Source organism: Neomonachus schauinslandi, chromosome 9 (genome assembly GCF_002201575.2).
Source record: "Neomonachus schauinslandi chromosome 9, ASM220157v2, whole genome shotgun sequence".
Lineage (NCBI taxonomy): Eukaryota > Metazoa > Chordata > Mammalia > Carnivora > Phocidae > Neomonachus > Neomonachus schauinslandi.
The window spans coordinates 72,243,453-72,300,182 of record NC_058411.1 but is presented as its reverse complement, the minus strand read 5'-3'; the positions used below and the strand labels follow the sequence as shown (position 1 = coordinate 72,300,182).

Below are 56,730 nucleotides of genomic sequence, written 5' to 3'. Positions count from 1 at the left end.
AAGAAGAAGAAGAAGAAGAAGAAGAAGAAGAAGAAGAAGAAGAAGAAAAAGAAGAAGAAGACATTTTCCATCTAGAGGGAGAACTCAAACATGTTGCTCTCCAGGCTTCTGAAGGTGATCATGACTTCCATGTGGCTAGGTGGGGAGAGCCCCTGGGGGAATGTGCCTGCTGTATGATCTAAAACAATGGAGAGGGTCAGTGTCCTGTGGGTGTTGTGGGAAGAAGGGATAGTAGCGTGTAAAATAGAATTCTTTGTGCCACATCACTTATTTTGAAACCCCTGACTGCATTTCCTCTAGGTTCTCATTGGCTTAAAACTATTTTTTTTTTTTTTTAGTGTAGATAATGACTTTCCGCATCCATGTACTATACTGTTTATTTTCAACCCAGCATCACCCCAACCTATTTGGCTTTCTCCCTGTATATCAGAACAGAAGTTTGTAGCTGCTTGTCCCAAACCCCTTTCTAGCGTAGTTTTGAGGCAGGTTCTGACAAGGTGATTTGGAAGGTGGAGGAGAAGGGAAGGGATACGTGAACCCCAAAATTTCCAGGCCTGAGTTTCTTACTTCACTCTGCATCTGGGAAACTGTTCCCATGTTGGCTGTGGACTCACGAAGTTCGTTGATCTGAATCTGTGGAGAGTCACCTCCAAGAAACAGCCTGAGCTAAGCTTCCATCTATGTGTCTAGAGATAAATGTTTACAGGGCTTTACGGAAGATGTGTCCCTCTCCAGAACTTTATCCTGATAATCCTCAGAAGTTTTTTGTTTTATTTTGTTTTGTTTTATAAAACAAATGGTCATAAAATGGGAGCTAAGGAAGTGCTTGTTTTTGTCTTTGGTGCATTGTAGAAAAGGACTAGTTTTTTAGAATTTGTATAGTCACAGGGACATTTTCCCATGCTGACTCCAGACCCTTTCCCCTGATCTTTGATGACCATCTTGGCTGGAGGGCAGTTATCACAAATGAAATCTCACAAAACCATGGTGGGGAGCTTCAAAAATCACAAACTTGTGGGTCTCAATCCTGCAAAATATGAGTCCTGCAGTTAGTGGTGGGATCATAGAATCTGTAATTTTAAATCACTGGTACATTGGTTTTACTATCAGCTATTGTGTGACTATAAGCTGTTACGTCTTTAACAATTTCAAAAGCTGGGAAGAAGAGAATCCTAAATCATGCTCCAGGCATTTGATGCAAATCCACATCTTCAGGGTTCCCTACCCTGTGGAGGAAAATTATTTGATTAAAGTATGGCAACATAATGATACACACAACAACAGTGAAAAGCATCCTTGAGGCTAGATAACCACTAAGTATATGATTAGTACTTGTTGCCTGATTCATATATACTAGTTTTGTTATCTTGGAGTCATTGAAATGGTGGAATAAGGTATTGATCTCAGATAATTTCTATAAGGATTAGATAACTGTGATTATGATTTTTTCTGGTTAGGATTCATATTTTTCACTTTTTAAATGATTTTGAAATGCAAGGGTATTTGAATATTGACAAGATAATGTGACATTTTTCCTCCTAAAAAGATTTTATTAAAAATATTGCTTTCCTTACAATTGGTATAATTTAGGACTGAGAAAATATTGTATTCTAGTAGTAGTGATTCCTCAGTCAAAGGCTGTTTCTTCATTATTTTTGTTTAATTTAGAAAATATGTAGAGAGTGTGCAATGAATGACAGTCCCTGTTCCACATGTGGGATGCAGGGCTGAAAAGTGAAGAATAATGACATGACTTCTTATTACTTCCTCTGATTTCAACTTAAAACCCTTTTCTGACATTCTGTTGGATTATTGGCTGGCTCTGAGTAGATATATGAAAATATAAAAAATGGTCACATCAAAACAAATGATGTACTGTATGGTGATTAACATAACATAATAAAATAAAATAAAATAAAAACTGTCTTAAAATGCTCAAGAAAATGGGTATCTTCTCAGCTACAGAAATGCTCTGGGATGCTGTGTTAAAGAACTTCCATATCAGGTAGTGTCTTAAGAACAAAATAGACCTGAGAGGTCAGGATTGCTGTTGTTCAGAGTTCCAAGGGCCACTGCAGACTGACATGTGCCTCACGAAGTCAGGGATGACACAGATGGCTGACTTTGGGAGGCCTCTGGCCAACATGCACGCATTTCAGTCCCTGTCCACCAGGGGGTGCAGCTTCCTACCACAATCACATTTCCTGTGTGAAATGTGGGCTTGCACTGATCATTTCTCTGTCACTCCAACGTTTCTTCATGGTAAGATTGAAGAACATTATTTAGGTGACACTCCAGAGATGAAGTGTTCTCCAGGCTTCGTGACTGTGGTTCTCTTAATGCTTGGTAAGGAAAATCCTTCTTAAAATTTGGATTCTTTCTTGCAGTGTGTCAGCAAAACCTTTAACTATAATTTATCCAAGAGCTTTATGCCCAAGGTGACAAGGTCTGTTTTCTTTTTCCTCAGGACAAACCCATGGAGACTCAGTGACCCAGCTGGAAGGTCCAGTGACCCTCTCAGAAGGGGCTTTCCTGACTGTGAACTGTACTTATGCAGTAGCGACAAGTTACCCCACTCTTTTCTGGTATGTCCAGTATCCAGGAGAAGGTCCAGAGCTCCTCCTGAAAGCCTTGAGGGACAAGGAGAAGGCAAGCAAGAAAGGATTTGAAGCCACCTATGACAGAGATTCCAAATCCTTCCACTTGCAGAAAGGCTCAGTGCAAGCGTCAGATTCAGCTGTTTACTACTGTGCCGTGAGTGACACAGTGACGGGGACTGCAGGGGGAGCTGAGCACAAACTCTGAGCAGAGCAGGGGCCTGGATGCGGAGCGTCTCTGCCTGATCCACTCTGGTTCCAGCACAGTCTATGGTTGTCCCTCAGTGTCTGCTTGATACAAAATCATACAAATGATCAGAGCATAGGAACCAGAAGTAACATCCCCCAACCCCAGCTGTTCCTTAATGACATTGAGAACATTTTGATGCCAAGAGTTCCTCAGCCAGGGCATAAGTAATTTCAAGATAAAACCATGTAACAGTGAAGTTGTCTCTTGCTCATCCTTGCAGTGAATGTCCAGCCCCACAAGTTGTTCAGGGCACCCTGGTGGGTATTGCTGTGTCTAACGACACTTTTAGAGACACACAGTGTGCCTGAGAAGGTGGTGATGCCCTGTGTCTTCCTGACAGAGTATGGCAGGAGAGCTTCAGCCCCAAACCAGGGTTTAGTAGAGAAAGAAGGGAAGGGAAGAAAGGAGGAGGAATACATGAACCTGAGCAAGGAAAAGAGAGGCCAGCGACCTCTGCCCTGCTTTCTTTTCTAGTGAATCAGGTGGCGACTCAGGCTGATATTCAACATGAAGGGGTGTGGGCAGAAACAGAATGGAGGAAGTGGCTCATGTCCTGGCCAATTAAATAGATCAGTTGGCTTTCTGACAGTAGGAACTCAAGTGAGATCATTCTCCGTGCCCAGGAAATACGGTGAGAGAAAATGCTCTTGCACTGATGTTTCCTAACAATATAGATCGATAGGGGACACTGGGAGGGAAATCCTATGCATTTCTCTAACTCCTGTTTTGGAGCCTCTCACTGAGAGCCACAAATCATGGGACTGGAGAATGTATGGGAGTCAGTGAAGTTGTACAAAAAATAATAGAAAAAGCAATGTCTGTGTTGCAGTGCAAGACTTTGTCAATATTATTGCAATCTTCTTTAATTATTATCTCCTTATCTGCAGAGTTTATGAATGAGCTATGATCAGAATATTAATACATTCCATATTTTATTTATGTATTCTTGTTTTAAAGTAATTTTTTATTTAATTGGTTTAAAATGTAAATTTTATTTTCGAACCTGTATCAATATAAATGCATGTGAAAATATACTTTAAACAATTCAAAAGGGTATATAATAAGAGTTTTCCTCAGACATTTGGATAAACATGGTAGACTAGGGGGGCCTGACTGCCTCTGTTAGTAGAGCTATGACTCCAGATCTCCTGGTTGTAAATTTGAGCCCCATGGTGGGTGTAGAGATTACTTAAAAATATAATCTCTAAAAAAATCCAATTATTAACCCACTTTAATAATATGCGTTTATCCCTTGAATTCTCTAAAACTCTATTAAAAAGATAGTAATGACATCCCAAAGGGTAGAAAGCTGCAAACAGAAAGAGAAAGAGAAAAGAACATCTCAGCCGTCAGTGACACCAACCAATTTTAGAAAATGAGCTGTATATGGACAGGGGCAAACTTGCATGAAACACTAGCTTAAGAGAAGTGGCCTACTGCAGAAGCACCTGTGTGTGCCGTGCCCTCCGGAAAGGGTCAGGGAAAACAGCACCACATACTTTTGGATAATTGAGGAAGGTGGGGTTGCCCACGTTGGTGCATGAGTGGGTGTGTGCATGTGTGCGTGTGTGTTGAGGGTATTGGGGTGGAGGGAACTAAAATAAGTGGACTGAGTGAGAAAATTTCTAAGTCACAGAGCAACCATGCACTCCATGGCCCTTTATAAGAAGCAATGATCACTTCTAAACCCAGCAGAGGGGCGCCCGGGTGGCTCAGTCGTTAAGCACCTGCCTTCGGCTCAGGTCTTGATCTCAGAGTCCTGGGATCGAGCCCCGCATCGGGCTCCCTGCTCAGTGGGGAGCCTGCTTCTCCCTCTCCCACTCCCCCTGCTTGTGCTCTCTCTCTCTCTGTCAAATAAATAAGTAAAAATATTACAAATAATTTCCCCCAAATCTTGTGCATTACTAAGCTGTTTGATTTTTTTCTCACCAGTTTGGCTTTTAAGAACTTCATGGCATGGTAGCTCATTTCTTTTTAGTGCTGAATAAGATTCCCTTGTCTGGCTCTACCATAGTTTACTTACCCTTTCTTCTACTGAGGACATCTTGGTTGCTTTCTTGTTTCTGCAATCATGAATAAAGTTGCTATAAACTATTTTGTGCAAGTTTTTGTGTAGGCAGAAGTTTTCCAGCGATTTGGGTAAACACCAAGGATTGTCATTGCTAGATCACACAGTAGGAATATGTTTAGTTGTGTAGGAAGCAGATACTCCTGTGTTCCAATGTGGCCATACCGTTGTGCATTCCCGTCAGCCACGAATGAGGTTTCTTGTTGCTGAACATCCTTACTGATGTAAAATAGAAAACAAAGAGACCAGCCTTGAAAATTCCCTGGGCAGGGTGCCTGGGTGGCATGGATGGTTAAGCTTCTAACTCTTGGTTTCGGCTCAGGTAGTGAGACAGAGCCCTGCAGCATGCTCTGTGTTCAGTGCTCATTGCCATCTGCTTAAGACACTCTCTCCCTCTTCCTCTGCCAGTCCCTCCCCTCTCTAAAATAAATAAACAAATAAATATTTTTTAAAAAGGAAAATTCCCTGGGCAGACAAAACTAGTTTAGTCAGACAAATAAAGCTTAATTTAGCTTATTTGGCAAGACTCCTTGACCTGCATCATTTTTTTGCTGTGCCTCTGGAAATCATTAGCGAAACTTGAACTGTTAAGAAACAGTTTGATGCGAGGTACCCACTGACCAATTTCTGATATCGTTTACAGCAACTCTCTGATATTGTAACCAACCACTGTGAAGAAGATACACTCCTGGTCTCCTCACTATACAAACTGCTTTCTAACAATATACCGCTTAGCCTCATTCCGTATTTTGGTTTCAGTGCTCCCAGTTCATGAGCTCCCTTTTTGATGTGTGCAACATGACACTTTAACTAATTACTATTTTGGTGAAATTCATTAGATTGACCTGGGCTATTTCTGAGTTTTTAACAGCAGCATTTGGTGGTGTTAGTGTTTTAGATTTTTGCCATTGTAACAGGTGGGACCTGCAGTGTCTTATTTTTTTTTTTTTAAGATTTTATTTATTTGACAGAGAGAGACACAGCGAGAGAGGGAACACAAGCAGGGGGAGTGGCAGAGGGAGAAGCAGGCTTCCCGCTGCGCAGGGAGCCCGATGTGGGGCTCGATCCCAGAATTCTGGGATCATGACCTGAGCCGAAGGCAGACGCCCAACGACTGAGCCACCCAGGCGCCCCCAGTGTCTTATTTTTTAAAATTTAATGTGTAACATGTAAAGAACACTTACCATGAGATAGAACCTCTTAAATTTTTTTTTGAAGATTTTATTTATTTATTTATTTGACAGAGAGAGACACAGCAAGAGAGGGAACACAAGCAGGGGGAGTGGGAGAGGGAGAAGCAGGCTTCCCGCTGAGCAGGGAGCCCGATGTGGGGCTCGATCCCAGGACCCTGGGATCATGATCTGAGCCGAAGGCAGACGCTTAACGACTGAGCCACCCAGGCGCCCCAGAACCTCTTAAATTTTTAAGTGTACAATACATGATTGTCAGCTATGGATACAATGTTTTACAGCAACTCTCTATTCTTTCATCTTGCTCATGGATCAGTAACTCCCCATTTCCCCATCCCCAGAGCCCATGGCTACCTCTTCTTTGATTCACTCTTTGATTCTATGTGTTTGACTATTTTAGATACCACATTTAAGAGGAATCATGCATTATTTGTCTTAATGTGACTGGCTTATTTCAGTTAGCATAATGTCTTCAAGATTCATCCACATGCTTGCATATTGCAGGATTTCCTTTTTTTTTTTCTTTTTAAGGCTGAATAGTACTACATTTTATGTATATACCATATTTTCTTTATCCATTCATCTGTTGTTGGACATTCAAGTTGTTTCCCTAATTGGCTATTGTGAACAGTGCTGCAATGAACATAGGAGTGCTTAATATCTCTTCAAGATCCTGATTTCAAATTTTTAAAAAAGATTTTATTCATCCATTTGACACATACACAGGGAAAGAACAAGCACAAACAGGGGGCAGCAGAGGGAGAGGGAGAAGCAGACTCCCCGTTGAACAAGGAGCCTGATGTAGGGCTTGATCCCAGGACCCTGAGATCATAACCCCCTGAGCCAAAGGCAGACACTGAACTGACTGAGCCACCCAGGCATCCCTCTTTTTTTTTTTTTGAGAGGAAGAGAAAGAGAGAGAGTGAGTTGGGGGTGGAGAGGGCCAAAGGGAGAGAGAGAATCTTAAGCAGGCTCCACGCTCAGCACAGAGCCTACCATAGGCTCCATCTCAGGACACTGAGATTATGACCTGATTCCGTATCAAGAGTCAGATGTTTAACTGACTGAGCCATCCAGGGGCCCCTCAATTCTTTTTGATAAATACTCAGAAGTGGGATTTTTAGATCATATGGTAGTTCTACTTTTAAGTTTTTGAAGAACCTCTATACTGTTTTCCATGGTTATACCATTGTGCATTCCCACCAAGAATGTCCAAGTGTTCCGATCTCTTCACATTCTTGACAATGCCTGCATTTTGTGTTTTTGATAATAGCCATCAATTTTTTTAATGTATAAAGTACGGATGATATCAGAGAATTTATTGTAGAAGTAGTGGCAAATACATTGAGATAATCATTATTAAGAAGAAACTAGAAGATTACACATGGTTAAAGTATGTTTTTTTTTCTGTCACTGTTAAGTTGTGGCTAGGACCAACATTTTAAATAGTGGAATACATAATAGGATGTCCATTTTCACATAATTGCATGACAGTGCGAGGTGATATTTCATTGGGGCTTTGATTTGAATTTTCCTGATAATCAGTGACATTGAGTATTTCTCACATGCTTGTTGGCCATTTGAATGTCTATCTAAAGAAATGTCTATTCTAGTCCTTAGACTGCTTTTAATTGGCTTAGTAGTGGTTTTTTATTTTTATTTGTTTTTTTAATTTTTAAAAATTTTTTATTGTTATTAGTGGTTTTTTAAAAAACTTTTGTTATAGGAGTTCCTTTTATAGTTTGGATATTAACCCCTTATCATATATGTGGTTTGCAAATATTTTCTCCCACTCTGTAGGATGACTTTTGATGCTGCTGATTGTTTTCTTTACTGTACTGAGCTTTTCAGTTTGATGTAGTCCCTGGTGTTAATTCTTCCTTCTGTTCTGTGGGCTTTAGATTTCTCATCATTGATAATGCACAAGTGCTCTCTTTTCAAAAAAATAACTTTTAGGGGTGTCTGGGTGGCTAAGTGGATTAAGCGTCCGCCTCTTGATCTGGGCTCAGGTCATGATCTCAGGGTCGTGAGATTCAGCCTTGCTGGGCTCAGGGCTGAGCTCAGAGCCGGCTTAAGGTAATCTTTCTCCCTCTTCCTCTGCCCCGCACCCCAGCTTGCATGTACTCTCTTTCTCTAAAAGAATAAACAACAAAAAACTCTTAGTTTGTGACTTTTTCTATTGTTTTGCTATTTCTGCAGTAATCTTTGTTATTTCACTCCTTCTGTAGACCTTGCGCTTACTTTATTCTTTTCCTAGTTCCTTGAGCTGTAAGTTAGGTTATTTATTTGGGATTTTTTGTTAGGATATTAGACCTTCATACATAGTTCCTGGGGGGATATCTAAGACAAAGGAACACTTTTATTTAGGAAACAATGCACTGAAACATGATATAAAAGATAGATTGTCAAAAAGTTTAAGATATTTATATGTGTAGGTATGACTCCAAGATTGCTTTTTGTCATACATTTCATTTAATAAGATACTACAATTGACCCTCCTAATAAATAAATGTGATGTTCATAAACAAGAGAGTTGAAGTTTCCCTTGATGCAAATTTGCACTTGATTTCTTGTGCAGAAAATGATTATACACAATTTTGATGATGGTTTCTTAACTTCTCTTAATGTGTTTTTAGAGGAATTAGAATTGTGCACTTTCAATTGTTCTTAAAGCATTCCCAGTTGTGAAAGAATGGAGATTTGAGGGACCACCGATGAAAATGTGGAAGCTGTTATTCACACTTGTTTTTATCCTGTGCTCTATCAAGATGTGGAATTTGCTTAATTTTACTTTCATCCTTTTCTGTAAATCTCAATTTCTTCTTGGTATTTCATTTCTCCCAGTTTTCTTCTCTTTTCTGTTCTCTTTTCATATTAAATTTTTTGACCTCTGTCTTTCCTTTCTTAGATCTTCCCTCTGCAGGAGTTCCCTTAGTTTGCTAGCCAGGTGTTCTCTCAGGCAGCTTTGACTTCTTCTTCAGCAGAACTGACATTCCTTGGGATCTCTCTGGTGGCTGTGGTGGGTTTGGCAGGTGAAGAGGGGTCTTTAGTCTTTGCACACAGAGGCAGCAGTAAAATCCCATCCTATCTGCTCACCTTTCTGGGCTGTTTTCTTTTAGGTTTGTCTCCAAAGCAATACGTAGCAAGATTTTAAAATTTTGATTCGATCCAATAATTTCTTTTTATCAATGTTTTGATTATTGATGTATTTGAAGTCATTTCTAATATTTTGGTTTTGCTCCATATACTTTTGTTTCCTTCTTCATTTTTCTAGGCTGTCTTCTGTTGCACTGGTAGAATTTTCTTTCTGTTCTAATGACAAGTATCCTTACATTGTGTATGTTTGTGCTTGTGCAAGTGTGTACAATATTTCTATGTCTAATTTTATTTTGTAACATTTTTTCCTCTTATATACCACTCCTTTTCCTTGGGTGTGCTTTTTTTCTTGCTGATTTACTATATTTAGAAAGCCTCAGTGTCTAGCTGGAGCAAACTGTCCCTATGTTCCTATCAGGACAGTAATTTCAGAAAGAGTTTGTCAAATGAGCTGATAAACTACAGTTGCAATGCACATTAAGAAAAATAATAGAAAAAGAAAACCATCCAACACAATAATCAGAACATAAATTCTTCCCATTCTTCCTCAGACCCTTTGTCCCTGACTTTCCTTTTCCTGGAGTAATTTTCACCTAGTAGGCTCATGGCTTGTTCCTTCAGTTCTTCCTAGTCTCTGCTCCTAGAAAAACATGTGTTCATAGTGAGGAATGCTTAAAACATTTTATTGCAGTGTAGTATTCATATTTAAAAAAATCATCTTAACTATTACTCAGGAGAGTAAAGGATGTATAAATGGAAGTCTATCCACAATATGGAATATAGTGGTACAAGGGATGTATATGGGTTAATATACTAAGACCTACAAAATTTACTACTGAGTTTATAAAGGAAGTTACAGAAAGGTATACCAAAAATGTTTATTTGTATTATAACAAAGTATAAATAAAATACTGTCCGTTTCCTGGTTATTGAAATCTAGTAAAACACCTTGAAACATCAGCTCCAATTGTACAAGATGAAGAATGACTTAGGGTAATAAGTGACAAAAGGGTCAGAATTGGGAGTGGTAATAAAAGGGATTTTAGTCTATAGGTAATGTTTTATTACTTTTAATAATTCATATATTCAAAATCCCTCCTATTGTTAGAAGTAATAAAAGTCATAAAAGCCATCATAAAGGTTTATGCGTATTCTCTTCTATTGTTTCACCAAAAAGGGGAAAAGAGAAAATGATCACATTCCTCATAAGATTTTGTAAGATGACCCAAAGTACAAGCTTTTCTACCTCCTCTGGGATCAGATAGTTTTTACCTTTCACTCCTCCTTAGGGTCCTACTCATTGATTCTATTAGTTATATACATTTTTGCCTCCCCTGTAGACTGTAAACTAGTATATTATCCACTTTTATGTATTATTTAAAAAAATTCATTCATCCACTCACCACTTTTATTTAAATTCCAGTTAGTTAATATACAGTGTTATAGTAGTTTCAGGTGTACAATACAGCGATTCAACACTTCCACAGAACACCCAGTGCTCATCAGGACAAGGGCACTCCTTCATCTCCTCACTTATTTAACCAATCCCCAGCCCTCTCCCTCTGGTAACCATCAGTTTGTTCTGTTTAATTAAGTGTCCGTTTCTTGACTTATCTCTCTCTGTCTTATTTTTTCTCTTTCCTTATGGTTTATTTCTTAAATTCCACATGAGTGAAATCATATAGTATTTGTCTTTCTCTGATTGACTTGTTTCCCTCAATATTATACTCTCCAGCTTCATCTATGTCGTTGCAAATGGCGAGATTTCATACCTTTAAATTGTTGAATAATATTTCATTACCCTTTCATAAATTCTTAGGTCTAGTAAATTACCCCATTGAAACTAAAGGCTCAATAAGTATTTACGGATTTCTTTTGAACTAAGGCAATGAAATCAAAGAGCACAAGGTGAGATTTACCAAATTATTTTCTGATATCAATTTCCATGCAATTCCATTTTAAAAGTAGGATTTGGTTCACTTGTAATCCCCATTCAATCTAAGCAGTTATCTTCTTTTCTGACCATCTGCATTGCCTTCATCAGAAAGTTTGGAATGAATGGGGTTGGGGGTTGTTTCTGCTGAGTGGCTTGGTCTGAAGTGGTCTTTGCTGACCTCTTCAGTCCTCTAGGGGGCACTCTAGACCTTAAAAGAAACAAAAACTGATGGTGCAAGGGTTGAACAGTTAAAGAGAGGACAGAAATCATGTGAGCCAGTCCAATTATAGATAGCAAAGGTTGGGGAAGGGGGCGGCAGGGTTTGTGTAAAGTTCGTTTCAGGTTTTCAGTTTTGCTGTTGCCTATCAACTTCAGACATCTGGAGGCCATGTCTCTAGAAATTCATTATGCAGATAATCCTTCACAGGTAGCAGGATAGGATTATTTCTGGGCATTGTGAGCATGGACACTCAACAGAAAACATCCCATTACCTGTTGTCAATTGTTATGAATAAAATCCCCCAAACTTACTGGTCTTGAAATTATTTCAAAATTCCAGGTATCTTACCTTTTTATGTATCTCTGCTGAGAGTGGAGGGAACAAGAGAAGAAGAAAGGAAAAAATAAGGAAGAAAAAGAGAAGGAAAGGGAGAGGACAATATTGACTGTGACCAGCAACGTGTGGCCTGGACAGACTCAGCTGTGTGGGTGAGCAGGGTCCATGAATTGCAAAGGAGGAGTGGAGAGGTGAAAGTTAGAGGACAGTATGCAGACATCTTATTTTTTGCGAACCACATTCTGATTGCAGTAATAATCAACGCAGATGGTGACTGTCTGTCTTGGTTTCTAGAACTGTCTTGATTTCAAGAAATTGTGGTTACTTCAGCAATACATAATGCACGCTGTCAGTTTGTTTTCCTTTATCAGTATTTTCATATAATCGAATTCTCACATTGTCTGTCAAACTGTGCAAATTGGGGGATGGAGACACTCTTCGCTATGATTCTTCAAGGTTCTAAATAACCCGCATTGGGCCCTGACTCTTCTAAAAATATCATTTACCTTTCCTCACACACACACTAACCCACACATTTCTTACATAAAGTGTTTCAAGAAAAAAACCCCTCTTATCCTCCTATATTGGAAATATTGCCTCTACCTCCCTGCACTGTTAGCAAGCACAATTTTGGAGAGATTACTGTGCAGTGTCCTGGGTCACTGTGGGTGGAGTCTCGAGGTCCATCAATGACAGAGTTGAGGTGTGATTGGTGCTCAGTGATTCTGTTGGAACGGTATGACTGTAAGACACAATTTCTCTGAATCCAAGACTCCACACTCTGCACAGTAGGCAGAAGTACCTCATCAACTAGACAAGGAATCATGAAGAGACGCTGGCGAGCTCTTCTGGGGCTTCTGTGGGTCCATGTTTGCTGTGAGTGTGGATTTTCTCAGGGTACTCGGGTGGGGTCCACAGCCCACAGTGGTCGGGGGAGCTGACACTGGGCTCCTAGAGGGTCCTACATCCTCAGGGGCGTGTCTCAGGATATTTTACAAGTTTGGAAACTGCATCAGTGACCCCCTAGAGACATCACTCATGTTTGTTTCTCTCTTCCCACGCAGGGGTGAGAGGGCTGGAGGTGGAGCAGAGCCCTTCAGCCCTGAGCCTCCAGGAGGGAGCCAGCTCCACTCTGAAGTGCAATTTTTCTAGCACAGTGAACAATGTGCAGTGGTTCCGACAGAACCCCGGGGGTGGCGGCCTCACCTCACTGTTTTACATAGCTTCGGAGATGAAGCAGAGTGGAAGGCTAAACTGCACAGTGAATGCTAAGGAACGGTCCAGCACCCTCCACATCACGGCCTCCCAACTGGAAGACTCAGCCACCTACCTGTGTGCGGCGCAGGCACAGTGCTCCCTGGTGATCTGCAGCCTGCACCCAAACTGCAGCTGGGCCTGCACCCCAGCCCTACCTGGGGCGGGCATTTATCCCCAAAGCAGGTTTCCATTTTTCAGATTTTCAGATTTATGTTACAGCACTTTTTTCCCCTCCTAAAATTAGACCTCTCAGGGCTGTCACTTCACTCGCATTTCTTGCCCTTTTCTTTCCCAGAAAGTCCTTTGTAGGTAAAAAGCTCTACCATGGAACCATTGGAGCAAGTGACCGAGATGCCCATATCCAATGCCCTGGGAAACCGGATCTCCTGGCAGCTAGCATATAAATTATTTGTAAGTAGTCAAATGGAAAAGGTTCTAAAAATTAGATGGTCTTCAACAAATAGAAAGAGATGACTGAATTTTTTAGTTACTGTAGATGGTTTTATTTTCAAAGAATAGTAAGGAGAACGTGTATGTTTTTTGAGTTTCTGTTCTGCTTTTTCACTCTGGAAAATACAAATATAAGAAAATAATTTTATTGAGGGTCAGGCACTCCACTTTCTTATTACATATATTTTCTATTTCAGTAATGTAATACCCTGTAAATAAGTACTTTTATTTTATGCATGAATAATGGGAAGATTTTAGAGCATACTATTCCAAAGTTAGTGAATCTGAGGTGACATGAGAGCTTATCCTCTGAGCACCTGATATAGAGACCCTATAGAATCACAAAATCTGAATGATTTTCTTGATCAATTTGTACAATGTGTTGACATGTATCACTGAGAAAAGTATCTATTTCAGTCATTTCTAAATAGCACCTTGTGTGGAAGAGCTCATGGAAATTTTCATTCTGTTCCATGAAAATCATTGCTTTTCCTTGCATTTTGAATGAATCTATTACTCATGATTTTATAACATCATGCCCAGTTTGGGAAAGGGAGCAGAAAGCTTCCAGGACTACCCTAAAAATCCCCATCTCTGTTGTAGCTGGAGACAAAGACTGCTGAACCCAAACCATAATTTGAAACTTGCATGTGTAAGGATTACAACACAAACTGAAACCCAGCCTGCTCTGGTTTTTATTTTGATGAAAGGGCGTTAATAGGAAAGAGTGAGCCCCTGAAAATTCAGGAGCTAAATGCACAGACTCCCTGAAGCTGGGAGCAGAGCCAGCTTCGTGAGCATGTGACCCATGCAGTTACACAGCCCCCTGCTCTCCCAAGGAACCCTGCCCTTGGTTTAATGCTGTGACATCACTGTCTTGAAATTAATATTAACGTTATCTTTGTACTTGTCTTGTATAAGTGATTCCCATAGCTGGGAGGAGCAAGTGCCTGAGCAGAGAGATACGCGGGGCAGGAGGACACAGGTGGGGACACATGCAGGCTCAGGCTCTGGGTCACAGCTGCGAGCTGAGCAGTTGGCAGGGCCACCTGTGGGACCTGCGCCTGCTTTGGACTAGCTGGGGCTTTGACAGGCAGCAAAGGGTGTAGTAAATACTGTCAGGAAATTACTACAAAAAGAAAGTGTATAACTGGACATTTCAATTAAGTGGTTTGGCCGTTTCTTACACAACTAAACACACTCTTACTGTATGATCCAGCAGTGGCTTCCTGAGTATTTATCCAAAGGGCTTGAAAACTTACGTCCACACACACACTGTACACAGGTGTTTTATAGCAGTTTATTCATAATCGCCAAAACTCTGAAGTAAGCCGCATGTCCTTCAATAAGTGAAGGAATAAAATGGTGTTACATCCAAACAATGGAATATGATTTGCTGCTAAAAAGAAAGGAGGTATGAAGCCAGGAAGAGATAGGGGAATCTTGTATGCATTTTACTAAGTGAATACAGTCCATCTGAAAAGGCTACATAGGGTATGATTCCGATTCTATGACATTCTGGAAAAGGCAAAACTATGGAGGGAGGAAAAGATTGTGGTTGCCAGGGTTGAGGGGAGCAGGAGGGATGAAGAGCACAGAGCATGTTTAGTGTAGTGAACCTACACTCTCTGATAGTATAATTGTGGATGCATTCCTTAGACATTTGTTCACACCCATAGAAAGTACAACAGCAAGAGTGAACCCCAGATAAACTGTGGGCTTTGGGTGACATGATGTGGCAGCATAGGCCCATCCATTGTGAAAGAGTCACGGGGAAGGTGATAGTTGGAAGGCTGTATCTGTGTAGGGACACGAGGTGCACTGGAAGCCTCAGTACATCTGCCTCATTTTTCTTTGAACCTGGTTGAGATGGTTGAAAAGAACAAAGTCTTCAAAACATTAAAATCAGAGACATGAAACTAATGTGTATGAAGAGTTAAAGCATTTTAGAAAAATGGCTTCCCTGGTAACATTACCTAATGACACCTTTTCCCTCCTTTTTGAATAAAGATCCCAAATTTTCATTTTGAAATGATCTCAAAAATTGTATACACATCTGTGGCTGGAAATTTTGAACCTCCAAACTAAAGTTTTAAGGAGAAAGCCAGAATCTTGAAAGCAATTAGGCTGTTATAGAAAATGCTTCTCGCTTTCCATTTTAGTAAGCTCATCCACCTCCTCTAATTTGTCTCAATTGAGGAGATTCTTTCTTTTTTTCATACAATACATAAGTTGTATGTAATAGATATATATAAGAAGTACAACTCCAGTAGAACATCCAGCTTACCCATGGCTCAGCCATAGAACCCCCTGGTCTGTGAAGGGCTTTCAGTCAGTGAATAAAGTCCCATTTTATTCCATGTTAATATTGATTTAGTTCTCTTTGATACATTATTAGATCTCATAGAAGAAATGAAAACCCAGATAGGATTTCATCCTGAGGACCATGTCTCTGCTTCTGAAGAGGCCTCAGGGTGGGTTAAGATCAACCTCAGACCCACTAGATCACATGTGGTTGTGAAAATGGTCTTGGGGTTACATGATGCAAGTAATTTCATGCCACTCTAACACCAGTCCACAGTACATACAACCAGTTCTCATTACATATTTACATTGTTATATAGTATAAAAGAAATTTAGAGCTGGAAGAGCCCTTAGAAATCCTTTAGTTCAACTTCATTTTACACATCAGAGATTGTATCCAAGATGACAGTAAGGAACTTACTGTCAAATGACATTTGAAGTAGTGAATAAGCTGGGCAAGAAAGAAAGTGGGTTCCTTCACTTCCGGTTTAACATTCTTTCCCCTGCTTCCTTGCGATAGGGCCATCGTGCTGGGTAAAGAAAAAGTGTCTCATGCAAGCCCAGCCATATCTTGGCAGCTTGGCTCTGAGAAAATTGTGGTCCATTTAGTTTGAATGCCTGAAGGGGGAATTTCAATTTGTGTAAACTTCTAAGACCCTCGGCAGGAAGAGAGACTCAGGCTGAGCTATTGTTATCCTACCAACAAACTCATGCATTACTCACCGTTTCTGTAGGAGAAAGCCAGAGGTGATGGTGCCATGTGAACACCTACATGTATTTCTAAGGACTTTCTCCAAAATAGCAAATATATTTATTATCCCAGGTGGACATCCCTTGAAAGGATGGTGAGTATAATGGGCATAACTTACACATTGTCTGCAAAATGATCATTGGAGTTGGAAGACTTCTGCCTCGCAAAACCCAAGAAGATGTTAGATGAAGGTTTTCTAGGCCAATAAGTAAAGTGATAAGAAGTAAAGTAATATTAAAGTAATATTCTATGAAATCATCAAGGAGTTGGGAATTTTGCCCAAGGGATGGCCTTATCTGTGCAACAGTTAATCCATGGAAGAGGGTCATTCATATGAATGGTCACATTCAGTTCTGAGAGTCACACCAAAAATTGCAAAAATTGACCTTCCCACCAGTAGAGGAAACTTTGCCCAGAGAAGGGTTTGAGAATTCTTATTTTATGGGGAATGGGGGAGAGAATGGAAGATTCTCAGAAACAAGAAGTTTTCCACACATAAAAACACATTTCATATATATGCATGTATTTATATATTGAGTTGATATTCTTCACCATAGCTGTCTTTAAATCTTTCATGGTGGGAGAGGAGGATGAAGATGAGTTTTACTCTTTGTCCTTTCGAGGATCTGAGAGTAGGCTTCACAGAAAAGGGGCTTCCACTTTTGGAAATGAGGTAGTCTTGGTTTCCCAGAGACCATTTCTCCTGATCAGTTCTTTAGGGCTAGTTTCCTGTTGGTACCATTTCTGGGGCACACAGTATTCGTGTTTCCCTGGATTTATTCTCACAGAGGTCATCAGAAGATTCTAAGAAATTAATGAGAATGAGAAAGGGGTTTTAGCAGAGAGAGATAATTCTGGAAACTCACAGGACTGGAGAACTTTATCAATGAGTCTCGGGGAAAGAACACTGTAGAAGCGTTTAGGTGAAATATGGTGGAGTACGGAATGTGAAGCAGTGTTGGCCAGGAAGTGGGAAGCATGAAAACATATACAGCTAATACTTTGGAGGAAATTCTCCTGAGGCTATGAGTCAGTAATTGCATTGGAAGACATGCCATCTATTTTGATTTGGGAAAATGAAATCACTTCAAGAATAAACTCATATGGTTATATTTTCTGAGTTTGCAGCTTGATGTTTTCTCAGAATTTCTACTCTTTCAGTACTTTGCAGAATATAAGACATATAGCATTCAAATAGATTTCTTGAAGCATGTCAGATTTCTCTATGCAAACTAGTCCAATATTGGGTCAAATTGTTTCCTATAGTTGAAATAGTAATAACTGATGGAAGTTACCCCCTGCTCCCTTATCATTGAGATTTGGTCCTTTACTTTTTGTCACAGTCAACTTAACTGACTGATGATTCCACATTTTGACTGTTGGTATTGTCAGTCCTCTGGGAATAAATAGCAAGGTTATGGGCATGACCAAGTAGGAGGAACAGAGTCTGAGGTAAGAAACATTTGAAATATCAAATGATCTTCTCTCTCTTACTCTAATCCTTGGCTTCCATGTTCCTTTTAGAAATAGTTTTTCCTCCATAATAGACAATTGAGGACGATAGATTTGGCAGAAAGGGTAGGTTTTCTATTTTCTTTGTTTAAGGGAGTAAATCACTATTCCTTCCTGATTTCAAAAATGTACACCTGGCCCATCCTAGAATAAATAACAATAGCATCTACCTCTTTTCAGCTTATTAACAGTGACTCAGTAGTGCACAGAGGTATAACTCTTGATCTCCACATTCTCACTTTACACCTCACTCTGATCTAAGATATAATTTGCTTGACTATTGCAGCCTTGATGCATGTGAGTCCCTCAGAGGCACAGGCTAAGAGAAGAGCATTTCCCCAGTGAGTTCAGTAGAGATGTGACCACAAGACGGCAGTGCACCTGTGCTGATGCAGAACACGTGGAGGGTTCATTTTAGTGCATCTGATTGGCTACGGCAGAAGCAGGGTCTTTTTCTTATTGGCTGGTAGACAATGTGGGAAAGTACTCTGTTAGAGGAAAGAAGGGATGGCCTGACAAGAGGAGGAGCTGAGCTGGCTGGAGGCTGCAATTCTGAAGCTGATCTTAATTGGGAGGAACCATGAAGACATCCACGGGAGCTTTAATCATATTCTCGTGGCTGCAGCTGAACTGTGAGTTGAGGGTTTATGGGAAACAGTGTATTAGTGGATATTCTTCAGAAGTCAAGACTGGCTTCACTCAGGTTTCCTTCAGTTAGTGTAGAAGAGGAGAATTCTGAAGCACAATAATCTGGAATCTCTTCTCCTTTCTCTGACCTTTTCTTTCTGCACAGGGTTCAGCCAAGGAGAGAAGGTGGAGCAGCATCCTTCTACCCTGAGTGTCCAGCAGGGAAGCAGCTCTGTTATCAACTGCAGTTATTCAGACAGTTACTCAAATTACTTCCCTTGGTATAAGCGAGAACTTGGAAAAGGCCCCCAGCTCCTTATAGACATTCGTTCAAGCATGGCCACCAAAGAAGACCAAAGACTCACTGTTTTTTTCAATAAGAAGGCCAAACATCTCTCCCTGCACATCAAAGACACCCAACCTGAAGACTCAGCTGTGTACTTCTGCGCAGCAAGCACACATTGCTTCCCAGGCACCTGCTGCCTGCACTCAAACCTGGGTCTGGGGCAGCCCCTTGTCCTCTGACACAGAACTTCAAGTTTGCATTTGTCCTATTGTTTGTCCGCAAGTGGAAGCTAATGTGTTGGACATTAAAAGCATATAATAAGACTATTAGGATGGAGATGACCCAGACAGGGTTAGAACATTTTGTTGGATGACTTGTTTAATGGATTCTTGGAGCTAGTAATGTTTTATTTTGAAGTTAAGGTCTTAAAGAACTCTACATTTGCCATTGAGACTCCTGTCCTATAAATAACCCCTTTCTACCAATATACAGTCCTTTTTATGGATAAGCACTTAAATGTTGTGTTTCAAAAGTAGCATTTTTAATTTTTGTGATCTAAAATATTACATGCCAAATATAGAAATATGAAAAGTGCAAATATGAAAGTGATAATTCTGTAATATATAATGTGCTAATATTCTTTTGGTCTCTAAATATTTTCATTATAATCAGATTCATGAATTTTTCATTGATAGATTTCGATTTGAGCATTCCCCACTTCATCAATTTTTTGTGTCAAACTTCAGCATTGTTTTAATTTCATGTTTAAGTTTTCATTTAATTAGTGCATTATAATACCTTTGTGAGGTATTTAATTAAATAGAGTTTCATTTAATTTTGTTACTCTGTATTTCAGGCAAAATCTGACCACCATTTCTATGTGCTTTGATCACTTTCTTGCTCAGGAATTAGGTCACAGGTTTTCCTTTGGAGCCCAGGGATGGTATGTACTATTTGTGTGTTTGAGGGAAATTAAGATAGGGAGTGATTTGACAATATGAGTTTCAGATAAAACTCAGAAATCTATTCTCATTTACAAAATCTGTGTCTGTTCATAATAACTCTCATGCAACTTAGGAGACAGAATTTTGTATTTCATTCATTTCTATACTTTCAGTACCTAGGAAAACTTTTCCACATAATTGGTTAACAGTCGATGTTAATGAAAGAAGGAAAGGACAATTCTGTTACTGACTCATAATTTTAATTTAAGCTTTCTGTTTGAATTAATATTTATAAATTGATTTGTGAAAAATAAAAGTCCTTAAAGTATGTATGTGATTATTTAATTGTTTGAGAACATACTGCTTCTTTCCATTTTAATGTCTCTTTTTATTAATGATGCTCTGCTGTTAGAAGGTTTTTCAATTTATTCTTGGACTTGTAATTTTGTTATTGTAATGAAAACCTTTCTTTCTGAGATATATAGGAAAACTTTTATAAGCATGTATTACTATTATTAGTAGATTGCACAAAGGCATTTGGACTAATGGCTAACGTAGAGATGAGGTTCTACCAACCTCGCTCCACATGTTCATGTATGACTGAATTAGACATTACTAACCACAACCTTTATTTAAGAAAATTATTTCTCTAGTGCTGCAGAGAAATCAATGGAATGAAACAAATTGAGTAAATATTTAATTCCCTCATTCTCCCACCCCTGCTCAAGGATAGGCTCCTTTCAAGGTCCCTCCAAGTCTTCGTAACTAACGATGGATATAATTGGTAATTGGTAGGGTGACAGTGCTTCCTCTCAGCTGAGTTATGATTGCTAGGTATTAGGTAACTGGCTTTCTCTTACTGGGGAAGTCCTCAGATTAAATTCAGTTTATCACATCTGACCAAAGGAGGTTAGAACCGTAGCCCAACATGTCAATGGGCTTGATTCTTTCCCTCCTTGTACCGCCAGCTCCTGTACCGAAGAAGGAAGATGACTCTTGATTGGTCCATTTCCTCCAGGCCTGATGATGGAGTCAGAAGGAAGCATGCTTCTCTATTATTAGTTTGTTTCTTCTTAAATCAATTAGAAGTGAGAGAGAAGGTGCAGTTCCTACAGGTTTGAATGCGTGATCATACTTAGATGAGAATTGATGCAGTGGAAGAAAACAAGTGTTTTAGCCAGAGTGTGCAGGGAGTATATAGTCCTGATCCAGATACATTCAGGATTTAAACCTTCACCATGATTGGCAAGCCATCTCCAGTGGCTCATGGGCAGATTCCTAATGGAGGCTGTGTCATGGTTTGTAGGGTCCATGTTGGTTTACTGCCCTCCAAGAGCCCTGGGTGCTGTTCTGCTAGGTGCACCCCACTCCCCAGGGAGTGGTACACCTCAGTATTCTGGATGTGGGCTAGAAAGAGCGTTCTCTTTGGCAGCATCCTCCAGAGCTTGGGGAGCCATGTGCTCACTCACATGTTCTCACTTCCCTCCACGGGGAAGTCACAGGCTGGAAGGTTTCTCTTGGCTCAGAGTTGTGCCACATGGGCATGGGTGAGGAGGGTAAAGTTAAATTGTTCTTCATGCCCTCCTCAATCTATCCAATCTCAGATTTGTTTTGTTCCACAGTGTGCTGTGTCTTTTCTGCTGGACTTCTTCATAGGCACTTTCTTTAGTTTAGTGTATGATTGTGAAGATCAGTGGATTTTTTTGGGGGGTGGATACGGTAGAAAATTCCTATTTTGCCATTTTTATCTCAGTGTTGAAATCTTTTTAAGATTTTATTTATTTATTTCAGAGCAAGGGAGAGAGAGGGAGACAGAGAGAGGGAGAGTGCAAGAGCTAGGGGGAGGGACAGAAGAAGAGGGAGAAGTGGGTTCCCTGATGAGCAGGGAGCCAATGTAGGCTTCAATCCCAGGATCCGGGATTATGACCTAAGCCAAAGGCAGACACTTATCCAACTGAGCCACCCAGGTGCCCCTAAGTTTTTAATTTTAAAAGAGTTATATGGAAAAGTGACTGTTTTTGGTGTACAGGTCTGTGAATTTTGAATTTTAGTGCATTGTATAGATCCAGTAACCATCATAAGATCGTGGTACAAAATAGTTTAATTGCTCCCCAAAAGTCCTTTGTGCTATTCTTTTGCCATTACACACTTCTATATTCCCAAATCCTTGCAAATATTGGTCTAATCTCATTTTTGTGTTTTTAAGAATGCCATATTGATGGGAGCATACAACACATAAGCTTTTGAGAACCATGTGTCTTGGTGGGTGGAAGCACATGCCACAGGGCACATGCATGACCCCACCTCTGTCTCCACTCTCGGTGTTTCCTACCGCTGAGGTTTTGAACTTTGAAGTTATTTTCATAGGAATAGCTCATCATTTCAAGTGTTTGAATTCCTTTAGAGACTTGATTTATAGTTCTACAAAATATATTTGGCAATTGATAATGGAGAGGTGGTGTTGAAGGTTGGATCAACTCATATAATCAAGCTGAGTCACATTCTGTACACAAGTTTAGTTGTACGAACTCCATCCTAAATTTTTATCAATAGATACTTTCTCAGATTTCAAGGGTAATTTAATTGTTGAAGATTCATTCTAGCAGTACTAAATTAGGGTATAGTTATTACCTCTTTTTTCCAGGAGTAGATATGAAATAACATATCTAATAATTCTTAAACATTTTTGCACTAGCAATGTCTGTGCAGAGCTGAACTATAGCACTAGGGTAGGCATTGTGTCTATTAAAGTCTATACCCATGCAAGTTATTTTATTAGTGAGAGAACAATTCAGGGTAACCAGAAATACCTAACATTTTACCATTAAAATGAGAAAATACCTCTAAAAGGATAAAAATAACCTCAATAGAATGCAAAAGAAAGTATTAAAATCGGTGGTTCCAAACCTCTAGGAGAATTCTCTTCTAATCGCCTTAGATGGAGCTGTCATGCAGTTACATGTTTTTTTCTAGGATATTGTGTGCACACTTATCTGTGGACTGTCTGATTCTGCTGATTTTCCAGAAAACTTCAGTTTAAGATCTTTAATATGAGTAACTTTTTCAATTCTTGTCAGTGAAGGATGCATAATGTCATACCAGTTGATAAACATGTAACCAAGGATCCATTTCTTGTACTTTATCCGTCAAACTGGAAATAAATCATACATATAAGGTCATTTCATACATCTCAATGGCAATCTTTTTCTGAGACTTTGTTCAGAGCACCAAAGGTTTAGGTCATGTAATGGTGATTAAATGAATGGCCACAGAGCAGCCTGTACCTGGGATGAAAGGAAGAGTGTCAAGGGTTCACTTACCTAGTTCAGTTTGTGAAGGTTGGAATAGGTATGGGTTGGGACATCTGAGTTATGTGGGCCACAGTGAACAGTTTATAATGAGACAGCCTAGGACTTTGTAAGGGAAGGATGCAGGGCCACGAGGGCTAAGGCTCTGCCAGGCCACAGTAGTTCAAGGGTAACTGCTATAATAACTCATTTCAGTTTTAATATTTTATTTGTTGTTTCCACTTTTCCACAGGATTGGGGTGTGACAGGAGAAGTGAAGTTTCTATGTGAGGCCTAACCTTACCTAACTGTCCCAGAGAAATTTGCTCCGCTATCTAAAGAGTATTTGAAATAGCATAGGAATTAAACACAAAATCCAATTGATATTTAACTCTTGTGATTGCTGTGGTTTTCTGACAGGAGAGTGGTTCAATCCATGTAGAAAATAAAATACTATTACCCTTCCATACTCATAGCTCATGGAGGGAATGCAACTGTGTAAGAACCTTTTGGAGATACTCAAATGTTTCCTTAGGACAGTATTTCAGAACATATTCTTCTACCTTCCAGATTTTATGGGATTTCATTGACTCCGAGAAAAGCATGGATAGCCCCATTTTCTGCCATCCTAGGAAAGTCTCCCCACTGGTGTTTGTTTAATGTTGCATCCAGTATATTCTCAGTGTGAAGTGTTGTCTCTGAAGGATTGTAGCAAGTGCTCAGTAGAGATCATTTGGCTGCACCAGGCAGCTGTTTTGGCTTTGATATATCTTGTTCTCATGGATCAAGCAGATCAATCATTCGTAGTGATTCTTTACAAAATTTAGTGCCAAATTTTCTGCAACCAAGATGGGATTAATTGAACTTTTCCATGGTTTTGTCTTTATGTTTTTAAAGAAGTGCTTACATAAGGATCATCATTGGAATTCATGTTTATGATGATCTGCTCAAGTATTTTTTCTTAGCTTCTACAGTGTCTTTTTAAATCTGAGACTTTGGGGGCACCTGGGTGGCTCAGTCGTTAAGCGTCTGCCTTCGGCTCAGGTCATGATCCCAGGGTCCTGGGATCGAGTCCCACATCGGGCTCCCTGCTCAGCAGGAAGCCTGCTTCTCCCTCTCCCACTCCCCCTGCTTGTGTTCCTGCTCTCGCTATCTCTCTCTCTGTCAAATAAAAAATAAAATAAAATAAAATAAATCTGAGACTTTGTTTTTTTGACAAAACTTTTAAAAATTTCATGAATACATCAAATAATTTATTTACTGTGCTTTTCTATTAAGATGCAGGAGATACATGAAAGGGTTAAGAAAAGTTAGAATGTTAAGAAAACTCATTGTCTTTATAGTATTTGGAAGCTGTGACCTACCTTAAAAACACACTGAGAACAACCACATGATTTTTTGTAAATTGACATATCCAAGAGATATTCATTAGTTCAGCTACTTGATTTAATGATGCTTCTTGAGGGATTAGATTTTATAAAGAGATCTGGAGTAGTAATTGCATGACCAGTATGGTATTGTCTCTTTCAGTGTTTTAAGGCCTCTGGCCAATATGCACCCATTTCCGTCCCTGTCCACCAGGGGGTGCAGCTTCCTACCACAATCACATTTCCTGTGTGAAATGTGGGCTTCCACTGATCATTCCTCTGTCACTCCAACTTCGTGGTAAGAACGAAGAACATTATTTAGGTGATGCTCCAGAGATGAAGTGTTCTCCAGGCTTCGTGACTGTGATACTCTTAATGCTTGGTAAGCAAAATCCTTCTTAAAATTTGGATTCTTTCTTCTTTTGTATTAGCAAAACTTTTAACTATAATTTATCCAAGAGCTTTATGCCCAAGGTGACAAGGTCTGTTTTCTTTTTCCTCAGGACAAACCCATGGAGACTCAGTGACTCAGACGGAGGGCCAAGTGACCCTCTCAGAGAAGGCTTTCCTGACTGTGAACTGTACTTATTCAGCATCAGGGTACCCTGCCCTTTATTGGTATGTCCAGTATCCGGGAGAAGGTCCACGGCTCCTCCTGAAAGCCTTGAAGGATAAGGAGAAAGGAAGCAAGAAAGGTTTTGAAGCCACCTATGACAGAGATTCCAAATCCTTCCACTTGCAGAAAGGCTCAGTGCAAGCGACAGATTCAGCTGTTTACTACTGTGTCATGAGTGACACAGTGACGGGGACTGCAGGGGGAGCTGAGCACAAACCCTGAGCAGAGCAGGGGCCTGGATGCTGAGCGTCTCTGCCTGATCCACTCTGGTTCCAGCACAGTCTGTGGTTGTTTGTCCCTCAGTGTCTGCTTGATACAAAATCATACAAACGATCAGAGCATAGGAACCAGAAGTAACATCCCCCAACCCCAGCTGTTCCTTAGTGACATTGAGAACAGTTTGATGCTAAGAGTTCCTCAGCCAGGGCGTAAGTAATTTCAAGATAAAACCATGTAACAGTGAAGTTGTCTCTTGCTCATCCTTGCAGTGAACGTCCAGCCCCACAAGTTGTTCAGGGAACCCTGGTGGGTGTTGCTGTGTCTATGACACGTTTAGAGACACACGGTGTGCCTGAGAAGGTGGTGATGCCCCGTGTCTTCCTGACAGAGTATGGCAGGAGAGCTTCAGCCCCAAACCAGGGTTTAGTAGAGAAAGAAGGGAAGGGAAGAAAGGAGGAGGAATACATGAACCTGAGCAAGGAAAAGAGAGGCCAGCGACCTCTGCCCTGCTTTCTTTTCTAGTAAATCAGGTGGCGACTCAGGCTGATATTCAACATGAAGGGGTGTGGGCAGAAACAGAATGGAGGAAGTGGCTCATGTCCTGGCCAGTTAAATAGATCAGTTGGCTTTCTGACAGTAGGAACTCAAGTGAGATCGTTCTCCGTGCCCAGGAAATACGGTGAGAGAAAATGCTCTTGCACTGATGTTTCCTAACAATATAAATCGATATGTGACACTGGGAGGGAAATCCTATAGAGTTCTCTAACTTCCATTTTGCAGCCTCTCACAGAGAGCCACAAATCATGGGACTGGAGAATGTATGGGAGTCAGTGAAGTTGTGCAAAAAATAATAGAAAAGCAATGTCTGTGTTGCAGTGCAAGACTTTGTCAATACTGTTGCAATCTTCTTTAATTATTGTCTCCTTATCTGCAGATTTTATGAATGAGCTATGATCAGAATATTAATACATTCCCTATTATATCTTGGTTAAATTTTTTATTTAATTGGTTTTAAATGTAAATTTTATTTTCAAACCTGTGTAAATATAAATGCATGTGAATATATACTTTAAAGTATTCAAAGGGTATATAATAAGAGTTTTTTCAGACTTTTGGATAAACACGGTAGACTAGGGGTGTCTGGCTGGCTCTGTGGTTTGAGCTGAAATTCTGGTGCTCCGGGTTGTAAGTTCGAGCCCATGTTGGGTAGAGATTACTTAAAATTAGAATCTCTAAAGAAGAACAAACTCATGGTAGATTAATAATACACGTTTATCTCTTGAGTTCTCTAATACTCTTTTTTAAATAAACATTTTATTTATTTATTTGAAGGAGAGAGTGCGTGAGCACAAGTAGAGAGAAAAGAAGGGGAAGGGAGAAGCAGACTTCCCACTGAGCAGTGAGCCCAACAGGAGGCTGGATCCTAGGACACGGAGATCATGATCTAAGCTGAACTCAGAAGCTTAACTGAATGAGTCACCCAAGCCCCTCTAATACTCTTTTAGAACTCTAGTAAAGACATCCCAAAGGGCAGAAAGCCATAAACAGAAAGAGAAACAGGAAAGAAGCTATCATCAGATAGTGACACTAACCAATTTTAGAAAATAGGCTGAATATGGATGGGGGCGAACTTGCATGTAAGTCTAGATAAGGGGAAACCCCGGTCTAGTGTGGAAGCACCTTAGCATGTGCTGTGCCCTCTACAAAGGGTCGGGTAAAAGGAGCACCACATACTTTCAGATAATTGAGGAAGATGTCATTGCCCACGTTGGTACACACATGTGTGTGCACAGGTGTGCATGTGTGTGCATGTGTTGAAGGTATTGGGGCGGAAGGAAGGATATAAGTAGACCGAGTGGTCACCTCCAGTGCTCAGAACTGAGCGTACGAAGCATGGAAGCTTACTGTGGTTCAGCTACGGCAAGAGGAAAAGTATAAATTCAAAGGACTGATAACTTAATGACCAAACTCTGGTGTCAATTCTGGCCTTTCTGAACAGAGTTGAGCTGTGGAAATGAAACAGTGAGAAAGAGACCTCAGTAACAGGATCTGAGGGCTGTAGCCTGAACTCTTCAGCAAAGAGTGATTAGATTTTCTGCTTTTGGCCCCAAGATAGGCATCTGAACAGACATGGGTAGTGAGGAGAAACACTGGCATAACAATAGGTACATTGAAAGAGCTACAGTGATTAGTCTAAACACTTCGTCTTCTTATCACAACGTGATTTATTTCTATTTTAGGTAAATCACATAGCGTGAGCAAACATGACTCTTACACCTTTTTTTCTCATAATTCTTACATTTTATGTTGTTTACATAATTAATTATAAGCAGTTTTTAGAAATTATGGAATGCTTCAGGAATTTGCATGTCATTCTTGCACACGGGCCTCTGTATCATTCTAATTTTAGTATATGTGCTGCCAAGGCGAGCCCCACCTGTCATATTTATAGTAAGTGCCATCCACCCACTTTTATCATAGATGCAATGAATGAACATATCACAGTTAGCTAAACCATCGATCCGCAATCCTCATTTCAATATAAATTTTACTCATGTTTATTTTCAGATGTAATGTTTTCAATTAAAGTTGCTTAATACCCAGTGGGTGCTGTACGCAACTGATGAATTGTTGAACACTCTGTCTGAAACTAGTGACATACTATGTGTTGGCTAATTGAATTGAATTTATTTTATTTATTTTTTTAAATTTTATTTATTTATTTGACAGACAGAGACAGCGAGAGAGGGAACACAAGCAAGGGGAGTGGGAGAGGGAGACGCAGGCTTCCTGCTGAGCAGGGAGCCCGACGCGGGGCTCGATCCCAGGACCCTGGGATCATGACCTGAGCTGAAGGCAGATGCTTAACAACTGAGCCACCCAGGAGCCCCAGCTAATTGAATTTAGATTTTTAAAAAAGGTGCTTAATCCAAAGGATGTGGAGTAGTGAGACTCTCAGCTGGAACATAGAGAATTATGACAGGACTCACACGACTTGCTACACCAGGAAACCCCCGTTTCCTGTTCTGGGGCCACAGCAACAGGTACCCAGCAATCCTTCCCTCACCCTGTCAGGCTCTCCTCAAAGTGCCAAGCCCTGAAATTAAAGAAGAAGAAGAAGACATTTTCCATCTAGTGGGAGAACTCAAACGTGTTGCTCTCCAACCTTCTCAAGGTGGTCAAGGCTTCCATGTGGCTAAGTAAGGATGGTCCCTGTGGGAATGTGCCTCCTCTATGACCTAAAGTCAAGAGAGATAGGCAGGATCTTGTGGATACCTTGGGAAAGTGGGATGACAGTGTGTAAAATAGAAGTTCTTTGTGCCACATTATGTATTCCTGAAGTCTCTGATTCTATGTTGTTTTCCTTCAGGATCCAGTATTGCCCAGAAGGTAACTCAAGCCCAACCAGCAATGTTAGTGCAGGAGAAGGGGGCTGTCACTCTGGAATGCACATATATAACACCAGTGACCCAAATCATGGTCTTTTGTGGTACAAGCAGCCCAGCAGTGGGGGTGATGATTTTCCTTATTCGTCAGGATCCTTACAGCCAGCAAAATGCCACAGAAGGTCGCTCCTCACTGAATTTCCGGAAGACAAGAAAATCCATCCAACTTGTCATCTCAGCTTCAGAGCTGGAGGACTCCGCAGTGTATTTCTGTGCACTGAGGGAGCCCACAGTGGGAGGCGTGATGGAGCGAGGTGTACCCAAACCCCAGGGCTCTTCCTGATGCATCTCCCTGCTGTAGGGCCCAAGGCAGGGAATTGCTGTCCCTGATAGGAAGTGGTTAGTGTTAATGGCAACACAGGTCCAGGCCTAGAGGGAAAACCTCACCCTAAGAAAATACCTCTCCGGGTAAGAGTTATCGTGCATCAAACACTTCCTCGCCCCTGAAAATTTGTGCTGAAATTGTTTATGGAAGGCTAGAATAGCCACAATAAACAATTTGCCATTTTGTAATTAGATTCAGCTAGAAGGATTGGCTAAGGAAGTTTAGAAACGTTTGACTCAAAAATCAGCAATAATGTGTGTGAATTACTGGATTTTTCAGATAAATTTTTTCAGTAAATATTTATTGAGCATATATTATGTTACAGGCATTGTTAGTCTATGAAGACCCTCACATGTCTCTGTGGTTTTCCTTTTTTTGTTTTATAGCATGCCATTTTATACCGTTTAATGATTTAGTTTAATTAGGTTTGTTTGCTGTGAGTCAATTGTACTTACATTTAGTTTCTTTCTTTTTTTTTTAAAGATTTTATTTATTTATTTGAGAGAGAGAGAGAATGAGAGAGAGCACATGAGAGGGGGGAGGGTCAGAGGGAGAAGCAGACTGCCTGCTGAGCAGGGAGCCTGATGCAGGACTCGATCCCGGGACTCCAGGATCATGACCTGAGCCGAAGGCAGTCGCTTAACCAATTGAGCCACCCAGGCGCCCTTACATTTAGTTTCTAAGGGGCCTCCTCTATAGCGTGGTTTTTCTCATTCCATCTTACTAATACCACTAGCATACTTGTGCTCAGTTTGCATACAAGAGGTTTACCTGCTTCCCACCAGTCTTATCCACAAATGATCATAATTAGGAGCTCTAGGGGGACACTGTGAATTTCCCCCTTTGTCAGTTTCTGCCCTTTACTTCAACCTTCTTTCAAAGGCATTTTTTTGCCAACATGTGACTCAGTTTGCACACTTCGAAGCCCTCCTTTTTGATCAATGTTCCACACTCCAAAAATCCTCATTCTCTCCATTTTCCTCCTTCCAGCTCTAACCCCATTGCCCCAGAGCCTTAAAATTAGATGGTAATAGATGGTTGATAATTGGTCTTGCATTGTAACACCCTCTTTCTTATATTTGTTTGGAATGCAGATTTGTAGAGTAGAAATCTTAAGTATCTCCTCAAATTTTTTTAATTATAAAATTTTACCGTTTTCACATTCATTTTTACCATTTGAACATTTTTCGAGTGCACAATTCAGTGTTATGTAATACATTTACATTGTTGTTCAGTAAGCACCACCTTCCATTTCTAGAATCTTTTCATCTTGAAAAACTGAAAAACTGAGTATTTGTACTCATTAAACAATAACTCTCCTTTACTCCATTCCTCTAATCCTTTAGCTACTATTCTGCTTTCCCCTTCCTTGAGTTTAACCTCTTTAGTCCTCGTAGAAGTGGAATTATGCAATATTGGTCATTTTTTGAAATTTCATTTGACATAATGTCCTCAGGATGCATCCACTTGCATCACGTGTCAGAATTTCTTTGCTTTTTAAGGTTGAATAATATTCCAGTATACGTCATATACCATTTTGTCTATCCACGTCTATCTGTTGATGGACTTTTGGGTTGCTTCCACCTTTTGGTAGAAACTGGAATTCAAAAACATCTTAGTATTTATGGCAAATATCCAAATTCTTTCCGTTTTTGAGTATATATCAGAAGTGGATGGCTGGGTCACAAGGCAATTCTATTTAAAAAAAAATTAGACACATTTATACTAGTTAATTGGAACAGCTATGCTCTAGGCTGTGTCATAAGGTAATTCTATTAAAAAAATTTAGACACATTTATACTGGTTAACTGGAACAGCTATGCTCTAGACTGCGTTATCACAAGCAAGTTTCAAGGAACGGAGAAACACTGATCACTAATCATGAAAGGGGCTCCAATATATTGGTGAATCACAAAATCCTAGAAGAGTTTGGCCCTTTTGCTACAGTGCATTGCTTATTTCAGGTGTGAATAGTTGGTCAGGATGGAATGGTAAAGCCACTCCCACTGGTCAGCCCCTGAATAGCAGTTTGAGTATCCATCATAATATCTTTTCTTTCCTTTTTTGGTCGAAGGGCCACACTTGAAATTATTTAATTCTTCTTTATTAGTTCCATTTGCATAAAGAAAGAACCAGTAAAAGACACTCTTAAAATATTTCAAAGGCTTAGGAAGAAGTCCTTTGCTACCTGCTAGTGTCTCTCTGAAATTTGACAATCTATAGTGTCAGAAAGAGGGAACAGGCTTTTGGTATCATCCAGCTCTGTGTTCTAAACTATTAGCTCTGCCATGAACTTTTTTGATCCTTTTGAGCTTTGTTTCATTATTGGTAAAATGGGAGAGTGATATCTTCTTTAGTATTTTGTTGTGATAATTTATCAATAATATACCCAGAGAGATTGACAAGTAGCGGATGAGCAATTTAGCAGGGTAATCTTAATAGGTCTAGGAAACGCATTTGACAAAATTCAGATCCATTCCTGATTAAAACTCCCAGCAAATTACATAGAATTGAAGGGAATTTCCTCACTTTAAAAAAGGGCTTTACAAAAAGTCTACATCTGCTGCACCTGGGTGGCTCAGTTGTTAAGCGTCTGCCTTCAGCTCAGGTCATGATCCCAGAGCCCACATCGGGCTCCCTGCTCGGCGGGAAGCCTGCTTTTCCCTCTCCCACTACCCCTGCTTGTGTTCCCTCTCTTGCTGTGTCTCTCTCTGTCAAATAAATAAATAGAATCTTAAAAAAAAAAGAGTCTACATCAAATGTCATACTTGATGGTGAAAACTTAATTGCTTTCTCCTTAGTTTGGGAAAGAAGGGAAGAGTTTTTGCTCTCGCTAGTTGTATTTAATATTGAAGTAGAGGTTTGAGCCAATGTAATAAGGCAAGTAGAAGAAACAAAAGCCATACAGTTTGGAAAGGTAGAAGTGAACTTATCTTTATTAACAGAGAGCATATTTGTCTAAGCAGAGAAGGCAAGGGAATCTACAAAAAAAAAAAAAAAGCTACTAGAACAAATTGTTTTAAGAAAGTCAAATATACACCTACCATATGATCCAGCCATTCTACTCCCAGATACAGACCCAAGAGAAATGAAAGCATATGTCTATAAATTATCTTATATGCAAATGTTCATAGCAGCTTTATTTTTGAGAGCCCCACTGGGACTAATCGATACGGTCATCAACAGGTGAATAGACAAACTGTTTTATAGCCACATGATGGGATACTACTCAGCAACAAAAAGAAACAATGTCTTAATAATTATGACAGTGGAAGAATCTCAAATAATTATGCTGAGAAGAAGCCAGACAAAAGAGTACATATGATTCTATAATACAAAATTATAAATTATGCAAACTCATTCATGACAGAAGTGTTCCCTGGAAATGAGAGGAATGAGGGTTGAAAGAAGAGTTGCAAAGAGACATGAGGAAATTTTGGGGTGATGCATATGTTTATTATCTCGATGGTGGTGAGGGCTTCACAAATATATGCACATGTCAAATTATATAGAATTGTCTAATTTGGTGCAGTTTATTTTTATGTAAAATATGCATTAATAAAAGCCATTAAGTATCCATATTTACTATGCAGTATCAATGACGTGCAAGTCCTCTGTGTGACCCAAAGAGCAAAATATTTCTCCTGGAGGCTTTCATTGACCTGAATGTATTTTTTTTGAAGTTATAATGACTTTCTGCATCCATGTGCTATGCCGTTTATTTTCTTTTTTTAAAAAGATTTTATTTATTTATTTATTTATTCATTTTAGAGAGAATGATAGAGTGATAGAGAGTAAGAGAGAAACAGAGAGAGCAAGTGAGTGCGAGCACAAGTAGCGCAGGGGCAGAGGGGGGAGGAAGAGGGAGAGGGAGAGACTTTTGAGCAGAGGCCCATGCAGGGCTCCATCCCAAGAACCTGAGATCATGACCCCAGTCAAAACCAAGAGCCCCAAGCTCAACCATCTGAGCCACCCTGGTGCCCCATGTTTATTTTCAACCATTATCATCCTAACCTCTTTGGGATTTCCCCTGTATATCTGAATACAAGTTTGTAGGGGCTTGTCTCAAATTCCTTTCTTGCATTGTTCTGTGGCAGGACTGACAATGTGATTTGGAAGGTGGAGGGGAAGGGAAGGGACACGTGAACCCAAGAAATATCCAAGCCTGAATTTCTTACTTCCCTCTGCATCTGGGAAACTGTTCCCATGTTGGCTCTGGAGTCATGAAGCTCCTTGATCTGCATCTGTAGAGAGTGGCCTTCAGGAAATAGCTTGAGCTAGGGAGGATGGGTTAGCCTGGTGATGGGTATTGAGGAGGGCACATTCTGCATGGAGCACTGGGTGTTATGCACAAACAATGAATCATGGAACATTACATCTAAAACTCATGATGTAATGTATGGGGATTAACATAAGAATAAAAAAAATTTAGGAAATAGCTTGAGCTTCCATCTCTGTGTCTAGATATAAATGCTTACAGCGCTTTACAGAAGTGTCCCTCTCCAGAACTTTATCCTGATAATCCTGATTTCTTACTTTGGGGGGGGTAGTTTTTTTTTAAATCTTGGCAACAAAATGTGACCGAAGCATGGTAATGGAAAACATCCTTGAGGCTAAAACCTGTTAAGAGTATAGCATTAATATTTGTTGCCTGATTCACATTCACTAGTCACATTATGTGGTAGTCAACAAAACAGTGAGAACATAAGATAAGAATCTCAGGTCATTCTATAGGGATTTGACAACTTCATGTGTGATGATTCTTCTGTCTATAATTGTTATTATTCACTTCTTAATGATTCTGAAAATTAAGAATATTTGACTATCAAAATATCTGACTGTCAAATACTGTTCCTTTTTTTTCTGAAGAGCTTTTATTAAAAAGATAGTATTCCTTATGATTGGTACTATTTTAGGACCACAGAAATACTGTATTTCAAGTAGACCATTCATTCATTATTTTTGTTAAATAACAAATATTTAGTGAGTATGTAAAAAATGACACTTACTCTTCTTTTTTTTTTTTAAAGATTTTATTTATTTATTTGACAGAGAGAGACACAGCGAGAGAGGGAACACAAGCAGGGGGAGTCGGAGAGGGAGAAGCAGGCTTCCCGCAGAGCAGGGAGCCCGATGTGGGGCTCGATCCCAGGACCCTGGGATCATGACCTGAGCCGAAGGCAGACGCTTAACGACTGAGCCACCCAGGCGCCCCGACACTTACTCTTCTGAATATCAGAATACAATGTTGAAAAACACGGAATCACTCAGGAATCACTTGACTTCCTATTACTTTCCCCGTGTTCACCCCCATCCCCTTTTCTGGCAGTCAGTGGGTTATAGGCTGGTCTAAATGGATACATGAGAATATGAAGTACTGCAGTAAAATGCTTTAGAAGATTGTTATCCTCCCAGCTACAGAAATGCCCTGGGATGCTATGTTAAAGAACTTCCATATCAGGTAGTGTCTTAAGAACAAATAGACCTGAGAGGTGAGGACTGCTGTTGTTCAGAGTTCCAAGGGCCACTGCAGACTGACATGTGCCTCACGAAGTCAGGGATGACACAGATGGCTGACTTTGGGAGGCCTCTGGCCAACATGCACGCATTTCAGTCCCTGTCCACCAGGGGGTGCAGCTTCCTACCACAATCACATTTCCTGTGTGAAATGTGGGCTTGCACTGATCATTTCTCTGTCACTCCAACGTTTCTTCATGGTAAGATTGAAGAACATTATTTAGGTGACACTCCAGAGATGAAGTGTTCTCCAGGCTTCGTGACTGTGGTACTCTTAATGTTTGGTAAGTAAAATGCCTCTTAAAGTTCGGATTCTTTTTTCTATTGTGTCTGCAAAGTCTTTAACTGTAATTTTATCCAAGAGCTTTATGCCCAAGGTGACAAGGTCTGTTTTCTTTTTCCTCAGGACAAACCCATGGAGACTCAGTGACCCAGATGGAAGGCCCAGTGACCCTCTCAGAAGAGGCTTCCCTAACTATAAATTGTACCTATTCAACAACAGGGTCTGTCACTCTTTTCTGGTATGTCCAATATCCCGGTGAGGGTCTACAGCTCCTACTCAATGCCTTTAGTGATAAGAAGAAAAACAAGAAAGGATTTGAAGCCACCTATGACAGAGATTCCAAATCCTTCCACTTGCAGAAAGGCTCAGTGCAAGCGTCAGATTCAGCTGTTTACTACTGTGTCATGAGTGACACAGTGATGGGGACTGCAGGGGGAGCTGAGCACAAACTCTGAGCAGAGCAGGGGCCTGGATGCTGAGCGTCTCTGCCTGATCCACTCTGGTTCCAGCACAGTCTATGGTTGTCCCTCAGTGTCTGCTTGATACAAAATCATACCAATGATCAGAGCATAGGAACCAGAAGTAACATCCCCCAACCCCAGCTGTTCCCTAATGACATTGAAACCGTTTGATGTCAATTTTTCCTCAGGGAGGGCGAAAATAATTTCACGACAAAACAAAGCAACAATGAATTGGTATCGGGACGCCTTGGTGGCTCAGTAACTTAAGTGTCTGACTCTTGATTTCAACTCAGGTCATGACCTCAGGATCCTGTGATCCCGCCCTGCATCAGGCTCCCTGTGCACTTGGCAGGGCGTCAACTACTCTCTCTCTATCCCTCTCCTTCTTCCCCTCCCCCTGTTCCTGGGATCTCTCTCTCTCCAAAATGAATAAATAAATCTTTAAAACAAACAAACAAACAAAACTAATGAAGTGGTCTCTTGCTCATCCTTGCAGTGAATGTTCTTCCCCAGAAGTCGTTCAGGGCACCCTGGTGGGTAAAATTATTTTTATTTTTATTTATTTATTTATTTAAAAGATTTTATTTATTTATTTATTTGACAGAGAGAGAGACAGAGAGAGAGGGAACACAAGCAGGGGGAGTGGGAGAGGGAGAAGCAGGCTTCCCGCTGAGCAGGGTGCCTGACGCGGGGCTCGATCCCAGGACCCTGGGATCATGACCTGAGCCGAAGGCAGACACCCAACGACTGAGCTACCTAGGCGCCCCTGTTTTCAATATTTTTTAAGGACTGTTTTTTTTAGAGTGAGAGTGAGAGTGAGAGTGAGAGTGAGAGAGAGTGAGAGCGTGGGTAGTCGAGGGAGGGGCAGAGGGCGAGGGAGAGAGAATCTCCAGCTGACTCCTCATTGAGTGCAAAGCCTGACACGGCACTGGATCTCAGGACCTTGAGATCTTACCTGAGCGGAAATCAAGAGCCAGTCGCTGAACTGACTAAGCCACCCAGGTGTCTTGTGATCTTCTTTAAATATTATCCCCTTATCAGTAGATTTTATGAATGTGCTATGATCAGAACATTAATACATTTCTTTATATATTAGTTATATATTCTTGGTTTAAATTAACTTTTATTTAATTTATTTAAAATATAAATTTTTTCCCAAACCTTTATAAATATAAATGCATCTCGAAATGCAACTTAAATAATTCAAACAGGTATATAATAAGCATTTTTCTCAGATATTTGGATAAACATGATAGACTAGGGGTGCCTGTCTGGCTCTGTGGGTAGAGCTGGGAGTCTGGATCTCGGGGTTGTAAGTTTGAGCCCCGTGTTGTGTGTTGAGAGTACTTAAAAATAGAATCTCTAAAAACAAAACCCAAGGTAGATTAATAGTACACATTTATTTCTTGATTTCCCTAAGACTCTATTAAGAAGATAGTAAAAACATCACAAAGAGCAGGAAGCTGCAAACAGAAAGAGAAAGAGGAAAGAAGCTATCAGGAGACAGTGATGCCAACCAATTTTAGAAAACGTGCTGTATATGGAGAAAGACATACTTGCATGAAAGACTAGACAAGGAGAAACCCGGACCTATTGTAGAAGCACCTCAGTGTGTGCCGTGCCCTCCGGAAAGGATCAGGGAAAATAGCACCACATATTTTTGGATAATTGAGGAAAATGATGTTGCCTGTGTTGGTGGGTGTGTACGTGTGTGTGTGTGTGTGTGTTGAAGGTATTGGGGTAGAGTAAAATATGTGGAACAAGTGAGAAAATTTCTAAGGTACAGAACAGCCATGCACTACACGGCCTGTTATGAGAAGCAATGATCACTTCTAAACCCAGCAAAGATTGGATGTTGGTCTCTGAGAAATTAAGAAAAGCACATAAAAAAACTTCCCCCAAATCTTGTATAACACTACACTTTTTGGTTTTTGCTCACCAGTTTGACTTTTCTTTACTTAAAGAAGTTTTTCCCTTCCTCCCTCTAACCCCTGACAACCACTGATGTTTTTAGTATCTCCATAGTTTTGCCGTTTCCAGAATGTCATATAGTGGGTATCAAACTGAACGCAGCCTTTTCAGATTAGCTTCTTTCACTCAGAAATATGCATGTTAAGGGGGCGCCTGGGTGGCTCAGTTGGTTAAGCATCTGCCTTCGGCTCAGGTCATGATCTCAGGGTCCTGGGATCGAGTCCCACATCGGGCTCCCTGTTCAGTGGGGAGTCTCCTTCTCCCTCTCCCTCTGCCTGCCGCTCTCCCTGCTTGTGCTCACTCTCTCTCTGTGTCAAATAAATAAAATCTTAAAAAAAAAAAGAAAAGAAAAGAAACATGCACGTTAAGTTTCTTCCATGTCTTTCTGTGGCTTGATAGCTCATTTCTTTTTAGCACTGAGTAAGATTCCCTTGTCTGGCTCTACCATAGTACCATAGTTTACTTACCCTTTCTTCTACTGAGGACATCTTGGTTGCTTTCTTGTTTCTGCAATCATGAATAAAGTTGCTATAAATTATTTTGTGCAAGTTTTTGTGTAGGCAGAAATTTTCCAGCCATTTGCGTAAACACTAAAGATCGTTATTGCTAGATCATATGGTAGGAATCTTAGCTCTGTAAGAAACTCCTACTCTTGTGTTCCAATGTGGCTATACCATGTGCATTTCCATCAGCCATGAATGAGGTTTCCTGTTGCTGGACCTTCTTGCCCTTGTTAAAATAAAAACTAAACAGAGCAGCCTTGAAAATGCCCTGGGCAATGATCACTTTTTAAAATCAATGTAGTCCTACAAATAAAGCTTAATTTAGTTTATTTTGCCAGAGCAACTTGACCTGCACCTTTTTTTTGCTGTGCCTCTGGAAATCACAAGCGAAACTTGAAGTATTCCCCAAATTTGATGTGAGGTACCCACTGACCAATTTCTGATAATATTTACAGCAATTCTGATATTATAACCAATCACTGTGAAGAATAGACACTCACTGTCTCCTCACTATATAAGTTGTTTTCTTAACAATATACTCCTGAGCCTCATTCCGTATTTTGGTTTGAGTGCTCCCAGTTCATGAACTGTCTTTTTGGGGTGTCTGCATGACACTTTTACCAATTAACACTTTGGTGAAATTCATTGAATTGACTTGGGCTATTTCTAAGGTTTTGACACAAGCATTTGGTGGTGGTTAATGTTGTGGTATCTTATTTTTTTAAAATTTAATTTGTATCATGTAAAGAACACTTACCTTGAGATAGAGACTCTTAAAATTTTAAGTGTACCCTACATGACTGTTGGCTATGGGTACAATGTTGTACAGCAATTGTCTATTCTTTCACCTTGCTCATGGATCAGTAACTCCCCATAACCCCGTCCCCAGAGCCTATGGGAACTTCTTCTTTGATTCACTCTTTGATTCTATGAATTTGACTATTTTAGATGCCAATTTAAGTGGAATCATGCATTATTTGTTTTACTGTGACTGGCTTATTTCAGTTAGCATCATGTCCTCAAGCTTCATCCATGTGGTTGCATATTGCAGGATTTCCTTTTTTTTTTTTTTGCTTTTTAAGGTTGAGTAGTACTCCACTTATGTATATAGCACACTTTCTTTATCCATACATCTGTTGTTGGACATTCAAGTTGTTTCCCCGTCTTGACTGTTGTGAACAGTGCTGCAGTGAGCATAGGAGTGCTTAATATCTCTTCCAGATCCTGATTTCAATTCTTTTTGATATGTAGTCAGAAGTGGGATTTTTGGATCATATGGTAGTTCTATTTTATACTTTTTGAAGAACCGCTATACTGTTTTCCATGGTTGCAGCATTGTGCATTCCCACCAACAGTGTGCAAGTGTTCCAATCTCTTCTCATCCTCGACAACACCTGCATTTTGTGTTTTTGATAATAGTTGTCAATTTTTTTTTCAATGTACAAAGTATGGATGATACCAGAGAAGTTATTGTAAATGCACTGGCAAATACATTGAGATAGTCATCATTAAAAAGGAACTAAAAAATTACACATTTTAAAGTATGTGTTTTTTTCTCCCACCTTTATGTTGTGGGTAATACTAACATTTTAAATACTGAAATACTTAATTGAATAGTCCATTTTCATAGAATTGCATGATTGTGTGAAGTGTATTTCACTGCGGCTTTTTTTTTTTTTAAAGATTTTATTTATTTATTTGACAGAGTCAGTGAGAGCAGGAACACAAGCAGGGGGAGTGGGAGAGGGAGAAGCAGGCTTCCCGCTGAGCAGGGAGCCTGATGTGGGACTTGATCCCAGGACCCTGGGATCATGACCTGAGCTGAAGGCAGCCGCTTAATGACTGAGCCACCCAGGCGCCCTCACTGGGGCTTTGATTGCATTGTCCTTATGATCAGTGACATTGAGTGCTCACATTCTTGTTGGCCATTTGAATGTCTTCTTCAAGAAATGTCTATTCTAGTCCTTAGATACCTTTTGATTGGCTTATTAGTTTTTTTTTAAACTATTATTGTAGGAATTTCTTACACATTTTGGATATTAACCCCTTATCACATAGGTGGTTTGCAAATATTTTCTCTCACTCCGTAGGATGACTTTTGTTACTGTTGATTGTCTTCCTTGCTGTGCTGAGTTTTTTAGTTTCATTTGTTTTTTTTAGCTCCTGTCTTTTTTTTCCCTTAGATCTTCCCTTTGTAAGAGTTAACTAGTTTGCTAGCTAGGTGTTCTCTTAGACACCTTTTGACTTCTTTTTTTGCAGAACTGACATATCTCCTTGGGTGTGGTGGGTTTAGCAGGTGAGGAGGGGGCTTTAGACTTTGCACACTGGGGCAGCAGGAAAATACCATCCTATCTGCTCATGTTTCTTGGTTGTCTCCTTTTAGGTTTGTCTCTTAAGCAATATGGAGCAATAGTTTTAAATTTTGATTCAATTCAATAATTTTTTTTATCTATGTTTGATTACTGCTATGTTTGAACCTATTACTAATATTTTGGTATTGCTCCATATGCTTCCACTTCTTTCCTTTCTTTTCTCTTCCATTGCACTGATAGAATTTTCTCTTTTTCTCTGTTGACTTGGGAAAAATAAAGTGTCTTTCTGTTTTATTGACAGGATCCTCAAATTGTGTGTGTGTGTATGTGTGCAAATGTGTACATTTTTTCTATGTCTAATTTCGTTCTGAGATTTTTTTTCCCTTGTATATACCCAGGCTTCTCCTTGGGTGTGCTTTTGCCGATTTACTATATTTAGAAAACCTCAATGGCTGAATGGAGCAAACTATACACTATCTCTTTATCAGGACAGAATTTCAGAAAGAGTATATCAAATGAGCTGATAAACTACCATTGCAATGCACTTTAAGAAAAAAAATAGAAAATGAAAACCTTCCAACACAATAATCAGAACATGAATTCTCTTCATTCTTCTTCAGACCCTTTGTCCCTGACTTTCCTCACCTGCTAGCTTCATGGCTTATTCCTTCATTTCTTCCTAGTCTCTATTCCTAGAAAAACATGTGCTCATGTGAGGAATGCTTAATAAGGTTTATTGTAGTGCAGTATTTCATAGATAAAATAAATCTTAGCCTTTAGTCAATAGAGGAAAGGATGTATAAATGGAAGTATATCCACAGTATGGAATGTAGTGGAACAAGGGATGTATATGGGTTAATAGAGTAAGACCTACAAGATTTACTATGGAGATTATAAATCAAGGTGCAGAAAGGTAGAGCCACTATGTATATTTGTATTGTAATAAATTATAAATAAAATACTATATATTTTCTGTTGATTCAAATCTAGTAAAACATCTGGAAACATCAACTCCAAATTGCCAGGCTGAAGAAAGAATTAGAGTAATAAGTGACAAAAGGGTCAGAATTGGGAGTGATAGTCAAAGGGATTTTACTCTACAGGTAATGTTTCATTATGTTAATAATTCACGTATTCACAAATTTCTCCTATTGTTAAAAGTAATAAGAATCATAAAAGTCATCATAAAGGTTTATCCATATTTTCCTCTATTCTTGTCACCAAAAAGAGGAAAGGAGAGAATGATCACCTGTTCCACAGAACACCCAGTGTTCTTCAGGACAAGGTCACTCCTTCACTCCTCACCAATGAATCCATCCCCCAAACCTCTCCCTTCTGGTAACCATCAGTTTGTTCTCTTTAATTGTCTGTTTCTTGATTTATCTCTGTCTTATTTTTTCTCTTTGCTTGTTTGGTTTGTTTTTTAAATTCTATATGAGTAAAATTACATGGTATTTGTCTTTCTCTGACTAACTTATTTCCCTCAACATTATACTCTATAGCTCCATCCATGTCATAGCAAATGGCAACATTTCATTCTTTTTTATGGCTGAATAATATTCCATTACACTTTTATATATTCTGAACATCTAGTAAATTACCACATTGAAACTAAAAGCTCAATGAATATTTATGGATTTCTTTTGAACTCAGGTAAAGAAATCAAATAAATAGCGCAAGATGAGATTTCCAAATTATTTTCTGATATTAATTTCCATGCAATTCCATTTTAAAAGTAGGATTTGGTTCACTTGTCATCTCCATTCAGTCTAAGCAGGTATCTTCATTTCTGGCCATCTCCATTTCCTTCATCAGGAAGCTTGGAATGAATGGGGTTGGAGGTATGTCTCTGCTGAGTTGCTTGGTCTGAAGTGGTCTTTGCTGACAGCTTCATTCCTCTAGGGGGCACTCTAAGCTTTACCAGAAACAAAGACTTTCTGATGGTCCAGGGTTGAACAGTCAAAAAGAGAAGAGAAATCATGTGAGCCAGTCCCATTATAATCATAAACTATGAAGTCCTACCTCAAAAACTAATAATGTATTATATGTTTGCTAATTGAACATAATAAAAAAATAAATAAATTATAAATTCCTAGAATCTAGCCTCTAAAAAAATATCCCTTGATAACAACTTTAAGATAATCTTATAAGAACATAAGGGACGTTAGGAGGTTTGAAGGAAAAAATCTTTGCCAATGTGTTTTCAACTATCTGTGGTAACTGGAGGGTGGGAGAGGGAGGGACAGAGTTTGTGTAAAGTTGTAAAGTTGATCTCAGGTTTTCAGTTCTGCCATTGCATATCAACTTCAGACACCTGGAGGCCATGTCTCTAGAAATCCATTATGCAGATAATTCTTTGCAGATACAAGGATAGGATTATTTCTGGGCATTGTGACCATGGAAACTCAACAGAAAACATCCCATTACTTGTTGTCATTTGTTACGAATAAAATTGCTTAAACTTACTGGCCTTGAAACTATTTCAATACCCCAGATATCCTACCTTTTCATGTATCTGTGCTGACAGTGGAAGGAACAAGAATGAAGAGAAGAAGAAGAGAAGAAGAAATAAGGAAGAAAAAGAGAAGGATAGGGAGAGGACAATATTGACTGTGACCAGCAATGTGTGGCCTGGACAGACTCAGGTGTGGGTAAGCAGGGTGTCCACCAGTTGCACAGGAGAAGTGGAGAGGTGGATATTAAATCAGAGGGGATGTTATGCAGACATTCTATTTTTCACCAACCAAATTCTGGTTAGAATCATTTTCTATGCAGACGGTGACTGTCTGTCTTGGTTTCTAAAACTCTCCTGATTTCAAGAAATTGAATTTACTTCTGCAGTACACAATGCATGCTATCAGATAGTTTTCCTTTATCAGTATTTTTACATAACTGAATTCTCACATTGTCTGTCAAAATATGCAATTTGGGGAATGGAGTCACTCTTCGCTATAATGCTTCAAGATTCTGTGTAACCCCCTTTCATCACTGACTCTTCTAGAAACATCACTCATCTTTTCTCACACACTAACCCACAAATTTCTTACATAAAGTGTTTTAAGAAAAAAAAAACCCTTATATCTTCCTATATTGGAAATTATGACCCTGTCTCTCTGCACTGTTGGCAAGCACAGTTTTGGAGAGATTACTGTGCAGTGTCCTGAGCCACTGTGGTTGGAGTCTCGAGTTCTGTGAATGACAGGGCTGAGGTGTGATTGGTGCTCAGTGATTCTGGTGGAATGGATTGGTTGTAAGAACACAGTTTCTCTAGATCCAAGACTCTACTCTCTGCAGAGTAGGGGTGAAGGCACCTCATTAGCTAGACAAGGAATCATGAGGAGACACTGGCGAGCTCTGTTGGGGCTCCTGTGCGTTCAAGTTTGCTGTGAGTGGGGGCGTTCCAGATGGGTGTTGGGGAGTGGTCCATAGCCCATAGTGGTGGGGGAAGCTGACACTGAGCTCTTAGATGTTCTTACATCCTCAAGGGTGTGTTGTGGGAATTTTTACGTGTTTTAAAACTGCATCAGTGACTCCCCGGAGATATCATTTGTGTATGTTCTTCTCGTCCCACGCAGCGGTGAGAGCGATGAAGGTGGAGCAGAGCCCTTCAGCCCTGAGCCTCCAGGAGGGAGCCAGCTCTACTCTGAAGTGCAATTTTTCTAGCACTCCAGACAGTGTGCAGTGGTTCCAACAGAATTTCGGAGGCGGTGGCCTCACTCGGCTGTTTTACATAGTTTCGGGGATGAAGCAGAGTGGAAGGCTAAACTGCACAGTGAATGCTAAGGAACAGTCCAGCACCCTCCACCTCACAGACTCCCAACTGGAAGACTCAGCCACCTACCTGTGTGCGGTGCAGGCACAGTGCTCCCTGGTGATCTGCAGCCTGCACCCAAACTGCAGCTGGGCCTGCACCCCAGCCTTCCCTGGGGCGGGCATTTGCCCCCAAAGCAGCCTTTGCACATTTTCAGACTTTCAGATTTATGTTACAGCACTTTTTTCCCCTCCTAAAATTAGACCCATCAGGGCTTTCATTTTACTTGCTTTTCTTGCCCCTTTTCTTCCCAGAAAGTCCTTTTCTGGTAAAAAGCTCTACGAAGAAGCCACTGGGGCAAAAGACAGAGACGCCCATATCCAATACCCTGGGAAACCAGATCCCCTAGCAACTAGCATATAAATTATATGTAAATAACCAAATGGAAAATGCTCGAAAAATTCAATGGTGGTCAACAAACAGAAAGAGATTACTAAATTTTTTAGTTACCTATAGGTGGCTCTTGTTCAAAGAAATGTAAAGAGAACATAATATTTTTTAAAGTCTGTAATCACCTTTTCCACTCCTGGAAATACAAATATAATAAAATAATTTTATTGAAGTTTAGGCACTCATCTTATAACATTTATTTTCTATTTCAGTAAGATAACATCCTGCAAATAAGTGCTTTTATTTTATGCATGAATAAAGGAAGGATTTTAGAGCATAAGTGACTTGGCGGAGCTCATTATTCCTAAATTAGTGAATCTGAGGTGACATAAGAGCTTACCGTGTGAGTACCTGATACAGAAGACCCTATAAAATCACAAAATCTAAATGATTTCTATTGATCAATTTGTACAATGTGTTGACATATATCACTGAGAAAAGTATCCATTTCAGTCATTTCTAAATAGCACCTTGTGTGGAAGAGTTCATGGAAATTTTCATTCTGTTCCATGAAAATCCATTGCTCTTCCTTGCATTTTGAATGAATCTATTACTCATGATTTTGTAACATCATGCCCAGTTTGGGAAAGGGAGCAGAAAACTTCCAGGACTACCCTAGAAGATCCCCATCTCTGCTGTAGCCAGAGACAAAGACTGCTGACCCCAAACCCAAAGTTGAAACTTGCATGTGGAAGATTCCTGCACACACTGAGTTCCAGCCTGCTCTGGTTTTTATTTTGATGAAAGGGCGTTAATAGGGAAGACTGAGCCCCTGAAAATTCAGGAGCTAAATGCACAGACTCCCTGAAGCTGGGAGCAGAGCCAGCTTCGTGAGCATGTGACCCATGCAGTTACACAGCCCCCTGCTCTCCCAAGGAACCCTGCCCTTGGTTTAATGCTGTGACATCACTGTCTTGAAATTAATATTAACGTTATCTTTGTACTTGTCTTATATAAGTGAGTCCCATAGTTGGGAGGAGCAAGTGCCTGAGCAGAGAGATACGCGGGGCAGCAGGACACAGGCGGGAACACATGCAGGCTCAGGCTCTGGGTCACAGCTGCGAGCTGAGCAGTTGGCAGGGCCACCTGTGGGACCTGCGCCTGCTTTGGACTAGCTGGGGCTTTGACAGGCAGCAAAGGAATGTAATAAATTTTGTCAGGAAATTGCTACAAAATGAAAGTGTATACACGGACATTTCAATAAAGCCGTTTGGCAGTTTCTTACACAACTAAACATACCCTTATGGTATGATCCAGCAATGGCCTTCATGAGTATTTACCCAAAGGGTTTGAAAACTTATGTCCACACACACACCTGTACGCAGGTGTTTTATAGCAGTTTTATTCATAATTGCCAAAACTTGGAAGTAAGCTGTAGGTCCTTCAATAGGTGCAGGAATAAATAAATGGTGGTACATCTATGAAGTATCAAGTCATGAAGAGATAGGGAAAACTTATATGCATTTTACTAAGTGAAAGCAGCCAATCTGAAAAGGGTACATATGATATGATTCTGATTCTATGATATTCTGGAAAATGCAAAACTATGAAGTAGTTTAAAAATTGACCTAAATATCTATCTCTGAGAAGAGGGAAATTTGCCCAAAGAAGAGTTTGAAAATTCTTATTTTATGGGGAATGGATGAAAGAATGGAAGATTCTCCGAATCAAGAAATTTTCCATACATTAAAAACATATTTCATATATACACATATATTAATATATTTAATTGATATTCTTCACCATAGCTGTCTTTAAATCTTTCAGGATGGGAGAGATAGAAGGAAGATGAATTTTATTCTTGGTCATTTCAGAGGATCCATGAGTACGATCACAGGAAAGAGGCTTCCACTTTTGGAAATGAAGTAGTCTTGGTTTCCCAGAGAGCATTTCTCCTGATCAGTTCTTTAGGGCCAGTTTCCTGTTGGTCCTTTCCTGGAGCACACAATATTTATGTTTCCCTGGATTCATTCTCACAGGGGACATCAGAAATTTCCAGAAAGTAATGTAAATGAGAAAGGGGTTTTGGCAGAGAGAGATAATTCTGGAAACTCAAGGACTGGAGAACTTTATCAATGAGTCTTGGGGAAAGAACACTGTAGTGGTGTTTAGGTAAAATATGATGGAGTATGGAATGTGAATTAGTGTTGGTCAGGAAGTGGGAAGCATGACAGGATAGATGGCGAACACTTTAGAGGAAATTCTCCTGAGGCTATGGGTCAGTAATTGCATTGGAGGACATGTCATCTATTTTGATTGGAGAAAAATGTAATCACTTCAAGTATAAAGTTACATAAGGTTATATTTTCTGAGTTTGCATCTTGATGTTCCTTAGAATTTCTACTGTGTCTTTCAATATGTTGCATTATATAAGACACGCAGCATTCAAATAGATTTCTTAAATCATGTCTCATTTCTCTATGCAAATTATTCAAACCTTGGGTCAAAAAGTTTCCTATAGTTGAAATAGTAATAACTGATTTAAGTTACTCTCCTGCTCCCTTATCATTGAGATTTGATCTTTTACTTTTGTCATAGTCATCTTATTTGAGGGAAGATTAAACATTTTGACTGTTGGTACAGTCAACTCTCTGGGAATTGCAAGGTCATTAGCAAGACCAGAAGAGGAGCAGAGTATGAGAAAAGAGGCATTTGAAATATCAAATGATCTTCTCTCTTACTCTAATATTTGGCTTCCACGTTCATTGTACAAATAGTTTTTCTCCACAACAGACAAATAAGGACAGTAGATTTAGCAGAAAGGGAAGGTTTTCTATTTTCTTTGTATAAGAGATGAGACTGAATCTTGAATCCTTCCTGACTTTAAACATGTACCCCAGGGCCATCACTGAATAAATAGCAGTAGCATCAACCTCTTTCCAAATTAAAAGTGACTCAGTAATGTGCAGAGGTATAATTCTTGATCTCCACATTCTCACTGTGCACTTCATCCCTGATCTAAGATATAATTTGCTTGACTATTGCAGCCTTGATGCATGTGAGTCCCTCAGAGGCACCGGCTAAGAGAAGAGCATTTCCCCAGTGAGTTCAGTAGAGATGTGACCACAAGATGGCAGTGCACCTGTGCTGATGCAGAACACGTGGAGGGTTCATTTTAGTGCATCTGATTGGCTACGGCAGAGGCAGGGTCTTTTTCTTATTGGCTGGTAGACAATGTGGGAAAGTACTCTGTTAGAGGAAAGAAGGGATGGCCTGACAAGAGGAGGAGCTGAGCTGGCTGGAGGCTGCAATTCTGAAGCTGATCTTAATTGGGAGGAACCATGAAGACATCCACGGGAGCTTTAATCATATTCTCGTGGCTGCAGCTGAACTGTGAGTTGAGAAAGTACGGGAAACAGTGTATTAGTGGATATTCTCCAGAAGTCAAGACTGGCTTTACTCAGGTTTCCTTCAGTTAGTGTAGAAGAAGAGAATTCTGAAGCAGAATAACCTGGAAACTCTTCTCCTTCCTCTGACCTTTTCTTTCTGCACAGGGTTCAGCCAAGGAGAGAAGGTGGAGCAGCATCCTTCTACCCTGAGTGTCCAGCAGGGAAGCAGCTCTGTTATCAACTGCAGTTATTCAGACAGTCTTTCAGAGTACTTCCCTTGGTATAAGCAAGAGTTTGGAAAAGGTCTCCAGCTCCTTATAGACATTCGTTCAAGCATGGCCAAAACAGACGACCAAAGACTCACTGTTTTTTTGAATAAGAAGGCCAAACATCTCTCCCTGCATATCAAAGACACCCAACCTGAAGACTCAGCTGTGTACTTCTGCGCAGCAAGCACACATTGCTTCCCAGGCACCTGCTGCCTGCACTCAAACCTGGGTCTGGGGCAGCCCCTTGTCCTCTGACACAGAACTTCAAGTATAGCTTTTGTGCTGTTGTTTGTCTGCAAGTGGAAGCTAACGTGTTAGACGTTAAAGGCATATAATAAGACTATTAGGATGGAGATGACCCAGACAGGGTTAGAACATTTTGTTGGATGACTGTTGTTTAATGGATTCCTGAATGGAGCTAATAATGTTTTATTTTGAAGTTAAGGTCTTAAAGAACTCTACATTTGCCATTGAGACTCCTGTCCTATAAATAACCCCTTAGTACCAATATACAGTCCTTTTTATGGATGGGCACTTAAATGTTGTGTTTCAAAAGTAGCATTTTTAATTTTTGTGATCTAAAATATTACATGCCAAATATAGAAATATGGAAAGTACAAATATGAAAGTGATAATTCTATAATATATAATGTTGCTAATATTCTTTTGGTTTCTAAATATTTTTATTATAATCAGATTCATGAATTTTTCACTTTATGGATTTCAATTTGAGTATTCCCCACTTCATCAATTCTTTGCGTCAAACTTCAGCATTGTTTTAATTTCATTTTTAAGTTTTCATTTAATTAGTGCATTATAATACCTTTGTGAGGTATTTAATTAATTATATTTTCATATTAATTTTCTTCCTTCATAAATGGGGCATAATTTGACAGACATTTCTATGTACTTTGATCCTTTTCTTGTTCAGAAAGTGTATCATGGGTTTTCCTTTAAAGCCTAGGGCGGTATGTACTATTTGTGTGTTTGAGGGAAATTAAGGTAGAGAGTGATTTGACAATGTGAGCTTCAGATAAAACTCAGAAATCTATTCTTGTTTACAAAATTTGTAAATATCTATTTGCAATGACTCTTTCATACAACATAGGAGACAGAATTCTGCATCCCATTCACTGCTATATTTACAGTACCTAGCACAAATTTTTTCACATAATTGATTATCAGTAGATGTTTGGTAAAGAAAGAAGGAAAGGTCAATTCTGCCACTTAGAGTTTTAATTTAAGCTTTGTGTTTGAATTAAGTTTATAAATTGATTTGTGAAAAACGAAAGACCTTAATATGTGTATCTGATTATTTGATTGTTTTAGAACATACTCTTTCATTCCGTTTATATGTCTCTCTTAATAAAGCTCTGTTGTTTGAAGGTAATTCAATTATTTGCAGGGCTTGTAATTTTTTGTTATGATTATAATGAAAACCTTTCTTTCTGAGATATATGGGAAAACTTTTATATGCATGTATGAGCCACCTTACTATTTCTAGTAGATTGCAGGAAGACATTTGGACTACTGACTAATGTAGAGATGACGTGCTACCAGCCTCCCTGCCACATGTTCACATTTCACTGAATTAAACATTACCAACCACAACCTTCTCTTTAAAAATTTATTTCTCAACAAAAACTTATGATGTACTACGTGCTGGCTAACTGAACATAATAAAAAATAAGTATTTAAAAAAACCTTTATCTCTAGTGTTGTAGAGACATCAATGGAGCGAAAGAAGTTGTGTAAATATTTAATTCTATCATTCTCCCACCTCTGCTCAAGCGTAGACTCCTTTCAAGTCCCTTGATGTCTTCCTAACTAATGATGGATATAATTGGCCATTGTCATGGTGAGAGTGGTTTCTCTTGGCTGAGTTATGGTTATGAGTTATTTGCCAACTACTTTTTCTTATTGGGAAACGCATCAGATTAAATTCAGTTTATCACTTAGAACAAAGGAGGTTAGTACTGTCGCCCAACACCTCAATGGGCTTGATTCTTTCCCTCCTTATACAGCTCCTCTGCAGTAGAAGGAAGGCGACTCTTGATTGGTCCATTTCCTCCAGGCCTGATGATGGAGTCAGAAGGAAGCATGCTTCTCTATTATTTAGTTTATTTCTTCCTAAGTCAAGTTAAAAGTGAGAGAGAGAGAGTGCTGTTCCTACAGGTTTGAATGCTTGATCATACTTAGGTGAGAATTGATGCAGTAGAAGAAAACAAATGTTTTATCTAGAATGTGCAGTGAGTACATAGCTCAGATCCAGACACATTCAGGTTTAAACCTTCACCATGCTTGGTGTATTTGTTTCCTACTGCCTGGGAAAAGATAGGACAAACTTTAAGGCCTTCCCTTGATCCTGTAGCCAGACTGCTGACAGTCTCCTTTTTGTTTGCTTTCTCTAGGATGGTGCTGACTGAATTTGTGTTATTTCTCCCAATCTGGCAGAGGGGGGCTGCTTTCTGCACATGCTCACTAGTTGCTTACAGAAGCTCACTGTTGTTGCCCCCCGGTATGTGATGGTGGTAGCCCGCAGGATGGGATAATGTATGGGTGACGGACTGAGTGCTGTGTGTAGTGTTTAGTGTAATTAGGTTTGTTTGCTGTGAGTCATCTGTACTCGCATTTAGTTTCTAAGGGGCCTGCTCTGTGTTCATTCCATCTTATTAACACCTCCAGCATAGAGGTACTCAGTTTGCATTCAGGAGGTTTACCTCCTTCCCACCAGTCTTATCTGCAAATGATCATAAATAGGGGCTCTAAGGGGACACTGTGAAGGAGCAAAGTGTGAATTTTCCCCTTTGTCTGTTCGTGCCCTTGATTTCAACACTCCTTCAAAGGCATTTTTTGCCAAATGTGGCTCAGTTTGCACACTTCTGAGCCCTCCTTTTTGATCAATGTTCCTCACTCCAAAATCCTCATTCTCTCCATTTTCCTCCTTCCACCTCTAACTCCATTTCCCCAGGGCCTTAAAATTGGATGGTAATGGATGGTTGATAATTGATTTTGCATTTTAACACCCTCTTATATATTTGTTTGGAAGGCAGATTTGTAGAGTAGAAATCTTAAGTATCTCCTCAAATTTTTTTAATTATAAAATTTTAACATTTAAAAAAAGATTTTATTTTTTTGACAGAGAGAGAGACAGCGAGAGAGGAACACAAGCAGGGGGAGTGGGAGAGGGAGAAGCAGGCTTCCCGCTGAGCAGGGAGCCCGATGTGGGGCTCGATCCCAGAACCCTGGGATCATGACCTGAGCTGAAGGCAGATGCTTAACAACTGAGCCACTCAGGCACCCCAAAATTTTACCATTTTCACATTCATTTTTACCATTTGAGCATTTAGATTTTTTGAGTGTACAGTTCAGTGTCATGAAATACATTTATATTGTTTTTCAATAAGCACCACCTTTCATTTCTAAAATTCTTGTCATCTTGAAAAACTGAATATTTGTACTCATTAAATAATAACTCTCACTCCATTCCTCTAATCCTTCAGAACTACTATTTTGCCTCTCCTTTCATGATTTTAACTACTTTAGACCTCATAGAAGTGGAATAATGCAGTATTGGTCATTTTTTGATACTTTATTTGACATAATGTCTTCAGGATGCATCCACTTGCATCATGTATCAGAATTTCTTTGCTTTTTAAGGTTGAATAATATTCCAGTGTACGTCATATACCATTTTGTCTATCCACGTCTATCTGTTGATGGACTTTTGGGTTGCTTCCTCCTTTTGGTAGAAACTGGAATTCAAAAACATCTTAATATTTATGGCAAATATCCATATTCTTTCAGTTTTTGAGTATATATCAGAAGTGGATGGCTGAGTCATAAGGTAATTCTATTTAAAAAAAATTTAGACACATTTATACTGGTTAATTGGAACAGCCTATGCTCTAGACTGTGTTATCACAAGCAAGTTTCAAGGAACGGAGAAACAGAGTGATCACTAGTCATGAAAGGGGCTCCAGTATATTGGTGCATCACAAAACCCTAGAAGAGTTTGGCCCTCTTGCTACAGTGCATTGCTTATTTCAGGTGTGAATAATTGGTCAGGATGGAATGGTAAAGCCACTCCCACTGGTCAGCCCCTGAAGAGCAGTTTGAGTATCCATCATAATATCTTTTCTTTCCTTTTTTGGTCGAAGGGCCACACTTGAAATTATTTAATTCTTCTTTATTAGTTCCATTTGCATAAAGAAAGAACCCGTAAAAGACACTCTTAAAATATTTCAAAGGCTTAGGAAGAAGTCCTTTGCTACCCGCTAGTCTCTCTCTGAAATTTGACAATCTATAGTGTCAGAAAGAGGGAACAGGCTTTTGGTATCATCCAGCTCTGTGTTCTAAACTATTAGCTCTGCCATGAAATTTCTTGATCCTTTTGAGCTTTGTTTCATTATTGGTAAAATGGGAGAGTGGTATCTTCTTTAGTATTTTGTTGTGATAATTTATCAATAATATACCCAGAGAGATTGACAAGTAGCGGATGAGCAATTTAGCAGGGTAATCTTAATAGGTCTAGGAAACACATTTGACAAAATTCAGATCCATTCCAGGCTCCCTGCTCGGCAGGGAGTCTGCTTCTCCCTCTGACCCTCCTCCCTCTCATGCTCTCTGTATCTCATTCTCTCTGTCTCAAATAAATAAATAAAATCTTTAAAAAAAAAAAAATTCAGATCCATTCCTGATTAAAACTCCCAGCAAATTACATAGAATTGAAGGGAATTTCCTCACCTTAAAAAAGGGCTTTACAAAAAGTCTACGTCAAATGTCATACTTGATGGTGAAAGCTTAATTGCCTTCTCCTTAGTTTGGAAAATAAGGGAAGAGTTTTGGCTCTTACCAGTTGTATTTAATATTGAAGTAGAGGCTTGAGCCAATGTAAAAAAGCAAGTAGGAGAAACAAAAGCCGTACAGTTTGGAAAGGAAGAGGTGAATTTGTCTTTGTTAACAGAGAACATATTTGTCTGAGCAGAAAATGCAAGGGTACCTATAAAAAAAAAGCTACTAGAACAAATTGTTTTAAGAAAATCAAATGTACTCCTACCATATGATCCAGCCATTCTACTCCCAGATACGGACCCAAGAGAAATGAAAGCATATGTCTATAAATTATCTTATACGCAAATGTTCATAGCAGCTTTATTTGTGAGAGCCCCACTGGGACTAATCGATATGGTCATCAAAGATGAATAGACGAACTGTTTTATAGCCACATGATGGGATACTACACAGCAACAAAAAGAAACAATGTCTTAATAATTATGACAATGGAAGAATCTCAAAATAATTATGCTGAGAAGCCAGACAAAACAGTACATATGATTCTATTTATACAAAATTATAAATTATGCAGACTAATTCATGACAGAAGTGTTCTCTGGAAATGAGAGTGATGAGGGTTGAGAGAAGGATTACAAGGAGACATAAGGTAACATTTGGGGTGATGCATATGTTCATTATCTCGAATGTGGTGAGGGCTTCACAAATACATACATGAGACAAACCTTATAGAATTGTTTAATTTGGTGCATTTTATTGTTATGTAAATTATGCATTAAGAAAAGCCATTAAATATCCAAGCTTACTATGTGGTATCTTCCCTGATGTGCAAGTCTTCTTGTGTCACCCAAAATTAAAAATATTTCTCCTGTAGGCCTTCATTGGTCTGAAGGTTGTTTTTAAGGTGATGGATAATGACTTTCTGCATCCATGTGCTATACTGTTTATTTTCTTTTTTCTTTTCTTGAAAGATTTTATTTATTTACTTATTTTAGAGAGCATGATAGAGAGAGAGAGAACAGGCACGAGTGGAGAGAGGGGCAGAGAGGGAGGGAAAGGGAGAGGGAGAGAATCTGGAGCAGACTCCTGATGGGTGCAGAGCCCCATGCTGGGCTCAACCAACAACCCTGAGGTCATGACCCCAGTAAAAACCAAGAGCCCGAAGCTCAACTGACTGAGCCTCCCAGTCGCCCCCTGTTTAATTTCAACCAGCATCATGCCAACCTCTTTGGGATTCTCCCTGCATATCTGAATACAAATTTGTAGGGGCTTGTCCCAAATTCCTTTTAGCATAGTTTTGTGGCAGGACTGACAATGTGATTTGAAGATGGTGGAGAAGGGAAGGGATGGGATACGTGAACCCAAACAGTATCTAACAACTGAATTACTTACTTAACTCTGCGTCTGGGAAAACGTTTCCATGTTAGCTCTGGACTCATAAAGCTCCTTGATCTGAATCTGTGGAGAGTCGCCTCCAGAAATCAGCTTGAGCTAGTTTCCAGCTATGTGTCTAGAGATAAGTGCTTACAGGGCTTTACAGAAGAAGTGTCCCTCTCCAGAACTTTATCCTGATAAAACTGATTTCTTATTTTGTGCAGATAATTTTTTTAATTAAATCTTGGCAACAAAATGTGACAGAGGCATGATAATGGAAAGCATCCTTGAGGCTAAAACCTGTTAAGGCCATAGCATTAGTATTTGTTGGCTGATTTACAATACACTAGTCATCTTATGTTGGAATCAACAAAACAGTGAGAACATAAGATAGGAATCTCAGATCATTCTATAGAGATTTGACAACTTCATGTATGGTGTTTCTATGTCTATAATTGCTATTATTCACTTTTTAATGATTCTGAAAATTAAGAATATTGACTATTAAAATATTTGACTATCAAATACTGTGACTTTTTTCTGAAAAGCTTTTATTACAAAGATAGTATTCCTTATGATTGGTATTATTTTAGGACCACAGAAATACTGTATTTCAAGTATTTGTTCATTATTTTTGTTAAATAACAAATATTTAGTGAGTATGTAAAAAATGACAGTCATTGTTCTAAATATCAGGGTACAGTGTAGAAAAACACAGAATCACCCAGCAATGAATTGACTTCTTATTACTTTTTCCATATTCAACTTCTAGCGCCTTTTCTGGCAACCAGTGGGTTAGAGACTGGCCCACATGGACACAACAATATGAAGTACTGTAGTAAAATGCTTTGGAAGATTGCTATCTTCCCAGCTACAGAAATGCCCTGGGATGCTATGTTAAAGAACTTTTGTATCAGGTAGTGTCTTAAGAACAAATAGACCTGAGAAGTGAGGATTGTTGTTGTTCAGACTTCCAAGGGCCACCTGCAGACTGACATGTGCCTCATGAAGTCAGGGATGACACAGATGGCTGACTTTGGGAGGCCTCTGGCCAATATGCACCCATTTCCGTCCCTGTCCACCAGGCGGTGCAGCTTCCTACCACAATCACATTTCCTGTGTGAAATGCTGGCTTCCACTGATCATTTCTCTGTAACTCCCAACCTTTCTTCATGGTAAGATTGAAGAACATTATTTAGGTGACACTCCAGAGATGAAGTGTTCTCCAGGCTTCGTGACTGTGGTACTCTTAATGTTTGGTAAGTAAAATGCCTCTTAAAGTTCGGATTCTTTTTTCTATTGTGTCTGCAAAGTCTTTAACTATAATTTTATCCAAGAGCTTTATGCCCAAGGTGACAAGGTCTGTTTTCTTTTTCCTCAGGACAAACCCATGGAAACTCAGTGACCCAGACGGAGGGCCAAGTGACCCTCTTAGAAGAGGCTTCCCTGACCGTGAACTGTACTTATTCAACAACCGGGTCCCCCACTCTTTTCTGGTATGTCCAGTATCCAGGAGAAGGTCCAGAGCTCCTCCTGAAAGCCTTGAGGGACAAGGAGAAGGCAAGCAAGAAAGGATTTGAAGCCACCTTCGACAGCAAATCCAAATCCTTCCACTTGGAGAAAGGCTCAGTGCAAGCGTCAGATTCAGCTGTTTACTACTGTGTCATGAGTGACACAGTGACGGGGACTGCAGGGGGAGCTGAGCACAAACCCTGAGCAGAGCAGGGGCTTGGATGCTGAGTGTCTCTGCCTGATCCACTCTGGTTCCAGCACAGTCTGTGGTTGTTTGTCCCTCAGTGTCTGCTTGATACAAAATCATACCAATGATCAGAGCATAGGAACCAGAAGTAACATCCCCCAACCCCAGCTGTTCCTTAGTGACATTGAGAACAGTTTGATGCTAAGAGTTCCTCAGCCAGGGCGTAAGTAATTTCAAGATAAAACCATGTAACAGTGAAGTGGTCTCTTGCTCATCCTTGCAGTGAACGTCCAGCCCCACAAGTTGTTCAGGGACCCCTGGTGGGTATTGTTGTGTCTTATGACAGTTTTAGAGACACACAGTGTGCCTGAGAAGGTGGCCTCTGCCCAGGGTCTTCCTGATAGAGTATGACAGAAGAGATGATGGGAGAGCTTCAGCCCCAAACCAGGATTTAGTAGAGAAAGAAGGGAAGGGAAGAAAGGAGAATGAACACATATACCCGAAGAAGGAAAGGAGAGGCCGGCGACCTCTGCCCTGCTTTCCTTTCTAGTAAATCAGGTGGCGACTCAGGCTGATATTCAACATGACGGGGTGTGGGCAGAAACAGAATGGAGGAAGTGGCTCATGTCCTGGCCAGTTAAATAGATCAGTTGGCTTTCTGACAATAGGAACTCAAATGAGATCATTCTCAGTGGCCAGGAAATACGGTGAAAGAAAATGCTCTTGCATTGATGTTTCCTAACAATATAGATAGATAGGTGACACTAGGAAGGAAGTCCTATAGATTTCTCTAACTCCCATTTTGCAGCCTCTCACAGAGAGCCACAGGTCATAGGATTGGAGAATGCATGGGAGTAAGTAAAGTGCAAAAAATAATAGAAAAAGCAATGTTTGTATTGCACTGTCAGAATTTTTGCCAATATTGTTGCAATC

General features: G+C 39.8%; 1 pseudogene; it reads right to left on the bottom strand.

Moving 5' to 3' along the window:
* Positions 1-27,652: 27,652 nt before the first annotated feature.
* On the bottom strand, positions 27,653-27,747 carry LOC123325805 (annotated as a pseudogene).
* Positions 27,748-56,730: the final 28,983 nt, after the last annotated feature.